Raw genomic sequence first — 72089 nt, forward strand, 5'->3', positions numbered from 1 at the left:
TCTTGAAACCACTACAGCTATGAGATTTTTAGTGTTAAAATCTGACATAGATGGTATAGTGGCAAACACGATAGTTGAATTTCGAGATGCGACATTCTTTGAGAATGTCTACCCTATGAAGACTGGAATACCTGAAACGACTTCTGAGGAAGATCCTACTCACACATCAAGTTCTATTCCTGATCATGTAGAAAAGATGACAAATATGGGGGCGGAACCTAGTAGTAGCTCTATTCCTAAGGAATTAGAGGAACCAAGGAGAAGTAAGCGTGCAAAAGTAGTCAAGGATTTTGGAGGTGATTTCATCACTTACAATATCGAGGACGAACCTTTAACTTTCCGGCAAGCTATGGATTCTTCTGAGTCAAGGCACTGGAAGGGCGCTGTCAAGAGTGAAATTGACTCTATTGTTTCCAATGGAACATGGGAGTTGGTTGATCTCCCTCATGGGTGTTCTACTATTGGGTGCAAATGGGTCTTTAAAAGGAAGTTGAACCCTGACGGCTCAATAGATAAGTACAAAGCTAGACTGGTAGCTAAGGGTTTTAAGCAAAAAGAAGGAATTGATTATTTTGATACATACTCACCGGTTGCAAGAATGGTAACAATCTGAATGCTTATAGCATTGGCTTCAGTCCATGGTCTTATCATTCATCAGATGGATGTAAAGACGGCTTTTCTTCATGGTGAACTTGAGGAAGAGATTTATATGGATCAGCCTGATGGATTTGTTGCATCAGGCAATGAAAGGAAAGTATGTAAGTTGATCAAGTCCATCTATGGCTTGAAACAAGCTCCCAGAGATTGGCATAAAAAGTTTGATGAAACTATATTGCCTTTCAGTTATAAGATTAATGAAAGTGATAAGTGTGTCTACACTAAAGTTAAAGGTAATGAGTGTGTTATCTTGTGCCTATATGTGGATGATATTTTATTGTTTGGAACCAATATTGAGATTATTAACGAGACTAAAGAATTCTTGAAAAGGCATTTTGAAATGAAGGATATGGGTGAGGCAAGTGTGATTCTTGGAATCAAATTGATTCAGTCCACTGAAGGAATAACCTTGACTCAATCTCATTATATAGAGAAATCTATACTTGAGAAATATGGTTATTCACAGTGTAGAATCGCTAGTACACCTTATGATTCGAAAGTTGCCCTTGTCAAGAATACTTCAGGAGTGTCTGTGTCTCAGTTAAGGTATTCTCAGATTATTGGGAGCTTGCAGTATCTTGCTAACTGTACTAGACCAGATATTTCATATTCTGTGTCTAAATTGGCGAGATATACAAGCTGTCCAAACAGAACTCATTGGGATGCTCTTGATAGAGTACTTAGATATCTAAAAGGCACAATGTACCTTAGTTTACACTACAGGAGATTTCCTGGTGTGCTTGAAGGGTACAGTGATGCAAGTTGGATAGCTAAGAAGTCTGGTTCCAATGGAGTGACTGGATACGTGTTCACCTTGGCTGGTGGAGCAATATCCTGGAAGTCAAGCAGACAGACTATTGTTACTCGGTCTACTTTTGAGGCTGAGTTGTGTGCACTTGATGCCACAGGGACGGAGGCTGAATGGTTACACGGACTTATGTCTGCAATACCTGTAGTAAGCAGACCGCTCCCTGCTATTGCTATTCACTGTGATAGTCGAACAACTATCGACAAGATTAGCAGTAAAAAGCATAATGCTAAAACTAAGAGACACATCCAAGTTAGACTCAAGTCTATAAGGGGTTTAGTGACTGATAGGATCATAGCTATAGAGTTCATAGGAACTCAGAATAATATAGTTGATCCTCTTACTAAAGGACTGGAACCTGCAGTGGTCCTTAAGTCAAGGTTGGGGATGGGATTGTCAACCCATCATAATTCATCAACAGTGGGAACCCAATACACATGAGAGGAGATCCCTCGAAGTGTATTCAATGGGTAATAACAAGCTGTAAGGATGAGTTGGTAGTACCTTTGCAACATAGATGATACTATAGTATCTGAGTTTATCCCCTGTAAACCTAGAAGGTACTGACACTGCCAGAAAAGCAAGAGTGTTAAAACTCTGAATGGGATCAAGTCATTTGACGAGATAGAGGCAGTATATCTCTGGAGATGCCCAGCTAAGCGAATGTAATTGTGTGGTCGCAATTAGAGGATAGGGTTAATCCTTGAAGCATTCGACGAACAGGATCGAGACATGACCATTAATGTCTCAAAGCCGTAGATTGGCACCATAACCTTTGACTTGTCGTCGTCTATGGAATATGGTTATACTAAACGGATTAAGATTCAAGGTGAAACATTCCATCTGAGTCCGATAGCCATTGAAGTAGAGGAATTAGGAGGGTTCAAACCCGGAAGGGTACCGACTCTGAAAAACAAGTCATGATGGGAAATTGATCACATTTCTGTATGGATTTGTGGGGGATTGTTAGAAAATTAGGATTTTAGAGCTTAATTTAATTATGTTCTTGATGTTAATCCTAAAATCTAATGATTGAAAATTGTTCAATGATATTTGAACTTAAATTTTCATGTATGGTTTTAAGAATTTTCTTAATGAAATCCATATGAAATTAGAGATGAAAGTAGCTTGGAAAAGCTTGGAAAATTTGAGAATGTTTGTCCCACATTGAAATAAATAAAGGGGGTTGTGTGCTTTATATGGTATTACCCACATGAGTAGTATACAACTACTAAGGTGTGTGATGGTCCATTGTGTTGTTGTGTGCTTCACGCGCACACACACACACACACGCGCGCCCCGCACTGCACCGCACCGGACCGGACCGGGTCGGGTCGGGTCGAAGGGCGATTTGGGCGAATGTCTCGGCGTCTCGCGTACGCGAGGCGACCTGGGCGAGGATTTTATTTATTTGAGAATTATTTTAATTCGAATTTATTTATCGGTGATTGGATTATTGGGCTGAGTTCTGAAATAGGCTAAGTAGTCTAAATATATTGAACCTTCAAATAATCTGATCTGTAACAAGTTCTGATATAAGAATCAGAACTTAAGAACTGATGAATAAAATCAGAACTTAACAAGTTCTGATATCAGAATCAGAACTTAAGTACTGATGAGTCGAATCAGAACTTAAGTACTGATGAGTCGAATCAGAACTTAAGTACTGATGAGTCGAATCAGAACTTAACTTAAGTTCTGATAATAATGTGGGTGTTAATGTGAAAAGCTGTTACAAATAATTTAAATTCAAAAGCTGTTCAGTTTTGATTTTTTCATTTATGAATTCAAAATCTGATCAGTTTTGATTTTTTCATTAATGGAGCAGTTTAATTCAGACATTAAGTGTGTGGACAGTTTCATTTTTCCTCTCCTATAAATAGAGGCTAAACTGAATGAATACAACACACTACATTCTCATCTCTTCTCTTCAACCTCTCTGCATTTCTCTCCCACAAGAACTGAAGTGCTGATATTTTCCAGCGACTGAGGTGCTGGTCGAAGTGGAGGTTTTGTTGCTGCTGTTAACATAAACTCCGAGTTGTTTTATCCTGGTGGAGATATTGCGCACATCCCAAACGCAGCAGGTAGGGGGCAATAATCTCTTCAAGAGCAGCCAGGACTTCAAGCAAGGCCTGGTGACTCAGCTGTAATCATTTTCTTGGCGTTTTGTATCTGTAAACCTTTATTTCAGTCACTGTTGAAAGCTATGGTTTGGGGTACATCTTTCTTTCTCTCTTCGTTATTTCAGTTACTGATTTTGTTTACTTGCATGTTTTGTTTTGTTAACTGTGGTCTTGGCCTAAACTTGTTAAATTCTTTATACACTTGCCTCTATGTTGCTATACTTGTTAGTGAGTTTTCTCAACATGAACAATGTTAACTTATCAGGTTATTACAATCCTTCTCTTATATTTAAATTGACATTTTCTTAATCGTGATAATGCCACCATATATAAAGATATCAATTGTAGCTTATATGTCAGGGGTTACTTATCAAAGTCCAATTTCACAGATTGTCCGGGGAAGTTAAACAAATCAAAACCCTCAAATACCTTTCCAATTGCCAGCTTCAAGGATATCTCCTACCAAGACTAATCAAACCAATGCTCAGTGTATGCATATCATGTGTTCGATTGTAGTTCTGAAAGAATTTTACAACTATTTTTTAGTGCTTAACCAACTATCAATATGTTTGTGGACTATGGTGATATCCCGATGTTAATTTAGAGTTATTTGTTTATAAATTGTATATATATGTTAATTTAGATAACAAAGATGTTTTGGCTATGTAATAATTGTTATTGTTAGTTTCCATTTGATTTTGATATTTATCTGAATTCCATACTGGTGTTACTTGGTGTGATATAATGATTTTGTAATGTGATTATATTACAAATATTTAATTATTCCAGGCTAAATATTTTTGTTAATAGTATGCGTTTATACAAAAAAATTACAAAGTTAAAAAGACACAACTTTAACGGTTACAAAATTACTATCTTCACCCACTTGCACAAGACAAACATATGTTTGCAAATCCAACTAATAAGTAACAAGTAGCACTTTTCACAATTACTTCCGGACAACACATTCATTTTTCTCGACAACATATTTATTTAACTGCTTTATTGATAAACACACATTATAAAAATAGGAAAATTATCCACAACCAATTTGACTGGGATACACCAGCCGCAATATTACATTACGGGCTCATGTATGTATATGTACCTTTGTAATTGTTGACATGTCTTAGCAGTTAGCAATGTAGAGAATTAATTTATTCGTTAATTTAAATATTATATACACAAATATCATTATTATTTTAAAAAATAATGTATTGTTTTGTACGGGAATATAGTAGGACAGTCAACAAATGCTACTAAAATGTACTGGCTGATTATTTAATACGAAGAGAAAAAGAAATTGGCTACTTGGCCACCATATCACTTTCCAATAGGAAAAAAATAGTCCAAAGACAAGAGACTCGATTAAAAATGTTTTGTAATTAAAATTGAGTTTAAGCCAATTTAAACCAGAACTATATTCTTCAATCGAATTCAACTTATTTCACAAAAAATTAATAAACGTAAACAAAGTCACCTAAATGCGACAAATGTGCAAGATGTCATAGTGACTTTTTTTTATTAATTAGAATTATATGTCTTATAATTAAATATTTATTTTAATAAATAAGAATAAATAAGAATTGAACCCAAAATTTTAAAAATAAATGAGAATAGAACCCAAAATTGAAATAAGGACAAATAAGTATTTAAGTTTTAAAAAACATTTGGTTGCAGCTGGGGTGAGTGAAAATAGACATCTAAACACCACAAAGTGACAACATCCATTACCAGGAGGCTTGAAGATAAACGTTGATGCATCAGTAGTAGAAGGTTAGAACTCATTTGCCCTGGGCATGGTGATTCGAAACCAGCAGGGAGACTATATCAATGGAAAGGTTGTGAGACGTGCAGGTAGAGTATCAGCAGTAGAAGCAGAGTTATGTGGAATAGCAGCCGTTAGCATGGGCGCAGGAAGTAACAGCAGGAGAGCTGGTAACTGAGAGTGACTCGTTAACTGGTGTTAATGCAGTGAGGAATATCCAGGAAAATATGCTTGAACTTGGTGACATAGTGCATCACTGTAAAGACACGTTAAGAGATCATAAGCGGTTTATGGTTAGTTTTGTTAGAAGACAAGCGAATCAAGTTGCACATAGATGCTAGAATTTTATGTGAACTTAATAGTTTCATAGTAATCTCGTCTCCTCCAAGTTATTTGTTGGAGACACTTTTGTCCGAAAGTTTGAATTATTAATGGAATCCTCGTTTTCAAAAAAAAAAGTATTTAACTATTTGAGCTATATATGATGACGCTCAATACTGACTTTTAAAACTACTTTGCTTTTGTTTAAAAAAACACGACTTCATTCTGTTCTTGTTTAGCACAAGTGCACTTGCTCTGTCATGATCTAGCCAATATATGGTACCAACTTTAAGGCCTGAATTAAGAACCGGTCTTTGGTTCTTCATAAAATATTAAATGGAGACTTGAATATAGCAATACAAACGTATACAAGTCTCCTGACTGTCTATAATCCTTTTCATTATGTTTTTTATTATAAGGTAGACTTTTGTCAAACAAGAATTGTGAGAACTGGTAATTTTTATAATTAAAATTAGTAATTTTATAAAATTTAAAATTTTTATTTTATACAAAATCATTGATTTACCAAATTCGAAATTTCAACTATTAAAAAATAACTAAGTTTAATTACAATAATCATCCGTTCTCACGATTCTTATTTTAAGAAATTCCTACTCAAACTCGATCCTTATAACATATATTATTATAAAATCTTTAGAGAATTTCAGTATTTAACTAATAAATGGACCAAGTGTCACAACTAGAGTTAACTAAAACTTTATTACTTAAAATAAATCAAACATTTTGTTTTTTAATATCATGACCGGGGATAGATTTATTAATTGCTAAAAATTTATACAAGTAACAATAACATTTGTCATTTAACTAATATTGTTGAAGCGTGGTTGAATGTTTATTTATTTTGTTATTGAGTGAGGATTCACTAATAAAAATTAATAATAGATTTAGGTATCTACTATAAAAAATTTGTGAGTTTAACTTTTTTAGTTAGGTTTAAATTTTTACTCCCTCTGTCGGGACGGGAATCGATCTCATTTTAAATAATTTTAAATATTTTTTTTAAATAAAAATACAATGTTTAAACTTTTATACAGAAAAAAAATCTAAAAATGAATTATAAAACTATACTTTATAGTAGTTTTAAAATACGTACCAAGTATGAATAAAAAGTATGTAAAGAATTTAGTGAAACGGAGAGAATATCTTCTTAAACTAACTTTTTTTTATTATCATTACCATTTTCTTTGCACCGAATACTTTTTTCTTTTATGCACTTATAAACTTTTAGTGTGCACTTACAAAAGAAGTTTACAAGTAATTTTATACTTTAATTTTATATAGTAATATGATAAATAGTAGAAAATAATAAAAAAAATCAACATGAACTAAAACATAATAATAATTATCATATATGATTTAGATCCTTACATCTTAGAAGTAAAATTATGTAAGGTCCAAAGTATAATCTTACAGTACATATATGTTCAGTAAAGAATATATTAGGTAAAAATATTAAAAAAATATATTATTATATGAATCATTTTATACAAATATTGTTATTTTAATGATCATCTCGTATATTTCATAAATTTTCCAAGTAAAATATTTTAAAAAATATTGTTTTATAAAATATTTTTAGTTTACGGAACAATCATGTTTATGTTACAAAACATAATATATTTTACTATATAATATTTATAAAATATATAAAATTTACAAAAAAATTATTAAAATAGTAATTTAATAAAATAATATAATTTATAATATTTTATTGATAGATTAAATATGAACTCTAAATTCTAATAAAATGATAGACTTCATAAAATGAAACTTCAATATAAGTTTATACATGAAATAAACATATATTGTAAAAGAACAGTTGTCTCTCGTGCATGCAAACAAAGTTATATATGTATAATATATTTATTTTACTATGCAAAGCATCTTTATTTAATATAGAACAATTTTAAAGAGCATAGTGGGTTGATGATTATTGGTGTCCGGATATATTTTATTAGTGTTTGGTATATTTAAATATCATTTTTTGGTACAACTATGTTAGTATAAATTAGTATATAGGTTGTCATCTTGTCCAAATACATAGTTAAAAGAATTTGGGTCCTGTCGTCACTAGTTTATGTCAGGGACCGGTTAATTTATTAGTTTGTATGTTGGGATTCATATTTCTTTATCCTATTGTACAGGATTTTATATAAATATGCATTCCATTAAATATAGGAGAACAACTGCTATATCATTAAAATTCCTTCAACATAATCTCCAATAAATTATTAAATATAATATTTATTAACATTAAAGTTATAAAAACCACTTTCATATTTTCAAGTGTTCAAGAATTAAGTTTATAAAATCTTATTGCTGAATATTTTGGGAATGTATATGTAATTTTAATCAATAATTTACGGGTATTTTTATTAATTTCTTTTAAGTTTTATATCCCTTTACTTATTTTGGTTGATTTATTCCCTTTAATAATGTTCCTCGTGGGGAAAAGGTTTATATTTTTTTTAGGTTTGATTTATTTTTCTAGATTTGCATCATCGAATTTTCGGTTGGCTTTTTTCTTTGATTCCAAACCGCACTCATTGAATTCGAGAGTTTACCGCCTCTCTCGCGGTTTCGACTGTCTAATCTTTTTTTTGTTAATTTTCATTTGTTTTGGTTTGTTTTTATTTTCATTTTCAACTTATATTTTCAGGTTATTTATTTTTCGGTGATAGTTTTTGATTTTAGCTTTTTGATATTATCTTCAAAATATCCGTTTAAATATCTTTTTTATAAAAAAAAACACGATTATAAATTATTATTTATTCATCTTGATCATTAGTGTAGATTTCATTGTGGATGCCCAATGATTTTTTTATTAGTAAATTAAAACATTAATTTCTTAAAAAAAGTAACCTGTTCATGAGAAATAAAGTAAACCAGACCCTTCAAAAGAGGTAGATTAGATAGATTGAGATCTCACTTTTAGTAAGGAAATGGGATGCACAAAGTTAAGATTCATACCAATAATGGATCCACGCACACGAATATTAAAGTAATCACAAAGTCGGAATGACAGAATAATAAAAACTTCATACTCACTCCTTCCCACCTAAATATTTACACGTGGGTTGGTTATGAAATTTAAAAATAATAATAAAATAATTGAGTAAAATTTAAAAAAATGAATCAATTAGGAAAAAGATTACTTTTTGACGGTATTCTAAAAATCGGTTTAGGTGTCGTCTAGTAAAACGCCCCGACTCCGATCTAGGCGGTAATTTAAGCGTTTTTATAAAAAATCGTGGCAAAATCGGAATTAGGCGGGATAGACGGTCAAAAATCGGTCCTAGGCCGTTTAGGCGGAAAATAATTAAAAAAATATTCTTTTTATGTTTTTATAATTTTAATTCATTAATTTCATAATTTCACACAATACCATGTCAATTTATAATATAAAATATTGGTAAAAAATAACAAGTAATCTAATATATTTATTTTCTCACTTAAAATATAAAAATAACATATTATAATTAATTTAAAAGTGTGAATTAAAATATAGTTAATATTGTAAACTCAATAATTAGTACATAACGCATGTCAAATGTGTAGATATTGTTTAATACCATTCTAATTTCTTTTTTCAAACAAATATTTAATACCATTCTAATTTCTTTTTTCAAACAAATATTTAATACCATGCCTAGGTATTTCTCGAACACTGCTTTTCGGGCAGGAGACATGCACATGTGAGTTCCAATCAATAAAATAAACAACCCCAGACACTTGAACAAAAGTTTTCGCACTAACCCCCTGAACTATAAACTTAACAATATCATGTGGCCCCGCAGTGGAACCCACCACAAATAAATCTAGAATAATGATTAAATATATGATAATGTAAATATTTTAGTATAATGGATAAAATTAATGAGAAAAGATAAGAGTGTGGGCCGAAATAAGTGATACAGACGTTAACCACGTCTTTAATATTGCCAAATAATACAACACGGAGTCATTTTCTCCGCAACAAATCTTTGCCAACTTTTTCTCCCAAGTTGACGCATTCAAGATATTTAAATATTTTTTTATTTCATTTCCATTTTTTTAATATATAAAGAATAAAAAAAATGGCCTACCTTCACTTTGACAAAGGAAATGGTTACCTAGCTGTATTGCAATTGAAACCGCCCTTCCTCTCACCTTGTTTATATCCTACTCTCTGTAAATTCTGTGTTGGATTCGTTTCTTGCCATAAAGCATGATAGATTATATTTTTCAATTATCACGTAGAAGTGCTTACAATTTTCCGAATTTCCCTGAAATGAATTTTGAAATTATTCCCGAATCATAAATATTCATATTATTATTTGGAAACCGATTCAAAAATGAATATAATTTTTTAGCATTTCTTTAGTGAAAAATGTAATTTGGGCGCCCTCCACACAATTTATCTTTTATATTCTTTTATATGGTGGATTTGTGACGGCCGGTACTCAAATATATTAAGACTCGAACAATTCTATTGTATAACATTAAATTAAAATAGTCATAAAAAATTAGATACCGGTGGTGCTTAAGATATCTTTTTTTTATTGTGGTAAATAAAAATTGAAAATATGCACCTATTTGTGCGTATATTGTTTTAGTTTTTTTATATATTATTATGTATATAGAAAAACCGAACCCCTTAAAATTCAATTTTTCATTATCATCATTCGTTAGCACAAGGAGTATCTCCAATAATTTCTTCAACCAAAATATAAAAAGAGTATATTAAAAGATCAAGATCCAACAAGTTTCACTTGCTTTTGAAAATCTTTATAGTTCTCTCCTCTTTTATAAGAGCCACAAATAACTCTCAACAACTTCTTTTTATTAATAAAATATTCACATAAATATGTTTCATTTTAAATATTTGTCATGTACAATTTAAAATATGAATTTTTTTTAATTTGGAAGGTAAAATAAAAAATATTATTAAAGTTGACACAAAAATCAATATCCCAGCCTACTAAGAATGATACTCCTATTTATATTATATTTAAGTGTCTGCTGCGGAGATGCTCTAAGAATTCGATCCAGGAACGAGCTTGTATTAGTTCGGTCTCCAATACTGACATCTAATATTTTATAATAAAAATAAGGTATGGTATGGACCAGAGTATTAATGAGTTGGTGTTTTAGTGCACTGACGCAGGGCTGCGGAGACGAATCGCTCAACCGCATTCAACTGCTCAATCGTTCGTAATCGAACCGTATTTTGCGGATAATTGCGAAACGCAGGTTGATTGTGGATTTAAATTTTAAAAACCGTTCATTCGCGGTTTAAATGCGGTTTTAAATTTTTGAAAATCGCAAAACCGTAACCGCAACTCGCAACATATATTTATAATAAATTATATTTCCAAAAATGTAGTTGATATCATATAAATTAATAAGTATACACATTTCTTAACTAATCTTAGATTAATATTAAGATTTCATTGATAAGATTCACAATCATTATAAGATATATAACCAAACAAATGAAAAATGTAATTAACATGTACTTTTTTTATTCTTCTTTTTTTCTTTTCTCTCGCCTTCATATTTTTGTATGTTTTAATATCTTTGTTCCACACAGAACATTAATTTTTATTTTATTTTTGAATGTAAATTTATCACGTAACTTAAACTTAAATTTATTAATATTCTGAATTTATTTTTTTGCAAATTATTAATTATTTTAAAATAAGTGGTTAAACCGCAAACCGATCCGCAATAACCGCAAATTGGCAACCGCAATTGACCCGGTTAGGATGATAATTTTCTAAACGCAACCGCATTTGCGGTTGCGGATGATAATTTTCTAAAATCGCTCTTCGCATTTTGGTGCGGTTACGGATGATAATTTTCTAAAATCGCTCTTCGCAATTTGGTTCAACTTTTATCCCAAAACTGATCCGATCCGAACCGCGTACACCCTGCTAGCATGTACATATATTACAAAGGACACTACAAGATCTTCCCTACACAGGGGCAAGGGGATCATTTTAGTCTAATCTATCAACTCATCTCCTCGCCCTCAAAACAAAAAGACACGCCTTCTGTAGTTTCTGTTTCCTGTTGTTTGTATTCTTCCTTTTGTTTCACATTTCTTTACCTCTATTATTATTATTATTATTTATTATACTACAAGTAGAGCTGTTCACGAACCGAGCCGAGCCGAGTTTTGATCGAACCGAGCCGAGTTTTAATTTTTTTTCTGACGAGCCGAGCCGAGCCGAGCTTTCTTAACGAACAAAAACTCTTGTTCGAGCTCGAGCTCGTTAACGAACGAGCCGAACACGAGCTTTTATCGAACAAAATCGAGCCGAGTCGAACCGAGCCGAACACGAGCCGAACACGAGCTTTCTCCATCAAAACGAGCCGAATCGAGCCGAGCCGAATCGAGCCGAGCCGAGCCGAGCCGAGCCGAGCCTAATTAAAAATTCTGGTCAAAACAGTGGTTGACTGTAAAAATAACAAACCAAATGCTTTTATTTTTTTCTAAAAATGTTGCCATATCACTAAAATATATTGATCTTAACATCCGTACGGTTGGATCATTGATAAATATTTTTAAAAAAATTGAAACATTAATACGATACTAAACACTAATTACAAGTACAAGTCAAAACACCGGTTGACTGTTAAAATAACAAATCAAATACATTTATTTTTTCCTAATTTTTTTTGTCATATCGCTAAAATATATAGATTTTAACATCCGTACGGTTGGATCATCTATAAATATTTTTAAAAAAATTAAAATATTAATATGAGATTAAACACTAGTTACAAGTACAGGTCAAAACACCGGTTGACTGTTAAAATAACAAACCAAATACATTTATTTTTTTCTAAAACTTTTGTCATGTCACTAAAATATATAGATATTAACATCCGTACGGTTGAATCAGTCATAAATATTTTTTTAAAAATTGAAACATTAATATGAGACTAAACCCTAGTTCCAAGTACTTTTCAAACAATTGGTTGATTGTCAAAATAACAAACAAAATAAATTTATTTTTTTCTAAAATTTTTATCATGTCACTAAAATATATAGATATTAATATCCCTACGGTTGGATCATTCATAAATATTTTAAAAAAATTGAAATATTAATATGAGACTAAACACTAGTTACAAGTAAAAGGTCAAAACACAAGTTAACTGTTAAAATAACAAACAAAATACATTTATTTTTTTCTAAAAATTTTGTCATATCACTAAATTATATAGATATTAACATCCGTACGGTTGGATCATTCATAAATATTTTTAAAAAAATCGAAACATTAATACGGTGCGCGAATTGTATGGCCTGAAAAAATCTAAACAGGTATATTTGAAACTGAATTGATAAGTAATATATACTTAATAATTGTGTTTTTTTATGTCGAACATGCTTTTAATTTGACCTTTAAAATGTTTTCAGGAGGACGACAAGAAAATTGTGATACATTTGGATTAAATGAAATGAAACTGGGCAGAAACCATAACGCGTTATATTTTACAGGTAAATTTACGAGTCCTTTATTTTTTTTTTCTTACTGTGGTTCGTTACATGTTGCCATCAACAATACTTGCTAGTACTGTAATAGATGCTAATGACTATATCCATCAGATATATTGTTATCATCTTTGCTTTTCAGTTTTCCTCTGAATACTTTGGCATCTCACGAAAGATGGTACAATATTTCTTCTTGATTTTTATCTAATTTTGATATTTTTTTGTTATAATATCTATTTATATTTAGGTTTGATATAATGAATTACTGCTTTGATGTGTTGCCATAAATTATGATGGATACTTGGTTAGATAATTTAAAGATTCAATGGGAGAACCAGTAGAATTTGTGTGAAATTTATATGGTTCTGGATCTGTTGTTTTGGGTAAATTTAATTTATCAATTCTGTGTGCGAGTAGACTATGTTACTATGAATAGTTGGAATATTGTAATAAGCTAGTTCATCATTTCTACTATTAATGATGGTAACCATTCTTTAGTTACTAGAGATTCTGCAATTTTTTATATTTTTGATAATAAAGTTAAATTTCCCAGGATAAGCAGCCTTGCAACTTACGACTTTCATATTACAGATTGCACAGATTAATATTGTTGTGGTCCCCTGTCACTTTTTGTTTACAACAAGTTGTAATAGATTGTTTAATAGTATGTATGAATGTATCCATGAACTGGAGGGAGTAATTCTGTTTTACATGTGAGTTTTATGTGAGTCATTAGAATACATTCATTTTTTGGAAGTAAAATTATCATAAGTAGTATTACTGTAATTTCGGTAAAAGGCATTAATACTAGATTAAATATTTCAAGTTATAGCTTAGAGCTCTATTGAGTAATTAAATAAATTTATTTTTACAAGAGAATAATGTAAATTATGTGTTAGTTTAAAGTGTTTAAATAGTAAAAGAATTTATACTCGAAGAAGAACTAACAACAAAATGTTCTTAACAAAAATGTTCCAGGTGGTTATTCTAATCCAAAACTTGAAGCTAAATCATATTTTTGTATAATGTTAAGGGTATACTGGAGTTGATTTGAATTTATTATTTGAGTTTCCTAATCTTTGTTTTATCTTATAATGATGAACAGGTCTATCAAGCTGGAGTTGAGAATGTCATGCTGGAGCTGTTGCAACTGACTATTTTGGTTTTGAATGTTTGAGATGTAATCTAAAAATCATTCAACTTAGTTGATACTTCAAACTTGAAAGAATGGTGGCCTGCTGTTTTATTATGCTTATTTTAAAGTTTGTTATGGTTTTGTCTCAGACAAATGATGTAAACATTTCTTTTAATTTGAGGTGGGAATGTGGATGGAAGAACTGATGAACATGATTTTTGTAACTTTAATTTAAAATTGTTAGGAAGCAGGTTCAGTATTATAAAAAATAATCTGAAAATTTCACATTTTTTTCGAGCTCTAACGAGCCGAACTCGAGCCGAACGATCTCGAGCCGAGCTCGAGCCGAACATGCTAAAAGCTCGGCTCGAGCTCGTTTTCTTAACGAACAACTTTTTGTGTTCGAGCTCGAGTTCGAGCCCTTAACGAGCCGAGCCGAACCGAGCCCTTAACGAGCCGAGCTCGAGCTTGTTCGCGAACAGCTCGGTTCGTGAACAGCCCTAACTACAAGTTCCAAACTGGGCACCATCCACCAACTACTTTCTTCTCGTATATAAACTAGAACAAAGCTCGCTTTCGATGAGGTCAATTTCTCTAACTGTCTCTAATTTACAGGTAGGAGGAATTTATAAATTTTAACACATCCTCACGGCATTGCATAACCACGCATTAATTCACATGTAAAAAAACATTTCTCGTAAACAATGTTAAATAATTCAAGTGATTAAGAGTTGTTCCTCTATCATTATAAATAACAAATTCGATTATCGGTCACTAATTACCCCGAACATGTATAATTTTAAGATTATAAGTCATGTACAAACAAACTGAGAATGTTAAACAGCTTAACTTCAAAACGGGAACATGGTGAACTGAGTCAGCCTCGCACTCGCCGGAAACTTCAAAACTTTGAGTTTTTTTTTTGCGACGACCTTGTCTCTTCGCAAACTACGTTTTCGTTTGTTTTCTGTCTCATAAAACTTTTGGCTTCTGTCGGTGTTTGTGATTTCAACCACACCCCTCCGTGGATGGATCAATTTTAGAGGTTTATTTTGGACCAAGTACAAGTTTAATGGATGGAGTATTAAACTTCCTCTCTGTTTAATAGATGGCTGTTTATTTAATATTCTTTCCGTTACTTTGTTGTTTAGATTTACTTTGGTTTATGTTAAAATAACACCTGTTATGTAAACGAGACCCACATGTTAGGCCTCTTTATTTAGTCAATTTTATTGTTAAATAAGAACTTGAATGTTCTTAAGTTATTGTTATAAGTTATACTGTAATTAAAAATATTTGTGTTTGATTTATTATCATGTAACTAATGATTAAATATTTAATTTTGGTAATTATTACTTTCTCTATGATGTTTGGTTTTTTGACACATATATTTAATAGGGTTGACCACATAATTAGAATTATTAATTTTAAGATTTATTTTGAATAAAAATATGAGATCAAAACTTTTATTCACAAAAATTCTTTTTCGAAAAAATGTATTTTAACCATATGGTCAAACGTCCTAAATATGTCAAAAAATCAAATGTCATATATTAAAAAATAGATCGAGTAGATGATTTTATATTTGTAAGCTATGTAACTTCTAATAATCATGGTTGAACTTGATAACTAAATTTTTATATTTTGGAGGATATTGAACTTCAACTTCCTTTATTCAATTTAAAATATATTAAATCAAACAATATAACTATTTTATAATTTAGAAAATTTCAAGTGCACCATTGAGAAAGACTCGGTTAATTGCACATGCAATACACTCGCTCGAGCAATCAGTTTCTCAAGTATATTAGATAGAGCAGTAAAACTTGACTGCCTTCCCTGTACTTGTCGGGACCCAAGAGCAAAACGTGACAATAGTTGGCCTCTTGTGATAATAATTTACTTATCATTTCCTCCTTCACTCGTTAATTGACTTTGATTTTTGGTTAAAATGAATTAATATTATATCAAAATAATTAAATTTTATAATTTTTCATAATTTGTGATTAATTTTGTTAATCATACACACACATATATATATATATACTAATATATATATTTATCATATTGCATCATTGATATTTATTTAAATTTATTAAATTTTATTTTAAATTAAATAATTTATTTTTAATATACCGATCAGAAATATATATAATTATTAATTGAATATTAGAAATTGAATTTATCACGTATCTTGTAAAAAAATGAATTGATAAAATTGAGAATTTTCAGAATCACGTCTATTAATATTTAATTTAAATAACTGCTAATAAAACAAGAAACTATCTACTTATTTTATGAGAGATGGAAAGTATAGCCGCGTGACCGGTAATAATAGCAGGTTTATTTGTTTGATGATTAAAAAGTCGTTTTTGGAAATCATTAAACAAACATTAAATAAACATATTGTTGGCCGAATATAATATTCAAAATCATCCCCCATTTAAGCTGATTCGAATAAAATAATCAATCTTAAACAACTCTTTTATTAATTATTGTAATATATTATTGCGTGCGTGTACAAGCACTGACTAGACGATGACGCCATCCAACGGATCAAGATCTGCCACGCTGGACTTACACAAATCCTCACCGTCCATTTCAGACCGAAACAAACGGCCAAGATTGACTCATCCACTCAGCCTTCACTATCCTCTCTCATCTTTCTCTAACTAAAAACAAAGCATTTCACGTTTCCACACTATCTTCTCCTCTTTATATCTTTTTCTAGAGAGAGAAAGTATAAACTCCGATCATTTTCCGATTTATTTCCGGCCAGCGAGTTAAAAAAATTATTACTTACAACTCCGATGATATATACATACAGATAACTCGAAATGGATAGAATTAGAGATAGCCGACGAGCTGGCGGTTCGAACGGAGTATCACGACGGCGCCATCGAACTAGTAGTTTAAGAGATTCACCTGGTATGTTATATAAACATGTAACATATTTGTGATTTTTGTGTTTTTTTGTTGTTTTTTGTATTGAATTGGTAAAATTGTGCAGATGATGAAGCGAGATTACGAGAGAGAGGCGTGAAGAGAGATCGAGAGAGAGATAGAGAGAGAGATCGAGAGAAAGAGCGAGAGAGGTTGAGGAGTAGTAAGAGGAGAAGAGCGGATAGATTAATGAACGCTGGAGATGAGAGTGAAGAAGAAGAAGAAGAAGATGATGAGAGTGTTAATGATGAAGATGACGATGATGATGACGTCGACGATGTTAATTTCTCCAGAATGTTACCTCCTTTACCGACTAATTATAATAGTCATAATAATAATTATAATCATAATAGTGTTCATAGTCATAATTTAAATCGGAAGAGTTTGTTACCGGAGAATGGCGGTGGAGGTAAGGTGTTTAAAGCGGCGGCTTGGAGAGGTTCGCATGCTGGTGCTGGTGATGAAATGATAGGCGTTTCGGTTCCGCGAAAAGCGAGAACTGGTATAGTTGTGAATTTGATGTGTATGTAATTGGATTTTTGATTGATAGAGTGAATTTTGTTTTAATTGAATTGGTTTGATGATTGTGTTTGCAGCGTCGACGAAGAGGTCACATGATTGGATTGGTGGAGGGGAGCAATTGAATCACCGGCAAGCTTCGAGTTCACCGGTGAGAGGAGGAGGAGGGGGAGGAGGAGCGATAACGATAACGCATGGTGTGAGAGATGCTGCTGCTTTGTCGCCTCCGACGTCTTCTAATGTTTCGATTAAGAAGAAAATTGTTAGTGGTGAATTTTGTTGAACTTGTGAATTTGATTTGTTTTGGCGATTTTTTAGTTATTGATTTGTGTTTTTTTGTGTGTAGAAGCCTAGTGGAGGAGTGATGTTGAAACCACAGCAGAGGTCTACCACAACTTCGAAGTCATCGCCTTCGAATAATAATCCGGAGGAGCTGGAAATTGAGATTGCTGAGGTTTTATTTGGACTTATGACTCAATCTCAAGCTCCTTCGAAAAGTGATTGTTTGTCCAAAAATGAGTTTAATAGTAACAAATCTAGCAGTGAAGCTAAATCTAGAGCTTCTTCTCCGGTTTCTAATTCTTCTTCAGCAGCTCCGGTGACCGCGGTTGGTGAGTTGAGGTTTTTACTGGGTTAGTTTATTTAATTTGTTAACATTTCGGGTGAAGTGATTTAATTATGTTCATTTTTGTTGAATCTGCAGCTCCAAGGAGGAAGAAGGCACGGCAATTGGTAGATAATAATTTAGTAGGTAGTTCTAGCACACGGAGCAGTCCAACAATGAAGGTAGAGATTGATCAGATGCCGAGGTCTGAAGTTTGTCCTCTGAATGTGGAAAGGAATTTTGGATCTGCAGCTGAGAAAGGTGAATCCGCAGATTCAGGTAAATCTGGTGCTGAAGCTAATCAACATCTTCCCAAGTCTATGAAACTGGAAGCTAGCACGTTGACTGAATCGAAGGAGGCTTTAATGGAAGAAGCTGGGGAAAGCCAAGATGCAGTGTCAACAATTAAGGAAGAGGTTAATTTTATCAAGAAGGATTCACCGATTGTCAAATTAAAAGATGATCCCAAAGTGGTGATAGTGACATCGATGGTGGCGACATCAACTAATGTGTAAGTGATTAAATGATTTTTATTGTTTGATATTCTTCTATATGCTACATTTTTTGTTACTAATTCTGTTTGATGGATTAATTTTCAGGTTAAGAGAAGCTCCAGCAAATGAGAATAAAAGGGAAAAACGTTTCCAGATAGATCTGATGGTGGGTAAAGAAATTTCAAGATGTTTTTTTTAGAAAAATTGTTATAAATCTCTCTTTTGCTGATTTGGCCATCCTTTATTAACAAGTTGCTTAATGATGTTATTGATTGATGTAGGCTGCACCTCTGCAATTAAGATCATCACCGGAAAGGGACAGAGCTGTTAGTTTTAGGCGTGATCGAGATGGGATGGTTTTTGACATGGTAAGTTAATCACAATTCTTACCTGCAAGAAACTCTATGATCCATATCCTCATCTCTGTATTGAATTTTGTCCATATAATGTATTATAATCCTTTTGTTTAGGAGAAGGGAGAGACTAGTAAAGCTAAAGAAACTATCAAAGTGGGAATTAGCAAGGAAGATACAATGATTCAATCTGATGAAAAAGGTGAAAAGACAATAATTGAAGAAGTTGAATTCCAGAAATCACTTGCTACCAAGGAGCGGAACATTGATCTCCACTTTGATTTGGAAAAGCCGAGTATGGATACTGTTAACAACTCTCAAAATGATCATGTTGTGCAATTACAAATACAGTACTCTAAGGCGAAACCTACATTTAAAGAAGAACAATCAAGCACGGACAAAAGTGGTAGGTTATGTCTTTTGGTTTTACCTCATAAGGTTACGGAAATTGGTTTTTATGACAAGTGAACTAAATTTTCTCCGTGTCTTTTGCAGCTCAATCCTTGTCTTTGCCTCTACCCATGTCTGTTGCTAGCTGGCCTGCCGGAATTCCTCCTAAAATTGGGTATGTGTATGCACGTCCATTTTTTTGTCACCATCAGGCTAGTTTTAGTTTTAGATAATGTACTGTATTTTCTTTGGCTGAATTAACTGTCTGGTTGTCCAGGTACATGGCACCACTACAAGGAGTTGTGTCCGTTGAGGGGGGTACCATGCCTACAGCACCGATTCAGGTACCTCAGCTCAAACTTCAGTACTTTCGAGCTAGTTCATCTATTTTACGAGTCCCTCACAGGGGCTTGTTTTACCATGATTGAATTGTCTAATCGTGACAAGTTGAACAATTACAGCCTCTTTTCTGTCAACCACGGCCTAAGAGGTGTGCGACACATTGTCATATTGCTAGAAATATCCACTGTAATCAGCAACTCATGAAGATAAATCCTTTCTGGCCAGCACCTTCTGGCGCTGCTTCTATGTTTGGAACCAATCCCGCCAGTGTCAATGTTATGCCCCCTACGGAGCTATCCGGTAACAGTTCCGGAAGGAGTCTGAACTCTAAACAAGACAAGGGAAATAGTCTTGCTATCTTCCCGGGAAACGCTGTAAAAGAAACATTATCCCAACCTGCTAGCATTGCAGATGCTGGACATGGAAAACAACAAATTTTACTTCATCAAGCTTTGCCTCCAGTACCTCCCAATAATATGATGGTATGTTACTGTTCTTTTCCTTCTCTATGCTGCTACTGCTTATAGTTAAAAGTAGCTATACAGTTTGTTTAGGGGAAGATCATAGTATTTCACTAATATGTTTCACGGATTTCAGCATGGCCCTGCTTTCATATTCCCTTTCAACCAGCAACAGGTGGCAGTAGTAGCTGCTTCTGGCAGGCCTGCACCTGCAAAATCTCCAACTACCTCAGGGAGTCTACCTTGTACTGGTACACCAAATTTAACCACTGTGACTGCCTCAGCATCATCACCTGCAAATGCAAGTGCATTGGGCTTTAACTACTCAAATATGCCTGCCAATGAAACCCAGTACTTGGTATTACAGAACAGCCCATACCCCTTCCCGATTCCGGCCGTGGCACCGCAAAATTTTAGAGGCCATGCTCAGCCGATGTCATTGTTCAACGGATCTTTTTATCCTTCTCAGATGATCCATCCGTTACAACTCCAGCAACAGCAAGCACCAACCTCTGAGCAACAACAACAAATCCAGCAAACTCATCAGAGCACAAGTAGTGGCCCCACTTCATCACAGAAGCATTTGCAGTCCCAACAGCACCATCCACAAGGAATTGCAATCAATGGTGGTGGAACTGGAAATGGAGTCCTGCAGAACTTCGCTGCCCCCAAAAGTCGTTCATCTCAGCATCCCCAGCAGAATCAGAATCAGCATATACCCCCATCACAAGCAAGGCAGTGTGAAAGTGAGGTGAGTGGTGTGGACAGCCAATCAACTGCTGACAGTCGAGGATCTCAGGCTCCGGTGAATGTATACAATCAGAATTATTCCATGCCCATTCATCCCAAGAATTTTGCTTTGATGAGCTCATCTGCTGCTTCAGCTGGTGCTATTGGTGTCAGTGGGAATCAGAATGAGAAAAAGCAAACATACCACCAACATCCGGGGTTCAAATCAGGGCCGGAATCCCTTCCATCTCAAATGTTTGCTATGTCATTTAGTCCCATTGTTGGTTCCACTTCTGCTTCTGGAATTGATTTGTCTTCCATGTCACAAAATCACGCCATCCTTCAGAGCTTACCAGAGGCTACAAGGCAAAGCTATCATCAGGTCATGCAGGCTGCAGCAACTGCTCAGGCTGTTCAGCAAAAGAAGAATTCTAGACTGTCAGAAGATGGTAAAATTGGTGGTGTTGTTTCAATTAACGTAGATGAAGAAAGGAAGGTGATAACTGGGAAGGGTCCAGCTTCTAGTGGAGGACAGTCCATTAGTTTCTCTAGACCAGACTTTGCTGATGCATCCGAATCTGCAACACCAAAAGACAGTGCTTCTAACAGCGTAGCTCGAATGCTGAACCTTGCACCTGGTTCTACTCACATGACTATTGGGATGCATTTGGGAGGTAGTTCCAATTCTCACCTTCATGCTCAGTTGCAACATCAGCAACAGTTGATTCAGATGCACAATCAGCAGCAACAACTAGCAGCTAATGTGACAGCTCGTAGTAAGACACCAACAAGTAATGGGATCGCATCGTCTGAGCACTTAACTTCATCATCAGGAGCTGGCAAGTTTCCAAATTCTATATCTGGGTTTCCACCAAATTTTGTTCAAAGCAACAATAACAGTAGCCCAGCGCAATCTTCCCAAAGGAAAAATTCAAACAGAACTCCCACCTCCCAAGTTCAATCATCCCTGGTCTCATCAACATCATCCCACAGAAATCAACAGCAGCAGACCAGAACCTTACAAAACCACACTCAAATATCCTTTGGGACCAATCAGAAACCATCAGCATCTCAAGGGCAGCAGCATCCTAATAGCAGTCAATCCCCATCCCCGCCAGTTGCTGTCGGATCTCCTACTCATTCTTCCCTCTCCAAAGGTGCAAGCTCTAGCCCAAGGACAATTACTGCTCCAACAAACAAGACTGGCCAAGCATCTATATCGTCGTCGCAACAGCCCAAAAATTCAACATCTGTTCCGAACCAAAAGTCCTCTCCGGCAGGTGGAAGAAATGTTCCATCAGTTCTCGGGAACCCTCACAGTGCTTCCCAGAGTGCTACAACTAAAAACCAAATTCAGATGCAGCAACTGCAACAACAACAGCAGCGACATCAACAACAGTTTCAGCAGCAGTTATCGAAGCAAACACTGCAGCAGGCTCTGTTTTTTTCAAATCCTTATTTTCAAGGCCAAGCCCCGAGTTCTGCTACTTCTAATACTTCAGCTGGTAGTGGGTATAATCTTCAAAAAAGGCACTCTGAGCAAGCTCAAGGATCTACTCCAAGTTCTTCTGGAATGTTGTCTGCATGTCCTCCAGCCACACAATCAAATGCCAGCACAACTGATCCTGCAAAAGCGGCAGCTGCAGCTGCGGCCGTGGCAGCAGCTGCCAGCAATATGAAAGGAGGTGGTTTCTCCTCGCAGGGAATTTTCCATTCTGCACAGTTTGGCATACAGTCAGCAAATTCTCATCAAATACTGCCTGTTGGGTTTTCGTTTGGCCACAGCATTCCGGCTGCGGTCCAGGTCAAGCCAGCAGAGCAGAAACAACCACCTGAGCAGAAGCAGCCAGCTGGTCAGTAGTTTTCTCTTAATATAAACATATAATAAAATCCCTATATATATATATATATGAATACCTATAAGATTAGGTTATGTATAGTCATTGTAAATAAACTAAGGGATACTTTAATTACTTGGGAAATGATAATTTGCATGCAATATGCTTACAGCCTGACAAGAAACAAGAGAAGATACATAGGACTTTCTGAACTTGCAACCCCACAATTTTGAGCAAGTTGAGTGGGGCTGATGATTTGCAAGCGGATGTGGTCTGGCTTAAATTATTAGGCTGGTGAATGTGCGACCTTGTGTGCATAAGCTTCTCTGTACTGACAAGGTTGATCATGCATTCATGGAACTAGTGAGTGATGAAGTAAAATAGCAGGGTAACGGTTTACTACCAGAGAGAAGTCCCCAGCGATATGCATGGCTGATTTTCAAATGAAGCTGACTCTGAGCGGCAAAGTTGGCTAAGAATTCTTCTTCAGCCCATTTCTACTTTGCAAGTTTTACCTGTGCTTCTGTCATTTTCTTTGAAAACAATGCAAATAGAGGGAAGTTTAGGTTTGGCATATGTATATGTAATGGAGGGCTGTTCATGTATATATGTCTGGCACATAAGATAGATTGATAGCAAACACCTCAGCCCCACCCCCAGTTTAAATTAATTTAATTTCATTTAATGGGTTCCCTCATGTCTTAACTTTTTTGAATACTTGTGATGATAATCTTGGACAGAAAAAAAACAAGTAACAAACAATGACTGAGCCGGGTCTTTAAGTTATGAAGATGTGATAATGTATTGGACTATTGGTTGAGTTGATATGTGATAGATTTCCCATCCTGTCTCTCTTATTGAGAAAAATTTGTATTGTTCTTGGGAAAGAAGTGTCTATATTATAATTATATCTTATTGAGAAGATTTTATATTGTTGTTGGAAAAGATGGTTGGAGGAGAGACAAGAGGGGCAAAGAGCTTTCAGCTGCAGTACAGCCTTTTTGTTTGCTAACAAGTAACGGTGGCCCATTTCTTCATATCATGATTTTTTACATGTTTATAACTTTCAAATATATATACTTATATATATATATGTAATGGAGGGCATATATATATGTTACTCCCTATGAACTTAAGTGTTATTTAGTGGCTTCGAACTTCATTCTAACGTACGTGCCATTGAGAGGTTTGGCATGTCGTTGCTTTACTGCTGGTATTTTTCCTGGTACATTCTGTTGGAACAATGTGATGAGAGGAATAGGAAGAGATTATAGTTACAAATTGCAAATCGCAAGCTCCTCTGCATTCCACATTCCACAATCCACAACAAATTCTTCTTGCTCGTCCAGCTATAATTTGTAGTTATTCATCGTGCAGTTTTACAAACTATGAGTTCATGTATCTGTATGAAACTTCATTATGTGTTGGGATGAATATTGAAGATGTTTCTTTTTTCTAGTAAAATTGTGTGTTGGTGGACTAGTATACAGGACAGCCATTTTTAACACAAATTACAAAGCCCAGGGACTAGTATGTGGGTTGCAGTAAATGGCATCATCCATTACATTTACCTGGACTATTAATTAATTTCCACATGAACGACCCACTTGGTCAAACAATTTCATAGATCCAAGGCAACAATATGCTGTAAATCCTTGAGTTGCTTTCTGGTATGTATTGAACAGTTGGGACCTGATACCTCTTGAAATATATATAGCTCTATCTAGAGTTGGAGCAGTAGCAGTATTTGGCTCCACAACATGAACTTCAAATTTCTCAATATTATCTGGCACCTACCTATCTTCTCTGAAACTTGACATTCGACCGAAAAGTATTTTTCAAGAAATCGACTTCGGAAGCAAGTGAAAATGTAAACGATAACAAATACATTGACAGCAAATGATCATTGTGCAATAAAATCATATAGAAAGGTCCAAGTTTCTTAGGCAGAAAGAATTATAAGGAACAGCTGCCAAGATAATAAATAAATAGAATACTAGCAGGGCATAGAGGACAACAGCAAATCCAACTCCCGCAGTCTGAAAATGAATTCATACCAGAAATTTCCACTCTTAAATATGGTGGCACCAAATTTAACATGGTCGTTAATGAAATATTATATGACATGCTTGCAACATTTACTTTATTCTTTGCCATCAGCTGCACGAAGAGAACCTAGCTGGACCGGAGCCTGTGTGCCCACAACTTTTGATGAACCATAAATTGACATGTCACCACCCTTAGCTTTCTCTTTCTCAATCTGCTCCTTTATCCAGAAGTATGTGATTCTCAATCCATCCTGCATGCATCAAGATATATACAAAAATGATGGGTCAGATATGCCCTTATAGAAAGGTCATTTACATATCAGAAAGGCCAAATACCACAAGAAATAGCTACCTTCAGCCTCATGGTAGGGGCCCAATCAAGCTTTTCTTTGATTAGAGTGTTATCCGAATTTCGTCCACGAACACCCTCTGGACCAGGTATGTGCTGGATAGGAAGTTTTTTGTCCTCGAAGCTAAGGACAATCTCAGCCATTTCATTCATGCTTACCATCTCATCGCTTCCAATATTTACAGGCTCTCTGAAGTCGGACTTAGTCAATCTGTTTACATAAATGCAAGCATGAGCAATAAAGCATGATTTGGTAACATAATGCACATGTCAATTAACATATCTATTTTTATTATTTGTTTTGTCTAGATTGCAGCTAAACTATACGAATTAAAAATGAACTGAAATTTCTTAAACATGCTTAAGCTCAATATTATGAAAACATAGCAAAATTCTTTTAAGAACAAGGATCGAACATTAACATAATTGCATGTATAAAATCCTCCAAGATAGTTTCCGTGTCCAAACTCCAAACTAGTAGGCTCAGTAGGTAATCCAAGACCACATAGGTTGGAAAGATTATATCTCACATCATTAACGCATAATTATATATAACATGCAGTCTTAACTCGTTCACACCAATTTTTCATGAAAACTGAACAGTTAGTATGCAATGAAGTATATATAAAACCTCTACCAAGTGGATATAAGTTCTGAAAGCATACTGAAAGATATACTTACCTAAGAACACCTTCAACACATTCGTCAATGAATGTAAACGATCTAGTTTGCAGGCCATCTCCCCACATCTCAAATTTCTCAGTAGAGGTAAGGGCTTTCCTACAGAAAGCAGCAGGAGCCTTTTCTCTCCCCCCTGCAGAGTTCAAATGAGGAAGATATAATTCTGTAGATACCTAGTATTCAATAGTCACAACTGACATTCTCAGCAAAAGTCTCTCCCCATACCTTTCCAAGTTCCAAATGGACCATAGATGTTGTGGAAGCGTCCAATTCGGCACTCAATTCCAAAATCCTTTGTATAGTGCTTGCATAACTCTTCCGTTGCTAGCTTTTCTAAGCCATATGCATCTTGAGGCTACAATGCATAAATAATATAGTCTCTTCAGTATTTACAAGAGTAGCCTAATATTAAAAAAAAGAATTATATTTGACAAGTTACTGAAATAAACCTCTGCAGGCCAAGCATCAGCCTCCTTCAAGCTCACATTAGTTTCCAATTGCTTAAATTCAGGGTAAATACAAGCGCTAGATGCATAAAAGAGCCTGCACACCATAATAAATGTCAAAGATCTGCACCCAAATCACAGCTTTCGTATTTGAGGCTTGAAGCAAATAAATTAGATTGCTTCCTTGTCCGGTTAAAATTTTCTGACTACGCAATTATATATATCCTGGAAGAGTAAAATAATAATTAAGTGGCCGCATAAGCCTATAACCAGAATCCCACATTAGAGGTGCTAAAGGAAAAATGTCACTAATTATTTAAGTTGTTGCTAATTCAAAATGGTAAATTTGGATACCGTCAAAAAGAAGTAATTAAGGCATAATTATATAACAAAAAATATTTACGTTGCAGCGAAAGCATGCCAGGGTGCTTTTCGCACTTCTTTTTACCTAAACCCGACAGGAAAACCTAACCATTATAAGAAGGCATAATCTTAAACGTAAAGTGCAACCATTAAAACCATTTGGAAGAATCACCAATTTTTTAAGATAGTTTTCTTTTTACAGGATAAGGAACATAAATGCCTTTGTCCAGACTCCTGAGAAACAACTGCATGCAAAAGGCCGAACACTAACAAAACTCACTGTTGCGTGCAAAATAATCAACTAGGAAAGAACAATTGAAGAGAAAACACCAACTTTGAGACAACCAACCTCTTAACGCCTTGGATCCTTCCAGCTTCAAGCATGTTAAAACTAATCATTGTGTTGTTATACATAATCACCGAGTGATTGGACTGAATGAAGCCCATACCTCCCATATCAGCAGCGAGATTAAACACGTGATCAACATTCTCTGAAATTTTCAGACAATTATCCATCACTCTAAGGTCAACAAGATGAAATTCATGACAAAACATGTCTTCTGGCATGTGCTCATTTTTCTTCCAGTCAGAAGCAATGATGTAATGCCCTTCGCTCTTCAAACGCCTTGCAATGTGCGAGGCAATAAATCCACCAGCTCCAGTAATGGAAATTCGGAGTTTCTCAGATGGCCAGTAAGGTTCCCTCTCAAGGCTCTCGTAGGTGTACGCTCCATAACTGTTTTTCTCAGTGCTGCCCATACTGAAAGTACAATTTAAGAAATGAGAATAAAAATCCGTACATTTATGACATAATAGGGGTTAGAAGGGGACAACCGCAATGTTAAATCCCATAAACCTGTTAGGTTTGAAAGTGTGAAAATAAACATAATGAAAACATTTAGGCACAACAACTAACCAAACGGATCGAAACAGGAAAAACCACCTTCCCTACAAACAGCTATCTATTCTAAATTCAGAAACATAAGGGAATTTTAAAATTGATAACTATTCCGATAAATCATGCCACAACCACATAATTATAAGCCACCTAACAGCATCTTTTGCATTAATCCATAACCATTTCATTTCACTATTATCTGATATCTCAAACTCCTCATACTGTTTTTTTCTATACATTCACACTCTCACATTGCCCTAAAAAAAGATTTAAACAAAGCCCGAAAATCTCAATTACAAAAACTAATCTTTCATCACCCACCTAGCTAAACCATAACCCAAAACTAAACAAAACCCTAAAAATATCAAAGAACAATTGATATACACAACACACATACACAAGTAGAATCAAAATTATCAAAGAACCATTGAAGATTACACATAAAAGGCCATAAATAGACACAACACACATACACAAGTGACTAAATTCCACACATAAATATAACCGTCTCCTCAAACATGCAAGAAATCATCAAAATAAACAAACCCAAATCAAGAATAATCACAAACAGGTAAATAAACACAGCCCATCAACACAAACACATTGAATATAAAGATTTCAAGTACTAAAATTGTAAAGATTGGATTTTTATTAAAGAAAATAACTATTACCTTGAAGATAAGAAAAGGTGTGAATTGTAATAAAAATGGGTTTGTAATGTGATGTTTGTAGATCTCTCTGGTAAGGTTTGAGCCAACACTGCCCTCTTGTGTTTATATAAGATTATAGACACGGCTAACAAGTACTAATAGTACCAGGTGAATCACACTGTGGTGTCGATTAATATTAGCCTTTTAATTTCTAGGCCCACCATAGTACTCCTAAATAAAAATTACTTCCAAATGTTTTTTTAAATTTAATTCTGAAAAAGGAAAAGTTAAAAATTAAAAATTGAATGATGGAATTAGATATGAGTTCGAAAAAAAACTGCCTAAAAATGAATGGGACTGATAAAGTAATAATTAAACTTATTTTTCTAACTTTTTAATAAAATAATTTTATTTTTAACGCGTCATGTATTTCGGGATAAATATAATTGTAAATCATGTATCTCAAAATGAACTCAGTTATAGTAGGTTGAGGTTATAATATTTTCCCAAATACATGTACGAAGGTAAATTTGTAAATTCAAAATAAAAATTGATATTTACAAATTAATTAATTTTATACTCTCACGGGGAGACCTGAGACCTAATTTTCTCAATATAATTTTGTCGAAAATGTAGTTCGTTTTATTTTAACAAAATTTTTGCTACTTTGTCTAAATATCATTTGAAGAATAACGATTCCACTTATCTAAAATCTACGAGATTTTATCAGCCAATGTATCATAGATAAAGTCTGAATGTATAACTGGGAGATGAGAATAAAGTAGGAGGAATATTGTTAGTCACTGATTGACCTTATATTTAGGGATTATTGTCACCCTTATAACTATATATACCTCTATTGTGCATAATAATAAAACTTTTTCGATTAATGACAAAACTCTTCCACCATGTTCAACAATGCCAACAAGAATACAACAGGTCGGCTTCTGTTGTCTGCTAGCTCGGTTTCCCTTGTTAATTTACAAATCCCATTTGTTACCGTCAATCTTGAATGTAACAACTTTTTCTCTATTACGTAATACTGTTCTCGCGTCTCTTCAAGCATTTGACCGGAGGACGCAGTACTGCACTACAATCTTCCCTATGAATTCAAACCCCAAGCTGCTGATATCACCACTCCACCATAGATCAACCCGGATTTTCTTTTTTGGCGACGCCACGATCGTTTTGTCCTTCTCTGGCTTAGATCTACATTGACAGAGCGTGTCATATCCCTGGTTGTTCGTGCCAATTCTGCGCACGAGGCGTGGACCACTCTTGACCATACGTACCAAGCTCAAACTCGGGCCCGTCTTATGGTTTTAAAGAATCAACTTCAATCTCTATGAAAGGATCATTGTCAATATAGGAGTACATTAAGCTGAAAAGAAGTATTGCTGATGATCTGTCGGAAAATCTACACCATGTTTTGAATGAAGATCTAGTTGGTCATATTTTTAATGTTCTTGATAGCTGTTATGGCATTTTTGTCACTGCATTTATGATGAAAATAAAGGATGTTCGCGATGACAAACTCACTGGGCTCCTTCTTCAAAAGGAGGAACGTCTTGCTTTTGAAATAAAAAGACAAGCCCAACCTACCATTTTGTCCTCACCACCAGCGTCCTTGATTACTGCTCCCTCAGCCAACGTTGCTTACAATCAAAATTTCTCGCGCAACAACCGCTCACTGCTTTCCTTTGGTAATTCTCGTAGCCGTGACAATAACCGCTCACCAGACACACTTTCTGGACCTCCTCGTCGTCGTACTCAATGTCAGATTTGTGGAAAGATGGGTCATTCCGCCATTGATTGCTTCAATCGCAACAATCACAACGATTATCCGGATCGCCAGTTTTCACCTCGTTCTTCTGAGCGATCAGCCAACTATGCATCTCAATAATCTATCATTGTCCCCTCTTGGTATTTTGACACTGGAGCTACTGATCATGTCACTCTGGATCTCAATAAATTAACCATATCAGATGAGTATCGTGATAATGACAAACTCTCTGTGGGCAACGGTAACCAATTAATTATTTCACATTCTGGCTCTACTACTTTACCGCTATGCCTAATTCTGTGTGTCTCAAAGACGTTCTCATTGTTCCTAAACTCACAAAAAGTCTTCTTGGTGTCTCTAAAAGAACTCGTGATAATCCTACTTACATGAAATTTTATCCTGACCATTGTGTTCTCAAAACTCTACAGGGAAAACCTCTTCTTTGGGGGGTCATTGATCACAGCCTTTACCGTCTTCAACCACCATTCCAATCTTATAGGCCTCCACCCACTGCATTTTTTGGAGCCCGCACAACCCTACATGGTTGTCATCGCCGCTTAGCTCATCCTCATGAACATATTCTTCATCGTCTTATTTCACAATTTAGTCTTTTCATTAGTTCTAATAAATTTCATACTGTTTGTGATTCTTGTCAGTTAGGAAAAAGTCATCGTTTTCATCATTCGAGTTCTCATGTTAGTTTAAATAAACCTTTTGATCTTATGTACTCAGATGTTTGGGGTCCTTTCCCGATTTTATCTTATAATGGAAATTGTTATAATTTGTTCTTTATTGATGATGCTACCAAATTTATTTGAATTTATTTTCTAACCCACAAATCTCAAGTATTTAACATGTTTGTTCAATTTCAAGCAATAATTCAGACATTATTCAGATGTAACATCAAGTCTCTTTAAATAAATTGGGGTGGTGAGTTTCGTAATGTATCAATTTTTTTATCTAATCATGGTATCTCTCATCGTGTATCATGTCATCACACTCAAGAATGGTGCTGCTGAACGTAGAAATAGAGTTATTGTGGGAAAATGTTTAACCCTTCTTGCTCATTCTTCATTACCATTTCAATTCTGGGAACAAGCTTTTCACACAACCACTTTTTTCCATAATCATACTATCACTACCTTACTAAATTATGAATCACCTTATCAAAAATTATTTTTTAAAATTTCAGATTATATTTTTATTAAGACATTTGGGTGCTTCTGTTATCCACTATTACGACCCTACAATAAACATAAACTCGATTTCGGTCTCTTCCATGTGTATTTTGAAGGGTTTAGAGCACATAAACGTAACGAAAATGATGTAAAATTAAATTAAAACCAGAATAAAATCGAAACCCTACGCAGGATCCATGAAAAAATAGATATTTAATTCGTAGTAAGAATATTTACCTTAAAAAAGATTTAAGAGCTCATTAATGGAGTTCCAAAACCTTGTCGAATCACCACGTATCCCGCTCTCGCGATCTACGCTCTACGGTATCCACATGAACGCTTTTCTTGTAGGATTGATGTGTACTAGTACCCGACAAATTCATCTTTATCTCTCTTCCTCTTTCTCCTTGAACGACTAAGATTTTGTCAATCAAAACCAGCCCTCAAAGAGTTTATATAGAGAGAAGAATAATTTTCAAATTTTAATCTAGTTATAATTAATACTAATCCGAAATCATAATTTATTATTTAATTAAGTCACACTTAATTAATTAATAACTTATTTCAGAATTAGTTTAAGTAATTTCTCTATTTTATTTATTTATTTAATTAAGTCATACTTAATTAATATCATAAATAAAATAAATTACTTATTTAAATTAAATTATTTCTCCTTCAAGTGTTTTTGTGTGTGACCCTGTAAGTTATTATTACGTTGACAATAATTTTAATATATCATATTAAAATTATAAATAATGACCGACATCTAGTAATACATCATTGCTAGCCAAGTAATAATTATTAAATCAGTGATTCGATTAAACCTTTTGTGATAATGTATAATGTAATATAATCCCTTTAACCAAATATTACAGATTAAACTAGGGGCATGTAATGTGTCATGCTCATCATTATTTAATCCAAGTTTTCTTGATCAACGAGTAATCTATTATATCAAATCAACATTTGAGCGTGACCACGCATTTCATATTCTAGCTCACACAAGAGATCAGTAATATCACTTCTAAAATATGAGGGTTAAATCTCATCTAGATCATTCATATTTCTCATACGATTCATAATATGACCAATGTATACTTTTATCATTACCCGGTCAATGATAACTTTTAATGAAATCAAAGTATATTAATTATCGTATAGAAATATAATGACTTCAGGTTAAGAACCATTACATCATTATCACTGTGAGAATAACAATGACACTATAAACATGTAGTATCTCACAACGGATCAATCCAACACCATGTATCAAATACATGTGCCTGTGTTTGATTTTGGTATCACCATACCTATGATCAATGAGATGTGATCATCAGTCAACAAACATACTAGTCTTAATGCATTATTATTGTCCCTTATAATAATACTCGACTAGAGACCTTTAGGAATATTGATACTATTCTCATAATCTCATTTCTAAGTCACATACCTAGAGATATATAGTTGCATATCATATTTCAAGGACATTTATTAGTCTAACATTTATATTACAGTAAATTAAGAATTAATAAATTATAAAAGGAATAATCGATAGAACATAAATATTAATAATCCAAATGTCTTAAACTAAAATATCATAGTGTTGTCTCTAGGGCACAAACACTAACATATTCATGGGTTTTAGCTCTAAGCACAAGGGTTATTTATGTCTTCATGTGCCCTTTTCTCGTCTTTATATTGCTCGTCATGTTGTATTTAATGAAAATATTTTTTCTTATGTTAATCATGCTAGCTCATCCATGGTGCATCCCACAACCATGAACTTTCAATCAAATCCCGCTCCTAATTTTATCCTTGAAAACATCCCACCTACATCTTCACAAGTTGACCAGTCCTTAATCAGTACCGGAAATTTACAACCACCTATATCTGATGACATGCGAACTCCATCGCTATCACCTCCCTCTAGCCAATCTTCTCCACCGTCTCCTTTAATTCATGATTCTCGACAATCATTTAATCGTCCTTACCCTAATGCACCCTCCTACTTTCGTGCCTCAGATGCCAACTCTCATACCATGACCCATGACCAATAGGGCTCAAACACACACCTTGAAACCTAAAACTTTTAACTTAACCCGAAACCCAATCACCCTGGATTCTAACAAAGAACCTACAACCTATCATCAAACACACAAATATTCTTGTTAGCAAGAAGCTATGCAAACTGAATATAGTGCTTTAATTCATAATAATACTTGGTCCTTTGTATCACGTCCTCCTGATATTAATTTGGTTGGTTGTAAGTGGATTTACAGGATTAAAAGAAAAGCAGATGGTTCAATAGAGCGTTACAAAGATCGTCTTATTGCGAAGGGGTTCAATTAGGAAGAATAGGCTGATTACTTCCATATGTTCAGTCCCGTAGTGAAGCCAACCACTGTACGACTGGTGCTTTCGATAGCCTTCTCCAAAGGATGGTTAATTCACCAACTTGACATCAACAACGCCTTTCTCAATGGCGACTTAAATGAAACTATCTACATGGAACAACCAAAAGGTTTCGTTGATCCTGCTTTCCCGCTTCATGTATGTAACTCAATAAATCTATACATGAACTATGTCAAGCACCTCGCGATTGGTTTGATAAGTTTATGAGTTTTTTACTCTCTAATAAATTTCGCTCCTATTATTCTGATATTTCATTATTTGTCCATCAGTCATCCACAATGACTATTTATTTGCTTTCTTATGTTGATGATATTATTATTACACGAAGTGATCCATCTTACATCTCTCGATTTATTATTTATTGAGACTTTTAAAGGAACTTTTTCTTTAAAGGATATGGGACCCCTCATTAATTTTTAGGTGTTAAAGTCATCATTCATGATTCAGGTTTATTTTTATCCCAATCCAAGTACCTAAGCACATTATTTCTTCCTCCAATATGATTGATGCGAAACTTTACCAACTCTGCGGTTATATATGATATTAGTTGTAAATAGTAATGAGAATGAAATGAAATTTCAACAATTTTCACGAGTTTGGTAAAAAAAACAATTAAAATGAATTTGATTTATTACGCCATAGTCATTATTTTAGTAAAAGGAATTATTTACATGATAAGTTTTACTTACATTCTATTATTTGAAATTAAATGTAGGAACATTATGAAAAAAAGAATAGACTAGGGGAGGTTGAGAGCTCTTTTACACTTGGCCAAAGGTAAAGGGTGACTGAAATATTCATAAAAGAAAAATAACAAAATATTGAGCATAAAATAATTGAGTTACATGATCTTCTTTATTTATATTTTGAGCTGCTTTCTTTTCTTTTGATATCCCATTATATTTTTCTAATGTTATCAACTTGGAATTAATTTGTTTTTTCTTTGACTAAATGTCAAAATTTATCATTGTAAATAATATTCAAATTTAGATACTAAAAATTATTTGATATATACCTTTGTTTGGAACGAAAATATAAAAATAAGTAACTCACGGGCTTTGACGATTTTTATATGATACTAATTTCTAAATTTTTAGTTTCTTCTAATATTCCAAAAATCAAAGAGTAACAAATCATAAGTTTAGTAGTATCATTTATTATGTAACTACAAACGCTCGAATTTAATGCTTAAAGATAGTCATGTTTAATGACTTTAAAAACATGAAAAATAGTGTGATGAGAAACTTCCTTGCAACTCAGAACATTTGGTTATCGTGACAAATTTAATATTAGCAATTTGTAGAAGCTCAATAGGCTAAAATGCAAGATTAACATTTTTGATGCAAATGTAAATCCTCACGGCCTAGTTTTCGTCAGTAGATTAAGACTAGAACTTGAAAAACGTAAAACTAATAAAAACAATACAAACTAAACAAGCTAAATATTTTAAATTACTTTGAATGTGGGATCCTGCGAATTCTGAAATTACAAAGATGAAACAACAGTCACTCACCTATACCTGTACCAACGGCTGAGGATGATAATGGCCTTGAGTTACGTTCTATGAGTAACAACACTCTTGCAGCTTTCCTCTGAAGATGTCCATCTTCGTGAATGCTACGCCCTGTTAGACGAAGAAGATTTACTCGAATTTGCAATCCATAAGCTTCGACTATTTCCTTTAACATACAAATCTTTTCTAACAGGCCCAGAACCTCTTCCTTTAATGACTCCGAGCCCCATGCTAAAACCTCTATCATGTGAGCTATTGCACCACTCTCATGGAGAACTCTGGCACCTCTTTGGGGACTCTCCTCATTGACAAGAGTTGAAAGCGTCTGAATTGCCTCAAAAGCAGTCGCGTGAATTTTCTCTTGTAATAGTTTCACCAGGTGAGGCAAAGCATCTGCTGCCAACAGGCAAAATGATTTGGTCACACTACAGACACACCCATGTGCCGGACATTTAGGGATACGTCTTCCAGGAAAGAAAAACCAGCAGCTAACTCCTTTGGATACAACAGTGAGTTCTAAACTGCGCATGGAAAGATCACCAATGAGAGCAGCTGCTCTTGCCTTTGATGTTACTGAACCATCCTTGATAAAATCTATCAGCAATGGATATGCTCCTAATTCAACAACAATCTTCTGTGACTCCAGATTTGTGGGATCGGTGAACCTGAAGAGAGCACTTAAAGCATTTTCTTTTGCTTCTAAGCTTCCAGATCTCAAGATGTCAACAATTGCTTTCAGTCCATCTAATTCAATTAGTTTCTTTGTGAGTAGTATTTCTGACTTCGGAAGATTAGCTATTACACCAGCTGAAGCCATTTGTACGTCCTCTTTTTTATGATTCTCCAGGATCTTAACAAAAGCCTCAAGCCTTCTTGGTCTAAGAAGGTATTCTACAGTTCCCTGTGATTCATGCTGGGAGAAGAGGAAAAGAAGATATATTGCAGTTTCCCGTACATCTGAATCAGCATTATCCAGAAGTGAAAGGACTGCAGAAACACCGTTGGCTTTCAGAACAGCCACTTTGACAAGGCCAGCGTCAGAACGACAAATTTCTAGTAAAGCTCTCAATGCAGGTTTTCGGATAGTATGAGGTAAGGTGGGATTCTGCTGAAAAGTCAACAAATTGATGATAACTGACTCTATATCAAGGTTATTTCCATTTTCATCAACAAGAAATTTGATTCCATCACCACTAGAAGCAAGATTTTCAAGAATTTCAGAGCATTTGACAATAATACTTGACCGAATTACAGGAGATATAAGTGCTACTACAATAGGGACTCCACCAGCCACAGCAAAATGTCCTTTATTGTCATGATGTGAAGACAACTTAACCAGCACAGACAATGATACTTCTTTAGACTCGAGGTTTCCAGAGACCATTTCAAGCAAGGTTGGTATCAGCCCTTCCTCAACAAGGATCTTTGAATTTTCTTCATCCAGTGTCAAACCTACAAGAGCTCTCACCATCATCATCCTTGAAGATTCTGATCCTGAAGAGCATTGACATGGCTTAGGCCTTAGTGCATCAGATTATAAGATTCCAGTCAACAAAGTTCTGGACAAATATACTTCAGCAAAACTATTATAGTTTATATACCTTGCTAAATCAAATTTTGTATATTACAAAATGAAAAAAAATTAGAAAGGTGCGGGAAACTGAAAACTATCAGCGTGCACATGACAAGACCACCACACTAATGCAGTCAAAAATAATTAAGGTGTAGTTACTGGGAATTTAGTACAGCCTCCATACAATATGTCTGACCCATTTAGACTGTTGCTCAGGCTCTTAGAATTGTTTTTTCCCCACTGATTAGGCAAAGTGAAACTATACCACTGCCCTACTTTTTCTCTTGATAGAAAGTGACCTACTAGATTTTAAGATTTATAAATACCAAATGAAGATAATAATATTTAAGGCGTCAAGGTCTCAAGGGTATAAAAAGAGCTTAATTTAGATATCGCATCGCAGGTGGCAAATTTTGTCCATCGGTTTAGGTGTCATTAACGGACTTAAGCATAGATGCCTGTATATTGTCCAATGCATGTAGATTGATGATATAAGAAACCAGCAGCCTCCACTGCAACTTCCAGAGGAATCTAAAGGAATTTTTATCCAGGTTCTTGTTTTCTAATAAATGAGTATTATTTACATTAACAATACAACTAAAACTGGTACCCGAGTTAAAATAACTAAATAAGCAACAAGTCATATAACAAACATGTCATTTTTTTTATCAAACATGTCATTTTTATCTTCAAATGTTAAATTTTAACCTTTCATACCCTTAAAAATTTCTCGCATAGGAAAAACAAACTAAACTATCTAACCTTCGATAGCCCTTTTAGCAAGTGGTTCATACCAGCCTGCCTCAGCAATTTTGATAATGCTCTGTTCATCTCCCTCACAAAGGTTCATCAGAATTTCTTCCGCTTTATCTGACGACTCTGTTACTAGACGTTTACGAAGTTTAACAAGACCGTTGATTGCACCATATTTTTGAGAGAGCTTCCTGCAATAAGAGACATTCCAACATGACCTTTCCACTAACAACTCGTACAGCAGCTGAACAGCAGTTTCTGATATGCTTGAATCACACTCTAGACACGCAATGACATCTTCGAAACCCTCATTTTCAATTAATAAATCCTATGAAATTGAAAGTTCAAATTACATTTCAATAGTTTTGTAATTTTGGGACAACAGAGAACAAAATTATAAGGTATACCTTGTTTATCGTGTGCCCTCTTATAGAATTTGTTAAGGTAATAAGTACCTCTTTTTTCACATCAACATTGTCTGTTTTTCCAAGGATTGAGATTACAATTTCAGTAAGCCCTCCAATAGTAATCCAGTATTTGTTGATTGAGTTCTCTTTTATAAGATCCTGCATTTGACCAAGGGCTTGCAAAACTAAATCATTCGTTGCTAGCAAGTCTGATTTGCAATTCCTGATTTTGTGGCAAAAATTTTGTTCTTTCCATTCTTGTATTGACTGTCTAAGTTGAAGGTTTGACCTATATGAGAAATCATCAAGAATCTCTTCAGTTTGTGGATCACTTTTTTTTCCTTGGTTAAACCAAGTTTCAAGGGCTTCTCTCTCACATGTAGTACCAGTGCATAGGCTAACTGGATCAACCATTACACAGCCAGTTATACAACATCTGAAAGATCTATATGGCTCAAAATGCTTCACGTTTGCATATGACTTTTCTACAACCTGAAGCCTTTGGAAGTACTGTTTCCTGACTTCCTCATAGTCTCTAGCAGCATCAGCTTGAGAGAGTAGCGCGATAACCTGCTCAAAGAAAAAAACTTCAGCCCTTTCTTTCCTAATTTCAGCCTCTTCTTTTTCTTTTTTAAAGCTCTCAAGCTCTCTGCTTATTTCTGAAGGATCAACTGGAACCCCAACGGCCTTTGCTATCTCCTTCAAAATTTCATTTGGATCAAGTCTCGGGTCTGTGATACCCTGTGTTAGCTTATCAACAATTTGAAGTTGAGAGAGAGAACTCTCAAATTCTGCTGCTTGCATCTCATTGTGTAACCTATTGACTTGAGTTGATATGCCCAATAAGACTTCGGTGTTTGCAAGAGATAGGTCAGCCAAAGATTTTCCAATGTCTCTGGTAACATCTTGTACCTCTTTAACAATGAACCGGCACTTGAGAAGCAAGTAGAATCGTGACCTGTTAGTGTATTGATCAACCAAGCTTCGAGCCTTTTTGACATTGACATCAAGAAATTCTAAAGCTTTTCTTGCAGCTAACGAGTCATTTAATTCACTCAGCTGCAGCTCTTTCAATACGGGTTCAATGTCATATAGGTGATTTGAGAGGACCTTGAAACTCTCCTTTTCAAAAGCAACGTCCTGAGCTGCTTGAGCTGTCTTAATGACCTCAGCTGTAAGCACGGCCAGTAGTGTACCAATTGGCACAAAGTCCATAATTGCCACAGGATGAGAAATTCTTTCTACAGAACCAAGAAAGTTGATCATGTTAGTGAATTTCCATAAACTAAAAAACCCTTCAGCAACCATTCATTCTTTCTGCAAGAATGCAAAAATAATAACCTTTAGCTTCTAATTTCTACTCTGTTGGTTAAATAAAATTAACACGACCTCTTTTGGCCTTATAAAGTTTCTAATACTCTCACCTCAAATTTTATGTCAGAAACATCATACTTCACTTATCTTCGATATTTTTCCCTTCTAATTGTTGGTTTGCTTCTAAATTCTATCTCCGTGTAATTAGTCAAAGTATTTATAATATCTAAATTCAAAGAGTTTTTTTATATGAACCTTCAAACATCTGCATAAAGGGCTCTAAAATGATCCTATTGCTCAACAATGACACCTATAATGGACAAGGCACGTGATAGTTCATAGTATACAAAACACAACATATGCAATAAAATTCATACATACAGAATCAAAAGGGGGATAGGTAAGTCACACGATTAATCTTAAAAGCATTCGTCAAACTCAACAAACAAATAATCAAATTTAGCAAACATAGATAACAAACTAGATATCTAAAACTGGTGCACATGCAGAGAAATTAAATTTACCTGGCGAAAGCAAGTTCCTGAGAAATGTACAGAACTGGGAGGATCATCATCAAGTTGTACTGTATTTAAGTAGAAGAAGAAAGACAAGACTTTCTGAGTCAATGGCTCGAGGGGCCAAAGAAAAATGAGGAGTGTCACTGTCTGTTTAGTTGTAACTTGTAAAATTGTTTAGTATTAAATATAATGTATGTACATGCAGTGAAACTTCTGTGCTACTCCTGAACAGTTACAACAGAATTATATAATCCAACACTTGTTTGATGTTTCAGTTTCACCTAGTTTAAGTTATTCAAAAGCGGCTGAACTAGAAAATTCAGGTGGTTAAAAATTATTAGCTGTATACCTGTGCATTGCAGAGATATTCTATGAAGATCACGATTTTCATCTGACTCAACCACATATGTTTTTGTGAAGTATGTTTTAGGAGTATTACTAATTCAATTAAAATGATTGAAGATCATTTAAGTTTAATATGTTCTGCAAATTTAACATGTTTTGCAGAATAAAATATTTTTGTAACATATATTTGTAGAGCATGATTAACAAAATAATATGTTTTAGAATGTTTTTATGCAATATTTAACTTCAAAGTGGTCTTTAAGGTTTTCTTCAAGGTTTTTCAAAAAAAAGTGGTCTTCATAGAATTTAACCATATCTTATAAATATTTTATATGAACTTTAAATTAAATTAAATTAATTTTTTTTTGGAAAAATTATAAAATGACCTTTCTAACTCTAATTAGTTGCTAAAACTTATTTTATCAACATTTTTTTTTAGTTTTATTGTTTTTTTGCTTAAAATTTCATATTTTTCTAATTTTAAAATTAGTAAATGTATACATATTCACTTAATAAATTTATTATACTATAAACAATTAAATTTTTATTTTTGTTCTTTACTCCAATTATGTATAGGATCTAATATAATATTAAGATAATGATAGAAAATATGAGAATTATAATTATCATATATAAGTTGATAATATTCTTTTTATTAATATTAATTTGGATTTATTTGCTTTACTTACTTTATTCACGAAATTTATGTTTTTTTTTGTAATTTTTAATTAAATAAAATTTTCTATTTTTCACTCTATAATTTTGAGATGGTGAATATTATGAATTTAAATTTACTTTGTCTACTTTCTTATATTAAAAAGTTTTTATTAAAGAGTTTATGAGTGAAATTTGGTATGACATCCAATTAATAGTTTATAGACTATGTCTATTATCGTTATCGTTATTAGCTTCTTTTTTATTTTTTATTAGAGTTTATTGTTTATTATGATTTCTATATTTTTTTTGCAAATCTAGTAGGTTATATTCTTTTTTTCTACTAACAGAGTAATAGGGAGTAATTCACAATCTTAACCTTAACACCATACCATCTTACCCTGCCTTACATCAATGATTTATTTTTTTGGAAAAATATAAAATGAGCTAAAACTTATTTTATTAACACTAATTTTTTTATGTTAGTTGTATTGTTTTTTTGCATAAAATTTCATATTTTACTAATTTTAAAATTATTAAATGTATACATATTAACTTAATAAGTTTATTATATCATATAAAATTAATTTTTTATGTTTGTTTTTACTCCAATTGGATATAATACAATATTAAGATAATGATAGAAAATATGAGAATTCATAATTATCATAAATAAGTTGATGATATTATTTTTATTAGCATTCATTTGGATTTATTTACTTTATTTGCTTTACTTATTAAATTTAGTTTTTTTGTAATTTTTGATTAATTGATTTTTTTTATTTTTCACTCTATAATTTTTTCAGATGGTGAATATTGTGAATTACAATTTACTTTGTATATTTTTTTATATTAAAAACTTTTTAATAAAAAATTTATAGGTGAAATTTGGTGTGACGTCCAATTAAACTTAAATTCTTCTTTTATAGACTATGTTTTTTTGCTAAATATTATAGACTATATTTACTATTGTTATTAGATTTTTTAAATTTTTTTATTATAGTTTAGTGCGATTTTTATATTTTTATATTTTTTCCGTTTATCATATTAGGACTTTTTCTTGCAAATCTAGTAACATATTGTTTTTTTTCTACTAATAAGAGTGATTTAAAATCTTAACCTAGAGTGATTACAATACCTTGACAATCATATCATCTTACGTACTATATATAGGATATAATATAATTATATATATAAAAATTTGTTAGTTGTTAAAAAAAATAGGTTTATGACAAAATGTAATAACTTTTTTAAAAGTGTAGAAACTATTTTTGACAATAATAGATTTATACAATAATATTTTTTGGTATCATAAAATAGAGTTTTTAGTAGTTTTTTGGTCTTGTTAATCTGAAAAAAATAATATATTAAAAAATCAAAATTATGATTTAAATATGATATATATATATATATGTCAAAATGCAAAAAAAAAGATATAAATGTATAGTATAGAATTTTATTTTTATTTTAATGTTTAGATGTTCAAATATTTAACATGAAACTGAATAAATTTGTTAAAAAAAAATTAAAATTTGTACAAACTATATACACATAAAAAAATAGAAATTTAAAATATAATTAAATTACAATATAAAGCATAAATAGTTATATAAGCCTATTTTTTGTTTTAGTGGGGTTAGAAAAAACTTATACTAAGTTTACTTTAATTGTAGCGGGGTTATAACCCAATCTACATATTTTTGAAGTTATGAATGAATATATCATTCGATTTTAAGTTTAGGAATTTATTTTGTGATTTTTGGTAAATGATTTTGTGCTCGCAGAAAAATGGACACCATTTGTGTTTTTTCATTTTTCTGGCTGATTGAATAATTATTTATTAGTATAAGTTGTATGATTTATGAGTTGATGAGTTTGTCTAGAGTGATTTGCATCGAAAAATTACAAAAAATAAAGTCGATTTGATTTTTTTTTCCTTGTCCGGATAGTTGTGGGTGATCAAAACGGTGCCGGTTTCTTGTCCAGATTCCAGCAGCTGTTCTCTCCGGTTATGTTCTTGAAGCTTCCACATCATCATCATCAAATACGTAAGCATTTTTTCATATGCGGCGGTGACATGGTTTAAAGAAAAGAAGTCGAACTAACGAATGAGCTAGAATTCAATGCATAGGTGACTTTAGTAACTAAAAAAATTAAAAGGTAAATTGAGTGTTAGGTTTTTAAAAGAACAAATAGTTGAGCGATAAAAAAAATCAAATTTCCCTTTTCTAAACTTCTATTTTTTATAAATTATAGTAAATAAATATCAAAATTGTGAATAGGTGTAAAAATGTAACCATAATAAAACAGAAAATAAGAAAATTTAAATTTTGCACAGCTAAAATGGATACATACAATAAATTTGAACCCAATTAATAAGTTCTTCCCTTTCCAAAATAAAACAAGTTCTTCCGGTCCTAATAATAAAATTAGGGAAATATTTGATTTGAAATAAATATGGCATATCTCGAATCTCGATCCGGGCGGTTCTAGATAAACCACATATTTTTGACAAGAATTCTCTCCATCACAACAAAAAATAATTTAATTCAATTTATATTTATGTTCTATCCAGCCGAATAAACACATATCTTCACAACCGTGGACATTTAGTACAGAACTCGCGCACACAGGTATTTTGGACACGAGAAATTGAAAAGTGATGTATTTTGAGTTTTCTTCTTTTGTGATTGTTTAAGTCATACATATTTAATTATTCAATCGTAAGTGTAAATATCCCGGATATGATGCAATTAATATTAATTCTCATTCGTTAAGTTTAGTTCAAGTGTATCGATGTTTCAATGTTGGTATTGGGCGTTCAAGTTTAATTGTCAATATATATTAATTGACATATTGAACTCGTGCAAATTCACACTAAATTTAATCACTTTCTCATAGTAAAGTGCATAATTTCGTCAAACATGACTAAATAAAATTTATTAATGAATAATAATCAAACATAACTTCAAAAATTGATTTGGGTAGATTTTTATTTTTGACCTAATTTTAGTTTTCATTTTGGTTAATCATTCACATGTTTTGAAGTTACTAGTTGATAATCCGTGCGAGTACAAATCGAGATAAAAATATTAATATTAAATAATTATTATAGAAATTTATTCTAAATTATAATTAAAATATATAATAAATAAAATTTTACGATTATTACAATTATTCTTTTGAAATTATATGTAATTTTTACTTAACTCAAATCTTATTTGAATAATAAACTCAATGTTATTATCTATTTGTTGTTCAAAAAGACATAACTAACATTTTACATTGAAACTTTAGCCAAGTAATGAGTAACACGATTGATGGATAATTAAAAAAAATATTAAATCAACATTACTGAGTAATTGCATATGAGATTTCCTATTGTTAGCTGGATTTGTGTTTTTATATAGTTTGTGATCACACATTTTTTTTCTAAAAAATATTCTTTATGTATGTATAAATTTACATGTGGTGCTAAAATAGAATTCTATAGGTATAAATCCAGAATTTACAATGTATATATGATTCAGTTTATATAAAAACAATATAAATATAGGGTATTGTTATGCCCGCTTTCGGTCATGGGCCCTAAACAGGTCCTTATGGATGTATTGAAGAATTTGGTACTTGGTTAACATTTGGCCAAGTAATTCAAATTGATATAAAGACTACACTAAAGAAGCAGAAGAGTCAGTTCAGTTAACAACAATTGTTTTGGATATTGTTCTTCATTTCTCTCACGAGAGCTTAAGAAAATAGAACAAAGAGATACAGAGAAGACATACTCTAAAAGGTATATCCATTAAAAATTCTCAGCGGAGAAACAATATAATGTCTGACTAAAATCTTGTATATTCATAAGGGGTATTATAATTGTTATCCGACAATTAAATCTTTAGACAAAGAAATTGCTTGAACATTGTACATATTTGGACTTGTTCCCGAAATATTGTCAGATTTTTTAATTTTCATATTTTCATATTTTTTAATTTTCAAAAATTATCAACTCTTGAGATTTTTGAATTTTAAACAATTTGGACTTATTCCCGAAATATTTTAATTCTCAAAAAGTTTGAAATTTTTGGAGTTTAAAATATTTCAAACCAAAGGTTCTCAAAGGATTTGTAAACTCAAGATTCCTCTGAGTGTTATAGATGATTTTAATCATTTAAAGAAAACTAAGATCATGTGTTATTCAGACGAAAAATTTCCTAACACGGAAATTAAAGATAATGGTTTTCTTATTCCAATGAAGCTGATTTTAAGACTTACTGAAGAAAATTGTGAAACTTACTCAAAGGTTTACTCCATGGGATACCACTGGATTTTTTCAGATGCTAGAAATGAATGAAGTTTCTACGAATACAATTTTTCTTGAAAATTTTAAGGCAACTCTATTGATTTAAGATTTTACAATCACACAATGGTTTGTACCAATGCTACATTTATCGGGGAATTAAAGAGATCATAAAGAAAGGAATCGAGGAGGTTAGAGAGAATAGAGTGGACATGGAAACATCTTAGTTACAGACATTAAAGTTGGAATCACATGACACAATAGAAGAGTTACTGATAGCTGAATCAGAGGAAGTTCAAGTAGATGAAAGTGACTTGTACACTTTAAGAATATTTGAGGGGCTTGACTACAGGGCAGTGTTTCACATATCAGGAAAGTTTAATCGCATCAAATTCTGAAGGGGTATAAGCTAAATCTAATGATCAAACCTATCTATTCTAAAGCAGAGACTCTTCAATATTCAGTTCACGAGGTGGTTACAAGACTGAGATGTGACATAAACAAGATTTGAAAGCTACAGTTGTGACAAGAAATATGTGTCAAGTAACTATCAGGGGTTTTGCTACAACAGAACAAGAAGCTTGACAAATTAAGATGAGTAGGGACTCAATTGAAGATCAACAACAAAGGTGGAATGTTTTCGCAAGGAAGCAACCAACCATAACTTATACTACTTAAGGAAATAGTTGGGATGAATTTGACAATGAGAAGAAAGATTGTGAATATATTGCTTTCATAGCACTCTCTGAAATAGATCCGACTCAGATATCTCAGATTTTAATTTCTTGAACCACTGCAATATTTTGTTTTCAATATTCAGTGCATGCTAAGATCTCGGTGTTTAGATGTTTCACACATGCACAAACATGATAACATCACATAGATAGTGCTGAACTAGTTTTCTAGAATATCTTTCTGGTAACTAGAAATGATGTTTTACTTTTGCATGATACTTTGTAAGATCTTGAATATATGTCTGAGTATTTGTTGAACACGAGTAATTACATTAGTGAGATAGAAGCTTTCCTAGGAGATATTTCTTAATTTAGAGGTTATGTTTCCGGCATATAAGACCTTTGTTTAGCCTATTTTCTGAATTCCTAGCATAACAATATTTGATCATCTTATCTGAATTATTTGTTATATTTTATTAGTTTACAGATGGATTCATTACCTTTTTTGTCAATAAAGTTATAGTCTACTAAGATGAATTTAGAACCGAATTAAGTAATAAAGACAGTAAGATGACACTGAATAACATGATTGGACTAGATAAAAATAATGATTTATTTGTTAATTCTCTTTGTTCCATATCATGCATGTCTTACTTAATTCTTAAGTATAATGTTTCTGAATAAACTCCATGTATTCTTAATTCAATGCTTTCTAATTTCAATGCCATGAATGCACCTCTTATTACTTGAATCAATTATAGAAAAATAATGTTTAAGAATTAAAGTAGGACAAAGGCTGCTAGTCCTCCTTATGTAAGGTTGAAACCATTTTTTCTCCAAGCCTAGAGACAAATTTGTCAAGGGTATTAAAATGGAGAAATGGTCAGTCAAAGATAAGGATAAGCATGTTAAGGTTGAAGCTATTGTTATCACTATTGAAAGTAAAATCTCTAATCCATCTGGACAAAATAAATAAGTTGGGTACCAAGAACTTTTAATCCATTTGTGAGTGCAGGATATAACAGGTTAATCGACTCATATGTGTTCTTGGTAATAGTTACTCAAGATATATGATCGAAGAAAGAGCCTCATAATCAAATGCGATTGAGAAAGCTATTCCGTCAATAATCTTTGAAGATGACAACAAAGGTTTTTATTACGGGATAAAGCTATGCAGAAAAAAGGAATGTCATCATGAGTACAACAATTGGTATCACTAATAACAACAAATCATTGGTGTCACTAATAAAAATTGGAAGCATCTTTGTTGCTGGAGAATCAAGACACATATCTTCTTATCAGACAGGTCTATAAAAAGGATAAAATGTCAATTCAATGATGGAATAATGTTTCATCTCAAGTAGGAAAGTTGAGAACCTTGCTCTTCTTAGAATGAGGAAAGGATATGCTCATAGCTGACCTGGAATCTCAGGCAAAGGTGAAGTCAATTGTTTCGATCGAAAAGCTTTATCAGACAAAAGTTTAGCTATGGCATTAGAAGCTCTCATCCTTGAAAATCAATAGTAGGAACTCTTTTGTAAAAAGGGATTAGTGAGAGGATTGCCTCATCTGGAATTCAAGCAGGATGAAATATGCGAGGCATATCAGATGGAGAAGTCAAAGACAACGTCACACAAAAGTAAAAACATAGTTAGCATTACTGAGCCGCTTCAGATGATATATATATGGATTTCTACGGACTAGTCAATCTCATGTCTACATCAAAGTGACGATATACTTTAGCGATGGTTGATGACTACTCTTAACAATACAAAGTTGTTGTTTGTGCATTCTAAAGACAAGACATCACATATGGTGATTGATCACACCAAAGAAGATCAAGCTGGAAGCAATTGTAACTAAAAAAACTTTATGGTCAGATAATGGGACTGAATTCAAGAAGATGTTCTAATGATATGTGCACAAGCGAGAATATATTGATACAATATTCAACACCTAGAACTTCGTGTTCGAATGGAGTGGTACAAAGAAAGAACCAGATCTTGATTAAATCTAAAATAACAATGTCAATCAAATTAATACTTTCTAAGTATCTAACAGCTGAAGCAGTCAATACAGTTTGCTAAAGGTAAGATCGGGCCTTGATTAAGAAGTATACATGAAGACCACTAATGAGTTAATGGCCAATAAAAACAAACTGTTGTACAAGACATGTCTGCACTATAACAAGACTAAGTCAATTTGACAACCCTAAGTAAGTTGTATGATAATTTAAGTTTGCATTTTATATTGTATTACTTGAGTCTGTAAAAGTATCAATAGATTAGACTGGAATATTTTTTTATAAACAGTCTCAAGCCTAAGAATAAACCCTGGAAGAAGATTATGAAGATCATGCCTTAGAGAAAGTGTGAAGAAGCTTGGAGTTGAATAAATCTGTTTTGAGAAAAACATTATAAGTCAAGAAATCTATAAGTCACAGATCAAGTCATATAGAGAAGTCATTCGAGAACTCCAGAATGACTTATCGAGAAGTCCAAAATAGCTTATAGAGAAGTTTCAGAGATATCGACAAGCCAAACTGAAGATATTAAGATTGGAGATATCGACAAGTCATTTCTGCATTAGAGAACACAGAGACATCGACAAGCCAAAATGAAGATATGAAAATTAGAGATATCGACAAGTTAATTCTACATGCAAAGAGTTGGAGACCTCGACAAACCAAGCTTATTCGAGAACTCAGAGATCTCGACAAGTCAAGTTTATATTCGAGAACTCAGAGATCTCGACAAGTCAAGTTCACATTTGAGAACTCAGAGACCTCGATGAGTCAAAACACTTGTAGAGAACTAAGAGATCTCGATAAGCCATTATACTTATCGAGATGTCAGTTCTCTATAGTTCAAATTGGAAATCTCGATATAAACCTCAAGTACATAATGCAGACCAGTTAAAGTTCCAAGATTATCAATCAACAAACAAATCAATCATTGATTTGAAAAGTCTACAAAAGCAGCTTGAAGAGTACAAGATCAAAGTCCAAGATTAACCGACAAAGGAAAGCCACAGACATGCATGATTTGTAAAGATACACTAAGTCAGAAATGGAAAGTTTTAGATAATTTAAAATTGGGTTTAGTACATGCTATTGAATGCTGTGTAGAACCTGTGTTTACTAATCTATAAAGTAAACACTGGTCCTTTATTTTAGTAATAACAAATAGATCTAGAATTTCTTGTAACTCTCTCAAGGAAGAAGCTGAGTTTCTTATCAATAAAGAACCCAGAAATTTGTAGCAAGACATACTTGATTTTAATATAAAATTAAGTAAGTTTTGAAGATAGTGTGTTTATGTGCATGTTTTATCATTTCTGTTAAAACACTTTATTTCTACAAATTAGATTGCTTTGTTCAGCATATCCACAACATTTCAAAAAGCTTAAAATATTCAAAAACACATTCACCCCCCTTCTGTTTTGTACTCATTACCTAACAAGTGGTATCAAAGCAAAATCTGAAAACAAACAGATTAAAGATCTTGGAAGAATTAATACACAGAAGCTTAGCAGTATCAAGATCCCGACTTTTGACAGATCTAACTACATATTATGGAAAAAGAAAATGATGCTGTTCATAAGGATGACTAACCCATTATATGTTCAGATTCTCAAGAATGGCCCTTTCACCCCCATGAAAAGAGTTGAGGAATCTACAGATGGAGACATGATCATTCCATCACATTATGCTCCTAAAGATCCCTCACAATATACTGAACCTGAAAAGGAAAAATTCTCTCTGGATAGTGGCTTGCAACTAATCTTAATAGAGTCACTTGACAATGTGATGTACAATAACATTATCAACCGTGACACAGCCAAACAGATCTGGGAAAATATTGAAATTCTGTGTGAAGGAACAGAGGAAGTTAGGTCAAATCAAAGAAGGATTTTGGTTTCTCAGTATGAGGGGTTTATCGCTAAACCAAAAGAAGGAATTACTGAAGTTTTTGAGAGGTTCAATAAATGACTTGCAGCTACATGATAAATATTATGAAGCTGAGGAGGTTATTCTAAAGTTACTGGTAGCTCTTCCTGATCATCTTGAACAGAAGATATCAACCATTAGAGAAGGAAGAGATTTAAGCAGAATGACTTTGGAAGTTCTATATGGAATCTTGAAAATTTATGAAATTGAGATGCTGCAGAGAAAGTTATTGAAAGCATACCTTGGACATGTTGTTGATGGTTCCAATGATTTGATTGTACATGATATAGAAGAAGATGAAGATGAGCAAAATGATCAAGTTCCAGTTGTTGAAGCTGTGGAACAAAAGAACAAAGGACCTCAGAAGCAAATTGTGTTGGAGCTGGAGGAAGATGAATTCTACACCTTGGATGAGCTAGATGAAATGGACCAATCCATGGCTTACTTGGCTAGGAAATTTTCCAACATAAGAGTCAAAAAGCCAAGATTTTTCAGAAGCAAGGGACAATCTTCCAACAGTAACAATTGGAAACCAAAATCTCAGTATAATTCAGCTAACAAAGGTGGCTAAAAAACTGGATCCGTGGACAGATCAAAGATAAGGTGCTTCAACTGTGATGAGTTGGGTCACTTTGTTATTGATTGTAGAAAGCCCAAAAAGATGAAGAAGGATAAAGCTTACTTGGAACTGGAAGCAAAATATGAAGCTCTCTTGCAGAAACAATATGGAAAAGCCTATATAGCAGAAGGAAAGAGTTGGAATGATACTGATATTGATGATGAGGATGAAGAAGTTAGAGACTATGCACTTATGGCTTTTGAGCATGGAGAAACATCCACTTCAAAATCAGAGGTACTAACTCTAACCACTATTGATTTAAATGTTAGTCAATATAAGGAGACTGTGGAAAAGATGAGTGTAAAGATGTTTCATATACACACTAGCATGGTAGCAGCTACTGAGGAGGTCAGTAGGCTATCAAAGATTAATGAGAAGCTTGAGAGTGAGAAACAAAAACTAGATCTGCTACTTGTGGAGCTTGAGTCAGTCAAGCAAGAAAATGAATATCTGAAAAATAAGCTGAAGTGTGCTGTTGAAATTGAAGCTGTGTTGAGGGAGAAGATGGAAAATAATGAATTAAAGTTGAAGTCTTTGAAGAATGCATCTGAGTTGGTTGGTCAGTACCATGAGAAAAACAAGCCATGTGCTAACATAGCTATTGGTCTTGATTATGATTCTTTGAACAACAAAAAGAAAGCTGTAGGTGATAAAAGAAAAGCAACTGAAAATGAAGATGTCCCAGCTATGCTGAGAAAGGTTGGTTCACCTATGTTCAAAGCATGTGAAGTAGACTTTAGTGAAGAAGAGTCGATCATAAAGCAAGAATTGCGGATGAAGACAATGAAAAGAAAAATGCAGAAACAACTCCAATTTTCAAAGTTGAAAAGAAGCCCATGATCAATCAAGATTCCAAGACACCTGTCAAGGAAGTGAAAACTGAATATGCAAGGAAGAAGAAGAAGAATATAAATGGGAAGATTGGGATAAACAAAAGCAACAACTTTGCTTTTGTTGCAGATGCTCCAAGAAAATAATGTCAGAAATGTGGCTCCATGAATCATCTAACTCACCTTTGTAAAAAGGTTGTTAGCAAGCCAGTAGAAGGAGCATGCAAGTATAATGAAGCAAATGCAAATTATCCCTACTCATTCTGTGACAAGTTTGATTGCATTTCTTGCAACTTGAAAGTGATGAAAAGGTGCCATAAGCTCAGAGTAGACCTCAAAGAAGTACATGTTGGGTCTGCATCAAAAAGGGAGGATGTACAACAGTCCATGAACACTATTCTTTCTAAAACAACTCATTCTAATTCTGCTCATTCTGTAAACAAGAAGAAAGTACCCAACACTGCTTGGGTTTCTAAACACACTTAATCTTCATTGTGTGCAGGGCAACAGGAAGAAAGTCATATGGATCATTCACAGTGGATTCTCAAGATATATGACAGGTGATATGGCCCTGCTATCACAGTTTGAGGAGAAGGCTGGCCCATTAATGACTTTTGGAGATAACAACAAGGGTTTCACAATAGGATATGGTAAATTAATTTCCGGAAATGTTGTCATTGAAGATGTAGCACTGGTAGCTGGTCTTGAAGTGAATCTTCTTAATGTCAGTCAATTTGCAGACAAAGGATTCAAGGTTTTATTTGACAAAGAAGAATGTACTTTTATCAGCAAAAAGACCGGTGAAGTTGCTCTGAAAGAAGCAAGGAAGGGAAGCTTGTTTGTTGCAGATTTATACTCAGCAAATAAGGAAGGAGTTTGTTGCTTCTATACCAAGACATCTGTAGAGCAAAGTAAACTATGGCATAAAAAGCTGTCTCACTTAAATTTCAAGGCAATCAACACTCTAGTCAAAAAGGAGTTAGTAAATGACATGCCTAGCCTGGAGTTTGTTCAGAATGAAGTTTGTGATGCTTGTTAAAAGGGAAAAATAAAGAGATCAAGTCACAAGAGTAAAACTGTGAATTCCATAAGTGCACCTTTGCAACTTATTCACATGGATTTATTTAATCCAGTTAATGTCCTGCCAATTTTAAGAAAAAAATATGCACTTGTGACGGTGGATAACTACTCAAGATATACATGGGTAGAATTTATGCATTCTTAAGATGAAACTCTACACATTATAGTTGAACACATCAAAAAGATTGAGAAGCAGGCTGAAGATCAGAATTATGTGAAAAGATTGAGGAGTGATAATGGAACAGAATTCAGAAATGCAACCTTAACTGAATTCTGCAAAGACAAGGGCATTGTTCAAGAGTTCTCAGCTGCTAGAATACCTCAACAAAATGGGGTAGTTGAGAGAAAGAATAGAACACTAGTAAAAGCTGTTAGAACAATGCTGCAAGATGCCAAGTTGCCAACAAGTTTTTGGGAAGAAGCTGTGAACACTGCATGCTACACTCAAAACAGATATCTCATTAACAAGAATCTTGGAAAATCACCCTACTCAATCTTGTCTAAAAGGAAGCCTGCTGTGAAGCATCTTCATGTGTTTGGAAGCAAGTGCTATGTTTTGAAGGACAACTCTGAATATGTGGGAAAATTTGACCCTAAGTCTTTGAGACAATTTTTATGGGATATTTATTGGAGAGAACTGCCTATAGGGTCTATGCTTAAACAAAAGAAAATTATGGAAAGCACATATGTTAATTTTGATGATGACAAGTGCCCAGGCTTCGAATGCCTTAGTGAAAATGAAGCTGAAACCCTAAAGTTTGAAAATCTCAACATTGATAATGATTCTGATGATGAAGCTGAAGTAACCATAAATCACAGAATAGATGCAGAGTCAACTGAACAAGTGAATCACGAGAATGGAAGCTCATCTCAAACACTTGAATTTGATAGCACAAACTCATGGGGAGAAAGAGGAGAAAATTCTGGAAGTCATGCCAATGATGAAGAAGAAGCAGAAAAACCAAGTCAGCAAACTCACACAAGGAAATGGGATATGAGTCACAATGCAGATGCAATTATTGGTGATCCCAATGCTGGAGTGAGGACTAGAAGTGCAACTGCAAATGAATGTCTTCATGCATATTTTCTTTCACAAGTTGAACCAAAGAAAACTGAAGAAGCTCTACTTGATCCTAATTGGATATCTGCTATGGAAGAGGAGCTAAATCAGTTTGAAAGGAACAAAGTTTGGGAACTGGTTCCTGCACCAAAGAACAAAAGTGTAATTGGAACAAAGTGGGTGTACATGAACAAGATGGATGAAAATGGAATTATCACCAGAAACGAAGCAAGGTTGGTTGCAAAAGGCTACTCACAGGAGGAAGGGATTGACTATGATGAAACTTTTGCTCCAGTTGCAAGACTTAAAGCAATAAGGATATTTCTTGCATTTGCTGCACACTCAAATTTTAAAGTGTATCAAATGGATGTCAAAAATGCTTTCCTTAATGGTGAGCTGGAAGAAGAAGTTTATGTACAACAACCACCTAGCTTTGAAGATCCAGAATTTCCAAATTTTGTATACAAGCTACTCAAGGCTCTCTATGGACTAAAATAAACACCTAGAGCTTGGTATGACACACTTTCAGAATTTTTGATTAAGCATGGATTCACTAGAGATACTATTGACTAGACTCTCTTCTATAAGAAGCATGGTGATGATATGATCCTATCTATGTGGATGATATTATCTTTGGTTCTACAAATGAAAAGCTTTGTCAAAGATTCTCTAAGCTTATGCAGAGTGAATATGAAATAAGTATGATGGGGGAATTGAGTTACTTTCTTGGACTTCAAGTCAGTCAAAGAAGTGATGAAATCTTCATCAGCAAAACTAAGTATGTCAATGATTTATTGAAAAAGTTTGGTATGGTTGATTGTTCACCTGCATCTACACCTATGTCTACAACTACAAAGTTGGATGAAGATAAAAAGGGCAAAAGTGTAGATATCTCAAGCTATAGAGGAATGATTGGATCTTTGCTGTAATTAACTGCAAGTAGACCATACATCATATTTGCTACATATTTGTGTGCAAGATTTCAATCCAATCCAAAGGAATCACAATTGATGGCCGTGAAGAAAATTTTTAGATATCTAAAGGGGACTCCAAACTTGGGATTATGGTATCCTAAGGGAACAAGTTTTGAAGCTGTTAGATACACAAATGCAGATTTTGCTAGATGCAGGGTTGACAGAAAGAGTACAAGTGGAAACTGTCAATTTCTAGGACAAAGACTTGTCTCCTGGTATAGAAAGAAGCAACAATCTGTGTCAACTTCTACAACAAAGGCTGAATACATAGCTACAGGAAGTTGCTGTGCTCAAGTGCTTTGGATTAGAAATCAACTATTGGATTATGGTCTAGCGTTCAACAAAATTCCTATCATGTGTAATAACACCAGTGCTATATCCATTGTGGCTAATCCAGTTAATCACTCTAGAATAAAGCACATTGATATAAGGTACCATTTTATTAGAGAACATGCTGCAAATGGTACCTTTGAGCTAATTTTTGTTCCCACAGAAAAACAGTTAGCTGGAATTTTTACTAAACCTTTGGATGAAGCAACTTTCACCAGACTTGTTGGTGAAATTGGAATGTTAAACTCTTCATCCTAAGACAAGAACTCAACTAATATTTTGTAGCAGATTAATTTCTAGTGAATCAAAATTAATTTGATTTAATTAAAAATTAATTGGAATATGAATTATAAATATTTCAGAAATCTCTGCATATTTATTTTTCAAAATTCAAAATTTAGCTTGTAAATTTTCAATTCTAAGAAAACTGCCTAAATATTGATTTGCACTTTTAATATGTAAAATTAGCAGAAGGCAGAATCAAAGTGATCAAAAGTATATAGAGAACTGAGTTCTCAATAAGTATAATCGACTTATCGATAAGTCATTTTAAGACTTCTCGAGTGAGTTCTCGATAAGTCAATTTACTGACTTCTCGAGGGACTTCTCGATAAGCTTTATTATGACTTATCGATAAGTCATTGTAGAGTTCTCTATAAGTGTTAATTCACTGAGTTATCTACAAGTATAATTTTAGAATTATAGACAACTCAGAACTGAGATAATTTACTTCAATAAATTATTTTGGTAAAATACTTTTGATAAAATTATTTTGATTTTATTTTAATTTAATCAAATAAAAATTGGAAACAATTCAGTTCATTTAGGACAAACCGGGTATTTATTTGGCATCTCGATAAGTCTTTTTCTAGTTCTCGATAAGACTCAAAAAGATGACATATTGATATGTATCTATTTTCTCAAAATGACTTCTCGATAAGCAAATTCGAAATGCTTATTCTGAGTTCTCGATAAGTCATTTACCTTTTACTATAAATACCCAGACATCTCGACATACACCTCTTCACGCCTTTGAGAACTCTAAGTGACCTAATTTTCAAATCCAAACCAATTTCTCTCTCGTTTCAAGCTCTTTCTCTCTCATTTTTCTTACCCATTCACTCTTACTCAACAACAATGGCACTATAAAATGTTAGAGCTGAAATCCCCAAGAATGGAACTAACTACCTTGCTTTCACTGATGCTAACCAAGCTCCTGATGCTTTCAAGGGGTTTGTCAAGTTCTTTTCTGAATCTTATCTTGCAGGTGCTTTAATAGCTAACCCAATCCTGTACCTAGATATTCTGCATGAGTTATGGATAACTAATGTGGTGAGGACTTTTATGCATGAAAAATATGTATCCATAGTGGTGACTTACTCAATTGGAGGCCAACAAATAGAGTTCGATGAGCAAGATGTGAATGCAGCTTTGGGCATCCCAAGTGAACATATAGTGGAGGTTCCTACTCAACAAAAACTCTATGAGTTTATGGATTTTGTCAACTACAGTGAGAAGATCAATCTAGCTAGTCTAAACAAGAAACATCTAAGGAGAAAGTGGTCTTTCTTATTTGACTCAATCATTAGGGCCTTCACCTGTAGAAAGACAGGATATGACAACATATCAAGTGTTGTGAAAAAGCTGATATACTCTATAGCCCACAATAGACACCTGAATGTGGGCTTGCTAATTCTTGAAGAAATGAGTTCCAGGCTCACAATGCCACTAGCTACAAGAGGTAAGGAAATATTATTTCCTAGTTTTATTATGTCCACTTTAAATCATAAGGTTAAGGACATACATTTACTTAATGGTATTAACAGTTCATTAATAGGAAATTGTAAGCAAGTATCCAAAATTCTATTTGGATCACTTACTACAAAGAATATAGTACCTGTAAGTCTTAGGATCACTCCCTTTATGTTGGAGAGATTCAAGACTTACCCTTACTTAATGCCTGATATGATGTCTCAAGTAACATCAACTTCTAATGCAGCAATGGTCCCTGAACCTGTGGAAGAACAAACAGAGGAAAACCAACAGGGACCTACCAATGTTGAGACCCTTCCTTCTGTACCATTAGAAGCTAGAAAATCAACCACTTCATCCTCTCAAAAGGGTCGAGTGAGTAAAAAGAAGAGAAAGCAGGCAACCTTGTCAATAATAAATGAGAGTGGTGAGGAACAAACAGAACCTGAGTTACCATTGGTCAAAAAGACAAAGAAGGCTAAACAATCTGAGCTGACCACTCAAACCACCTCTGCATCCTCTCAAAAGAATATAGTTGTAAAAGAGGGACAAAACAGACTTTAGGGGCATCCTCTCAACAGGTTGTCTCTATTGAAATGAGCACTCTCCCTAGTGCATCCTGTACAGATTTTGCACAAACACTTGAACAAATTCAAGTGTATGGAAGGAGAAATAAGGATGGCACACACAAGGAGAGAACATCTCTTGAAGCTCCCTCATTCACTTAGGGGAGCTGCCAAAACTCAATTCTAACATTCAATATCTTATTTCTAAAATTTTTGTTTCCTACAATGAAACTCTTGAATCTGGTTCTCAAGAGTTGCCAATATCAAGTGACATGGTTCAAGAAACTGTGTTCACCACCCAAGAACCACATTTAGTTGGTGAGAGGCTACATGCTGGGATAGACCTTGATGACACCAACACAAACACAAGGGTTTCATCAGTTTTCACTGAAGACCCTGTGCTAGATACAAATGCACGTTTATGTGCAAATCAACCTTCACAAGTTGTTAGGTTTGAGGATAGTACTCCTAAGGGGGAGCTATCTAAATCCTCTCCAATTCAATTGAAAGTTCCTCTTGTGGGAACAACTCCCCTCAAAACCCTAGCTGAGATTGCACTCATAGTTGAAACTAGGAGTTCAATTGCCAATGATCCTGCTATGGGGGAGGCAAGTGCAGCACTTTCAAGTGACAGTGTTTTGAAAGAAACACAAGGGTTTGAGGCTAAAGTACATGACATTAATGTAATAACCCCAAAATTTTTCAACTTTTTGTAACCCTTGTGAATAGTGTTTTAGCTGAATGAGAAAACTTTTCGCGCCACACTATGTAGGGGTTCTGTTATGGATATTCTGGGATTTTATTAGTACTCTATGAAGTATATAAGTGTATGTAAATATCGTCAGAATCCAATTCCGAACACTTTGGTTTTTCCCGGAAATCCACAAGATACGGAGAGAATTGAGTATAAGGTAACAGGATAAAAAGGATTTAAATTAAAGGATTATGATAGAGGATCATAAAAAGGAATATAATGTATTGAGAAAGGTTAAGGGAACCTAAGTAATAAGATCCCGGGTATGATCCTTCAAACGATAAACGAGAACGAAAGTTAAGCGAACCGTATAACAGATCAGCGGTCATTAGGCAAACGATTAGGAAGTTAATCAAAGGGATTAGTGGGAATGATGTCATCCAACCAATAGAAAGAAGACAAGGAAGGAAGGATGACATCATGAGGATGAGGTAAGCATGACATGGGAAGGAAGGAGGTGTGGTTGAATAAGGACCACACAAATTCAAGGGCAAGGTAGTAATTTACTAAATCAAATACAAATCAAGCCAACCAAGCTAGCAAAATCATTTCATCAAAAATCAAAAACAACCAAGGCATTTGTTCTTAGGAGCTCTCGGCTTTTTACATTTTAAAGGCATAGATTTTTCAAAAATCAAGATCCAAGCTTCCTAAATTGGTAAGAAAATTTCCTAATCATCTTTATGCTTAGTTATGGCTATATCATGAGTTTAAGCCATTAATTCTTTCTCTAACTTCTTCATTTAATCAAAGAAGAAGACAATGAATAGTGTTTTCAAGTTTTTAACTTGAACTTTTTCTTGTTTTTCTTGAAGATCCAAGCTTTCCTAAGGCTTCTCAAAGCTTCTTAAGGCTTCTTAGCTCCACCCACCACTTCAAGGAAGGTATACCATTTCCAAACCCTAGGTTCATATATATTATAAGGTGATTTTGAGTAGTGGGTTGATATTGTATCTTGTTGTTATGATTTAGAGTTTAAGATTTGGTATGGTAGTGAATGGAATGGTAATTATTGTGGTTTTGATTTAAAAGAACTTAAGAATGATTAAAGTTAAGTTTAAGCATAAGTATGAAAGATTAAATTGAATTGGTTGGGGTGGTTATGATGTGATAAGGATGGAGGATGGTTGTATGTTGGATTTGAGGTTGATTTGGGTTGATTGTGGATGGTTTAAAAATTGGAAATCACGTAAACATAGCCGTCGTAACGTCCGATTTTCTTTGGACTGTTTTTGTGCATAGCATTAGGACCCTAGAACCCCCTTCTAGATTGTGACCACTGCCATGTTTAGATAGCTCATGTTACGAGCTTCGTTTTGATATGTAGTTCGTTCGATTCCGATTTACGGTTTAGGAGAAACGACCGTTTCAAGTAACGGCGTTTCGCGAACGAAACTTTTTCCCTCGCCTTACTTTGGAATGTAGGTTAAAGACCAAAAAGGGTTAATTAATGTGTGAAACATTTATGGTAAGTGTGATAGGCAGTTGGTAAGTCATTCGCGAAGGAATCGCTTTAAAACTCGTAAAGGTTAAATTATTAAAAATGGTGGAGCCGAGGGTACCCGAGTGACTTAAGCAAATCGGTGAGCGCAAAACTAGCATTAGAGTCTAAGTTAGTTAAAGCATAGATTTACAAGTGATTTTGGTTTAATTCCAACTTACTTGTTGTTTATAGGTTATCAAACTCGTCCCGAGCCTTTCTCACCCCCAAGTCGCTCAGGCAAGTATTCTATCCGATACACTGTTGTTGTGATGTATACATTTGTATATGCATGATCTTGCGATAAATGCCTATTGGTTATTTAGCAAATTTTTGCGATATATTGTAGCATGTGATATGGTATATATGCATGCCTGTTTCATATTCTTGAAATATATATCTGTTGGTTCATTTGATAATACCTATGCTAGAGGATAGCGGTAACTTGCTTATACCCTTAGTATAGGGACCCAAAGGTGAAAATATTTTCTAAACCCGGGAGTCGAGGATCCCGAGTAGATTTCATATATATATGGATATGGATATATATATATATATATATATTTATATATATATATGGTTATAGTTTTCCAAACTATTAATCGAATAAGGTTTATTCGATAACTTTAACTTTATTTTATTATTGAATATTATTTCGAATATTATTCGAGGACTTATGACTCCTTTTATATTATTTATTGAATATTATTTGAATATTCATTCGAGGACTTATGACTCCTTTTATATTATTTATTGAATATTATTTGAATATTCATTCGAGGACTTATGACTCAGTTTATATTATTTAATGAATATTATTTGAATATTCATTTGAGGATCTATGACTCCGATTATTTGCTGAGATATATTCTGTATTTTATTAAAGAATAAGGTGTTAATAATCAAACTTATTTTCGATTATTCAAATAAAGATAATACTTTCATATAAGTATATCTTTGGTTATTTAATACTCGTTTCAAGTATAAATTTTAATACTTCTACTTCAATTATTTTTATAAAGACTATTCTTTATGGGAATATTATTTAAATAATAATATTCAGTCATTTTCTAAATATTCCGGGGACTGATTTACTTCATTAAATCAGCTTTACTCCAAACACTCTTTAAAGTGTTTTCGAGTCTTCAAAATGATTTTTAAAAGTCAGAGCGGATCCCAAAACTCTTTTTTTTATATTTAAGATCTTCCTTTTAAGGGGATTTAAATACTCGCTCAAAACCTGGGGAATCCGGCTCTGTGGTGTATTTTATATTCGCAACGAGGTTGCTGTTTTGAGAAAACAATTTGATTACTTGCCCAATGTTCGGGAAGTAAGTCCATTTGATTGAGTCGGCATAAGCGACATGCCGGGGTACGGTCTATTATTGTGTAAGTGGCTGGGTGGCAGTCCATCAACGCGTGAGGGGCCGGGTAACGGTCTAGCGCGAGGTCCTAATGCGGCCAGGGTGATGACCGGTGAGGAATTCATCCATCTACAGTAGAAAAGGTTACTTATTGGTATCTTTGCCTGATCAGCGAGATATCGGGTTTATGCCAAAATTCTTTTCCTTTCCAAAATTCATTGAATGTTTCAAACTCTGTTCATACTTTACATAACAGAGGTTCCAGGAAATGTTTAAAGGGGTATATATATGGGGATATATATATACCGGGACTAAATAAAGTATCTCATAACTTTTTCATTCAATAATATTTCAAAGATTGAATCTATTCAAGTCTTAACTTGTGGTCTCATCTATGGGGTGTTTTTCTTAAAACTTATAATACTTCGAACGGTGGCAGTTCAAGTAACTTTATATATGATATAAGTGTGGTGAAGTATTGGTAACTTCATTCCTTGTTTTTACTTATATCTAGTAAGTAATTATCTTGCATATGATAGAGATGCTATTAAGTATCCATTTAGATACTTATATTATTGTTATCACTATATATATTATCTTGCGAGCTGTAAGGCTCACTCTTGCTTTATTTCTTCATCACACAACAACAGTTAGGAGAGATGGCCAGACTCCAGCAGACCCAGCGCAAGCGCATGGGAAGCGTCCCGCGTCTTCCCGGTGATGTTGTAGCTGCTATAGCTGCAGAGGTAGATCCATTGTAGTTTAGACCATCTACTTTTGAGAATCAAATTATGTATAATTATAACTTGTGGCAGATAATGGCAATTAACTGTAAATTATCAAGTAATCGTTTTGGGTTGTAATAATTTTAAATTGTGGATTCAAAGACTTGTACTTATTTCAATTTCATCTCTGAGACTATAACGGGTTGTGGTGTGTGTTAGTGTGGGGTCACAGTATGAGGTTATTTATTATTAATTAAGTGAAATGATATTGTGGAAAGAAAGACCGTGACAACCCGGATCCCCGACCCCGGATCTGGGGGTGTTACAATTAACCTAGCTAACTCCCCTCCAATTCAAATGGAGGTTCCCACTACAAGTGTGGAACAACAAACTGTTATAACCATAGCTCAGGCTGTGAGTCAAACTGTGATATCTGTCACAGGTGGTTCTAATGATGCACTTTCATCAAATTTAAACTCTTCACAACAAACATCTCACCCCATCCAACAGTGGCTGTAAGATGCTCAAGCTCAACCAAGCACTGTAGATGATCTTCTTGTTGATCAAATTTTTGGTCTAGCCAACATCTCACAACATCTTCTTATCTCAGATATGAGCAACCAAGACTATCAACCTATTCTGCTAACCTATAATAAAGAAGTTGAAAATAAGAAGCAGAAAATAGTTAATGAAGCTGAGCAAGATGGGAATGTAAATGCTTGTTATCTAAGGACTTCACTTTGGAGATGGATCAGGTCTTGGCTAGGTTTATAGATGAATCCCCAAGAGGTTTATGATGCAGTCAATAAAGTGTATAAGGCTCAACTCAAGGCTTTTCACCTATTTGGTAAAGCTCTAGAATTAACATTGACTGGTCATCAAGACAAAATTAGAAAGCTGGTGAGAGAGAAGATGGATGAGATTATTCCTTCTCAAGTCAAGGTCACTTCAAAATTTCAACATTTTGCTGACCAAATTATAACGACTCGTGTATTTTTGAATTATTTAAATATGTAATTGTGGAAGTATTAATTAAATAAAATATGTGTCATGGTTTTGGCATAAGTATGTTGATATATACTATTTGTCTGTGATTTATTGGTGTAAAAGATTGGAATGTGTAGTTAAGATTGAGTTAAATTGTTCTGTATTATTTTAAAGGTGATTTTATTACAGTTTTAAATCCGTAAATATTTGGATTGTCTCTAAAATTAGTTTTATGATTTTATAATTTCAATAATTATTTTTGGGATTTCACAAAATTTAAAAATCAATATTTTATCAATTATTTAACCCTGTATGATTTTCTGATTACATTTAATTATAAAATCCGTATTTAATTCCAGAATTTTTCAAAATTCACAAAATTCATATTTTTATAAGTTTATAATATTCTGAGAATTTTAAAATTATTTTGGAAATTTTCGGGATTAATTTCACCCGCGCGTTGTTTCGTTTAATTATTAAAAAGCGGGTATAAAGTGCACTTCGAAAATGGTTTTAAAATTTTGAAAATTACGTTTTTATAAACTTCGAGATATTTCTAACATTTTAAGACTGTTTCCGTGATTTTTTGAAATTGTTTTAATTGCATCTCGGATCGTTAATTGTTAAATGCGGGTACGAGTTGCATTTCGAAAATGCTTTAAAATTTTGGAATTTTATCCTATTAGTTTCGCGATTTCTTTTAGGAAATTTTAATAGTATTTTGGGGTCATTTTGATTAATATTTATTTGCAAGTTATACCATTAAATGAATAAATCCGATCCATAATTGGGCTTCCACTCGGGGAAACGGGACACGTGTTTTATTTTAAAGAATCAGGCAGATACGTGGCAAATTTCTACATCTCATTTTTTTCTTATTTATTTTATTTTACTTCCTCCCTATCTCTTCCATGGCAGTAACATCAATCTCCCCTCTCGGTATTCCGATTCTAAGTCTCTCGAATCTCGTTATTCTTTCTCTGCTTCCCTGGATTTACTGCATTTCGATCTCTCTCTTGCTTCCCCTGGTTGCAACGCCGCCGCCGCCGCTTATTTCCGGTTCTGGTCGGGAAACCAAAAGTGGACGTTGGACTAAAGATGACCTAGTAGTCAGTCGACGAGCTCAATACAGTTTCAACAGAGAAACCTGAGTGTCGAAGTCGAATCTAATGTGGTCTAGTGGTTAGACGTTAAATCCTGAGCGGAAAAGTTGGCTCCGAGTTGATCAATAATAGTTGTAAATCCCTGTAAAGCAAGTACTTCTAAACCTTTCTCGAGATACAGTGCAAATATCTCTAAACTCTCCTGTGACATATTGTTAAGCATTCAAAATAATTATGTTTTATATTGTGAGTACTTTGAATCATATAGCCTTGAAACCGGATCACATCATTTCAAGTTTGAGTCATAAGCCTTATTCTTTATAAACCATCCTTTGTTGATTTTCAGATACCAAACCACACAAATATGATACTACTCCCCAAACCTCTGACCCGGGTTTGGAGGGCGCCACAGGTTGGTATCAGAGCTACAGGTTACAAGTCACTGAAACAAGCCTAGATTGTTGGGATTGGGTAGAAGGTTAGGATTAGGAATAGGAAATAGAAAGATAAGACGTTGTGAGGTTGAATGCGATTGTATAGTAGGTCTTCGGCATGGTTCGTATTACGATTCGGGATTCTTAGCTTGCGACGTGATTTCCAGACAACGACAATGGCAGATCCTGATTTTCCGGTATCATCTGATCGTTTGGAGCTTTCCGTTCGAGGATCATCATCGTCTCTCGGATTTGATTTGCACCATGTTCTATACCCTCAGTTTAAAAACCCGTCTTATGGAACAACAGTATTTAAGAGAAGGGATGCGATAGCTACAGTAAATGGTAACTACATGAGATATTAATAAAGGTGAGAAGAAGTTTAGAAAGAAGATTCAAGTGTTCCGGAGGATAGCTGTTATCAGGTTAAAAGAAGCCATTAGTAATTAGGTCACCCATGACTAGCTTGTGGAATGGATTAGATAAGCATTGAAAAGAGAGAGTTAAAGGACATTATGGATCTGGAGCTTTCTTGAAATTAGATAGTGGTGTTATAATGTTGTGATATATAATTATAGTAACAAGGTGATGTGGCATTAGCCGACTTGTTGACCATTGAATAGTCCGTTCCACATAACGATTGTATAGTTGATGACATGAGTATTACCAGTATGAAAGTTTTGATGTGAAGCTACGAATAGGATGGCATGCAACGACAACTGAAGTTTTCGTCGATTAAGGAAGGCAAATGGACCCAATAAAGAAGAGAGGGTAGATTGAAGTAAATGGATCTTTATGTGATCGTTTCTTTAATTTGGTACCTTGATATAAGAAGGAAAGACAACAACCAACTCATATAGTAAGGACAACCAGATTTGTGATTTTCAAAATTTTTAAACAAGTTTTTGAAAAAGATTTTTCCTTACAAAATTTTTAAAAGCCTTTTTAAATAATATAAGTTTTAAACATTGGTTGTCAAGTTACTACTTGAGTTTCTTGTTTGTTAAAAGACCCGGATTACTTGGAAGGATGCTTGATTCAGACTTAGTATTGCTAATTCAGAAAACAAAGTAACCCGCGATTATGAGAAAACTGATTATTCCTAACAGTAAGGTGCAAATATTATTTGATAAGATTAAAAACAGAATCAGTGTACAGAGTAACTATTCATCCAATTACTAGGACTGTTAGAGTTCAAAGAATTTATTAATTTAACAGAAGCCTGAGTATGACTGAAGGAGATTGGAAGATTTCCAGACCTTTCCAAAAGAAGAAGATTATTAACGAAAAGATCGCTATGTTGAATGATTTATGGTTATTCTAAATTAAAGAGGAGGACACTCGAGGTTATCTGGTAAGAACGTCATTATGATCTAATTGTTAAAGTATTATACGTGTGGATGCGATGTTAAAGACGCAAGACTTAACAAGTAAGAATCTACTATAATGCTTAATTTGCGAAGGCATTTCAGCGTACTTTCTAAAGTTGTTATATGACGCAATTGGGATATGATAGAACAAGCTCGAAAGATGAATACAAGTGAAATGTGGATGGTGACCAACAGTATCGTTCTTGTCTTCAATCTTACATCGTATATTCCTTTTTAATTCCTAAAAATATATGAACTTCTTTTCTTAATAAATTCTTTATGATGATATCAAAAAGGAGGATATTGCATTCCTTTCAAATTTAATTGTTCCCCTCAACTTTTGCTTTCTAATTGGGACAAACAGTGTTATGGTGAGACACTTTATCGGAATGACGAAGAGTCGGGTGGAACGCCACCTAGTCATGTGCTGTATGCCATATGGTACGAAAGACTGGACATCTTAAGTACCAATGTGGTTGTCTCATTCATATTCAAATCCTTGTTTCTTCTTTTTTTCAACTCTAATTTTTGTTGAATTATGAATCCTTCTAGTTGTTTCGTTGTACTGTCGTTCTTTGTAAGAGTTTTTCCAACAAAAATCAACGTAATGGACCAAGCGGGCAAAGTTCCATCTACCTCTCACGCATGGAAAGCAAACAAGGGCATATGGCGAGAATTGCAAATCACTAACCCAGTCAGGGATGCATTAAGGATCAAGGGAATCTACTCCAATAAGGAATACGTCTTCGAGAACGAGAATATGCAATTTTCCTGCAAAATATGTTATTCAGAATACGGACGTGATGACATGGATGATTATGGTGAATATCTTATGCGTTAAAGTATTAAAAGATGTGAGAGAAACTTAATTGTTTATCTCTCAAGGTTTTGTTGATGAGATGAATTACCCTGTGAATTGATAAGATTATGATTAAAGGACTAACAAGTTAAGAACGTGTAATTGTTAAATAAGTAAGTACCAATGGTGGAATTGAGATTTCTGGCAATAAGTTGTGGAGAATTGATATCATTTGAGATAAGAGGATTTGACATTATTCTAAGGAATGGATTAACTATTTAAGCATGATACCCAGACAAACCGTCATGATGAAGAGATAGTCCTGAAGACGTCAAATGAGAATATGATGGGGTATAAAGGAAGAAGGAGGGTAGAGAATTTGTTAACGATGATTGCGGTGATCAAAATGTGAGCATTATGGTGATTAGGAGATAAATAAAAGTCAGAAGCAAACAAAATTTGAAGATCTTATAGCAATTAAAAAGTTTCAAGATATGTTTTCAGATGAGTTATCAATATTTCCTCCAGATAGAAAAATAAAGCTCGCGATTGACTTAGCACCTGAAACAAAGCCAGTGACCAAGGCCTTACACAAAATGGCACCAGTTAAAATTGGGAAGTTAGCAAAGCAGATGCAAGAGATGTTAGAAGAAGAAGTGATTAGACCCGGTGTATTCCATAAAATGCACCGATATTGTTTGTTATATGGAAGTAGAAAATTATGTGTCGACTAGTGAAAGCTCAACAAGTTTACTATCGAGAGTAAGTATCTGTTACCTCGAACTAATGATTTATTTGATTAGATGAAAGAAGCTAATTATTTTCTAGGATAATTTAAGCTTTGGATTTTATCAATTGGAGATTGAACCTATGGACATATCAAGGATAATTTTCAAAACTAAGTACTGCTGCTATAAAGTTCTAGTGATGTCATTTGAATTAACCAATATACCAATAATATTTAAACTTGATGGACGGAATCTTTAAAGAATATCTGGATGAGTTGTATTTGTGTTACTTAAAGTCAACAGAGGACCATGCAAAGCATTTAATGACAACTGGGGAGTCGGAAAAGAAAGAAGTTGTATGTAAAGTTTACAAGGTGAAAGTTTTGATGGTAGAAAGCATAAGTAATCAGTGAGGAGGAGACCAAAGGAGATCCAGTAGAAATTAAAGTTACTATAAATAAAGAAAGGCCAAAAGCACCAACAAAAGTAAGAAGTTTTACCTTGGACCGGTTATTATTGAAAATTTGTGCAAGATTTCTTGAAAGTTGCAATACCTTTGACGAAGCTAACCAGGAAAAGCAAGAAGTTTATATGAAGTGGAGAAGGGTGAAGAAAGTTTTGCGGAGATAAATGAAAGAATGGTTACATCACCTGTTTTATCACTTTGAAAGTATCAAGGAGATTTTGTAGTTTATAGTGATACTTCTCATAAGGGAATATGATGTGTGTTGATGCAACATAATAAAGTTATTGTATATGCATCCAGACAACCGAAACCTTATGAGCAGAAGTACCCTACTCATAATTTGGAACTAGAAGTAATAATACTCGCTTTGAAAGATTGGGAAACATTATATGTATGGAGAAAGGTGTAAGATTTATACGGACCATAAGACTTTGAAGTATGTATTCACAAGGAAAAGCAAATGCATTGGCAAGCAATAAGCAAAAAGGAGAAACTAAATATAGAGACTGCACCGAAAGGAATTACTTATGGAATTTCAGAAGTTGGAATTGGAAGCCAGATATATAATCCAAAGGAAACAAGGGTGAGTAGTATGACCTTTCAGTCAGAGTTGATAAAAAAAGATAAAGAGATGTCAAGAGAAGTTAATGGATCACGATATTCTCAGGATTTCTTCCAGCACTTGAATACTACAAGTAAAAGAATCAAGAAATGAACTCCTACAGGGAATTCATAATATAAAATATTTAATTTATTGAAGAAATGCCAAGATATACGGAAATTTAAAGAAAAATAGTGATAACCAGGTATAAGAAGGAAATTTCAAAATGGATTAGGAAGTGTTGGACATGTCAAAGAATTAAGGCGAAGTATTGGAGGCCTAGTGGATAACGCAGACCAATGAATGGTTTTACAAGAAGCGAATCATAAAGTGTACCAGTGAGGTTGAGGGAAAAAAAGAATGAAATTATGAGAATTTGTACTGATTATCGGGAGTTTAACAAAACAACGAATAAGAAGAAGTGACCCCTATAAAGAATTGATTACTTATGAGACCTAATTCAAGAAGTGTATTATGTCTCGAAAATTAACTTAAGATCCGACCTGATGACATATCAGAGGTTACGATTAAAATGAGTTATGAGCATTGCAAGCTCTGGTGATATTATGTGAAATAACAAGTGTATTAGTTGTCTATAAGAAATTAAGGAACATGGTGTATAAGGAGTACTTGGATAAGCAAATTATATTTATTGATAACATCCTTAGCTATTCAAAGAATAAGAAAGTTTGTGTGGAATTCCCAAATATTTTCCTCCAAAGATTAGAAGGAAAACAACTATGTGTTGAGTTTTTAAATATAAAAATTTTGACCGAAGATTAACAAAAGATTCTGAATTAATCCATTAACAACTACCTAAACAAAGCTGTATGGTAATAGATGCCTTATCCAGAAAGAAATGATTGGATGTAATTAAGATCATTGAGGAGTTAATAAACAAATTGGAAAGAGTGGAATCTAAAGTTCATATATGAGATTACTTTTCAGCCTTAACTAATGGAAACGAGTAGCAGATGTTTAAATGTTTGGAAACTAAGTTGAAATTAAACACCGCCTATTATCCTTAAACAAAGGGTCAAAGCGAGGAAGCGATTTAGGAAATATAAGGTATGTTGAGAGATTAAATTTCAAGGAAAACTGGGATGATCATTTATCATCAATGTCAGCTTTGGAATGCCACTTTACCAAGCTTCATGTGAACGCAAGTGTAAGTCCCCACTTTATTAAAATAAAATGGAAGAAAGGAAGTTGTCAAATTTTAAGTTAATCCAGCACACCAAGGGCGTAATGATATTTATTGAAGCAGCTCAGAGTAGACAAAGAAAGAAGCAGAATTGTATCGAGGGAGAGTATGGATATAGAAATAGGACCAGTAGTGTTAGAAAAAAAATGTCATCTTGAAAGAGATTGGATAAGTTTGAGTAGAAGGGACAAGTTAAGTCCTAAATTTAGTAAACCATTCATGATATTGATAAATATATATAAAGTTGTTCTTGAATTAATGTTGCTATCACACCAGTATGTACATATATTGTGTTATGCGTGTCAATGTTAAGGCGATAAGTATCAGATTCAAATTAAGTAATCGATTAGGGGCCAATGGGCTCTTGTCCAAGTTTGTTCTACATATAGTGATCGATCCAAATTCTTGATCGTTAAAGGCGAGTCATTGGAAATGAGTGTATATCTATGAAACGAATCAATGAAAAAACTGGTTAAGAGGCCATTATCAGTACAATCTATCTCAGATTAGATGGTTTGGATTAATACCACAAAAATGGCGAACTACGATAAATGAAGGTGGTATTACCCAAAATAAAGATTTAACAAAATGGAATTCGTATGAAAAAGACCGATTGCTTTTTCACAAAAAACAAAAGTATAGTAAGTACGTTTGAAATCCTCGAGTAGAAGAGTCTACTTGGAAACTAGAGTCAGATATGCTTGACAAATATCCTCACTTATTTAATCAAACCAGATTCTGAAGACAGAATCTTTTTAAGGGGGAAGGATATAACGACTCGTGTATTTTTGAATTATTTAAATATGTAATTATGGAAGTATTAATTAAATAAAATATGTGTCATGGTTTTGGCATAAGTATGTTGATATATACTATTTCTCTCTGATTTATTGGTGTAAAAGATTGGAATGTGTAGTTAAGATTGAGTTATATTGTTCTGTATTATTTTAAAGGTGATTTTACTACAGTTTTAAATCCGTAAATATTTGGATTGTCTCTAAAATTAGTTTTATAATTTAATAATTTCAATAATTATTTTTGGGATTTCACAAAATTTAAAAATCAATATTTTATCAATTATTTAACCCTGTATGATTTTCTGATTACATTTAATTGTAAAATCCGTATTTAATTCCAGAATTTTTCAAAATTCACAAAGTTCATATTTTTTTAAGTTTATAATATTCTGAGAATTTTAAAATTATTTTGGAAATTTTCAGGATTAATTTCACCCGCGCGTTGTTTCGTTTAATTGTTAAAAAGCGGGTATAAAGTGCACTTCGAAAATGGTTTTAAAATTTTGAAAATTACGTTTTTATAAACTTTGGGATATTTCTAACATTTTAAGACTATTTCCGTGATTTTTTGAAATTATTTTAAGTGCAGCTCAGATCGTTAATTGTTAAATGCGGGTACGAGTTGCATTTCAAAAATGCTTTAAAATTTTAGAATTTTATCCTACTAGTTTCGGGATTTCTTTTAGGAAATTTTAATAGTATTTTGGGGCCATTTTGATTAATATTTATTTGCAAGTTATACCATTAAATGAATAAATCCGATCCATAATTGGGCTTCCACTCGGGGTAACGGGACACGTGTTTAATTCTAAAGAATCAGGCAGATACGTGGCAAATTTCTACATCTCGTTTTTTTCTTATTTATTTTATTTTACTTCCTCCCTATCTCTTCCATGGCAGTAACATCAATCTCCCCTCTCGGTTTTCCGATTCTAAGTCTCTCGAATCTCGTTATTCTTTCTCTGCTTCCCTGGATTTACTGCGTTTCGATCTCTCTCTTGCTTCCCCTGGTTGCAACGCCGCCGCCGCTTATTTCCGGTTCTGGTCGGGAAACCAAAAGTGGACGTTGGACTAAAGATGACCTAGTAGTCAGTCGACGAGCTCAGTAGAGTTTCAGCAGAAAAACCTGAGTGTCGAAGTCGAATCTAATATGGTCTAGTGGTTAGACGTTAAAGCCTGGGCGGCAAAGTCGGCTCCGAGTTGATCAGTAATAGTTGTAAAGCCCTGTAAGGCAAGTACTTCTAAACCTTTATCGAGATACAATGCAAATATCTCTAAACTCTCTTGTGACATATTGTTAAACATTCAAATAATTATGTTTTATATTGTGAGTACTTTGAATCATATAGCCTTGAAATCGGATCACATCATTTGAACTTTGAGCCGTAAGCCTTATTCTTTATAAACCATCCTTTGTTGATTTTCAGATACCAAACCACACAAATATGATACTACTCCCCAAATATATAACTACCAAACACCAAATTCTGGAACAAAATTGTTTGAAAACACGAAAACTTTTTTTCTCCAACGATTCTTTATAACATCAAAGAACTATACCTTGAAAAATCATTACTTGTCTAATACCTGATCCTTTTACAGACTGAAAGCCGTTTCTTATACATACCCTGATATACCCTTGTGATATCCATGAATTTCCTTACATTTTTTATTAAAGTATTTAATCATCATTGATTATGATCTTGTTTATTGAAGTGTATTGTTTATCATACTGAACTATTTTAGAATTGGATAATTTTCTTATGTGGACCAGATTCATGGCCAGACCAGATTTGTGGTCGAATTAGGCCAATGTGTGCCTTGGATCCAGTTTGTAGAGCAGAGCTGTGTGCTTTGCTCGGGGTTAGTACGTGACTGATCAGCAGCCTAACCTTGGTTTTTAAAACTTAAAAATGAATATCCAATTCTAACGATTGTTTAACAATTAGCTTGATTCTTCTGAATCATTCCGTTTGAACATTGTTTAACTTCAGTTATCACTGTTATGACTTGTTGAGCTAGTTAGCTCACCCTTGCGATTTTTTATATATATTTTACAGTTGGAAAGGATATGGATGATAGTGAAGTCCTTCAGTCCAAAGTGCGGGCTAGGATTCCAGTTTGGATTGGATCGAGCTAGCAGGAGCTTCTTACGGTAGATAGATAGTAAGATTGTAAGAATAATTTTATTATCAGTTGTAAGTTAAATTAGTTAGGATTTGGTACATTGTAATAAAAGTTAAGGTTGTGGCTTGTTTTCATACTT

At 33.7% G+C, this 72089-nt stretch overlaps 3 protein-coding genes and 1 long non-coding RNA gene across 12 annotated transcripts in view; 2 read left to right on the forward strand and 2 right to left on the reverse strand.

The window, feature by feature from the left end:
* LOC141661983 (uncharacterized) overlaps nt 1–4144 on the forward strand; it is a 12144-nt gene extending 8000 nt beyond the window's left edge. For all 5 annotated transcript variants that reach the window (XR_012550186.1, XR_012550188.1, XR_012550190.1 and 2 more), the window contains one exon: nt 3981–4144. This is a non-coding gene — a long non-coding RNA (uncharacterized LOC141661983). The remainder of the gene's footprint in view (nt 1–3980) is intronic.
* A 12859-nt stretch (nt 4145–17003) lies between these two features.
* Nucleotides 17004–23687, forward strand: LOC141659277 (protein TIME FOR COFFEE-like). 3 transcript variants are annotated; one of them, XM_074466073.1, is made up of 13 exons: nt 17004–17250; nt 17333–17767; nt 17862–18046; nt 18131–18395; nt 18488–18899; nt 18988–19048; nt 19164–19250; nt 19353–19641; nt 19731–19800; nt 19903–19969; nt 20087–20449; nt 20565–23010; nt 23168–23687. In XM_074466073.1, the coding sequence occupies exons 1-13, from the start codon at nt 17160–17162 to the stop codon at nt 23170–23172; spliced, it is 4776 nt and encodes a 1591-aa protein (XP_074322174.1). In that variant the 5' UTR covers nt 17004–17159; the 3' UTR covers nt 23173–23687. The 3 variants fall into 3 exon arrangements, with proteins under 3 accessions (XP_074322174.1, XP_074322175.1, XP_074322176.1); XM_074466074.1 differs by lacking the exons at nt 17004–17250; nt 17333–17767 and having other exon boundaries at nt 17863–18053; XM_074466075.1 differs by lacking the exons at nt 17004–17250; nt 17333–17767 and having other exon boundaries at nt 17863–18053; nt 18134–18395.
* A 1230-nt stretch (nt 23688–24917) lies between these two features.
* LOC141659278 (GDP-mannose 3,5-epimerase 1-like) lies at nt 24918–28609 on the reverse strand. The gene is made up of 7 exons (XM_074466076.1): nt 28452–28609; nt 27232–27642; nt 26523–26616; nt 26299–26428; nt 26074–26206; nt 25396–25603; nt 24918–25294 (listed from the first exon to the last, which is right to left on the reverse strand). Exons 2-7 carry the CDS (start codon nt 27639–27641, stop codon nt 25139–25141), a joined length of 1131 nt encoding a protein of 376 aa, XP_074322177.1. The 5' UTR covers nt 27642; nt 28452–28609; the 3' UTR covers nt 24918–25138.
* A 6623-nt stretch (nt 28610–35232) lies between these two features.
* On the reverse strand, nt 35233–40043 carry LOC141659279 (U-box domain-containing protein 44-like). Of its 3 annotated transcripts, none has more exons than XM_074466079.1 (4): nt 39888–40043; nt 38050–39290; nt 37652–37970; nt 35233–36810 (listed from the first exon to the last, which is right to left on the reverse strand). In XM_074466079.1, exons 2-4 carry the CDS (start codon nt 39262–39264, stop codon nt 35309–35311), a joined length of 3036 nt encoding a protein of 1011 aa, XP_074322180.1. In that variant the 5' UTR covers nt 39265–39290; nt 39888–40043; the 3' UTR covers nt 35233–35308. The 3 variants fall into 3 exon arrangements, with proteins under 3 accessions (XP_074322180.1, XP_074322179.1, XP_074322178.1); XM_074466078.1 differs by having other exon boundaries at nt 38098–39366; nt 39888–40026; XM_074466077.1 differs by having other exon boundaries at nt 38050–39366; nt 39888–40025.
* Between the last annotated feature and the right edge of the window lie 32046 nt (nt 40044–72089).

The sequence above is a fragment of the Apium graveolens genome, chromosome 5, assembly GCF_009905375.1.
Source record: "Apium graveolens cultivar Ventura chromosome 5, ASM990537v1, whole genome shotgun sequence".
Taxonomy (NCBI): Eukaryota; Viridiplantae; Streptophyta; class Magnoliopsida; order Apiales; family Apiaceae; genus Apium; species Apium graveolens.

Coding starts and splice junctions, on each gene's coding strand:
- LOC141659277 (XM_074466073.1), top strand. CDS start 17,160: ATGGATAGAATTAGAGATAGCCGACGAGCTGGCGGTTCGAACGGAGTA. Junction 17,768..17,861: donor TCCGCGAAAAGCGAGAACTG/GTATAGTTGTGA, acceptor TTGTGTTTGCAG/CGTCGACGAAGAGGTCACAT. Junction 18,047..18,130: donor TTTCGATTAAGAAGAAAATT/GTTAGTGGTGAA, acceptor TTTTGTGTGTAG/AAGCCTAGTGGAGGAGTGAT.
- LOC141659278 (XM_074466076.1), bottom strand. CDS start 27,641: ATGGGCAGCACTGAGAAAAACAGTTATGGAGCGTACACCTACGAGAGC. Junction 26,207..26,298: donor TCCATTTGGAACTTGGAAAG/GTATGGGGAGAG, acceptor TGAACTCTGCAG/GGGGGAGAGAAAAGGCTCCT. Junction 25,295..25,395: donor CCCCTACCATGAGGCTGAAG/GTAGCTATTTCT, acceptor TGATGCATGCAG/GATGGATTGAGAATCACATA.
- LOC141659279 (XM_074466077.1), bottom strand. CDS start 39,357: ATGGTTGCTGAAGGGTTTTTTAGTTTATGGAAATTCACTAACATGATC. Junction 37,971..38,049: donor GAGGGCACACGATAAACAAG/GTATACCTTATA, acceptor TCAATTTCATAG/GATTTATTAATTGAAAATGA. Junction 36,811..37,651: donor TGCTAAAAGGGCTATCGAAG/GTTAGATAGTTT, acceptor AATGCTCTTCAG/GATCAGAATCTTCAAGGATG.